The 71,722-nt window shown below is 45.9% G+C and overlaps 1 protein-coding gene and 1 pseudogene across 1 annotated transcript; both read right to left on the bottom strand.

The window, feature by feature from the left end:
- Positions 1 to 16,047: 16,047 nt before the first annotated feature.
- On the bottom strand, positions 16,048 to 44,588 carry NALF2 (NALCN channel auxiliary factor 2). Its single transcript, XM_041742259.1, has 3 exons — positions 43,714 to 44,588; positions 19,333 to 19,504; positions 16,048 to 18,946 (listed from the first exon to the last, which is right to left on the bottom strand). Exons 1-3 carry the CDS (start codon positions 44,584 to 44,586, stop codon positions 18,561 to 18,563), a joined length of 1,431 nt encoding a protein of 476 aa, XP_041598193.1. The 5' UTR covers positions 44,587 to 44,588; the 3' UTR covers positions 16,048 to 18,560.
- A 26,915-nt stretch (positions 44,589 to 71,503) lies between these two features.
- The window catches only part of LOC121483305, a 588-nt pseudogene continuing 369 nt past the window's right edge, over positions 71,504 to 71,722 (bottom strand).

Raw genomic sequence — 71,722 nt, 5'->3', positions numbered from 1 at the left:
TTTCATCACTTCAAAGGTCTCCCTTGTGCTACTTCCTTTTAGTCACATCTACTTCTTTCCCTCCCACCATCTCTAACCCCTGGCAACTATTAATCTGCTCCCCAACTCTGTAATCTTGTCATTTGACAATGCTGTATAACACACAGTATGTGACTTTTTGAGACTGGCTTCTTTTTATTTTTTACTTAGCATAATTCCTTTGAGATCCATCCAAGCTATTGTGTACACCAATAGTTCATTTCTTTCTTTCTTTTTTTTATTGCTGAGTAGTAGTCTATGGTACAAATGTACCACAGTTGGTTTTAGCCATTCAACTTGTGAGGGTCATTTTGATTGTTTTCAGTTCTGGCTATTACAAATAAAGCTGTTATGAACAATCACGTGCAGATTTTTGTGCCAACATAGGTTTCCATTTTTTTCTGGGATAAATGCACAAGAACACTAATAGCTCAGTTATATGGTAAATATATGTTTAGTTTCTAAAGAAATTGCCATGGTCTTTTCCAGACTGGCTGAAATATCTTACATTCTTACCAGCAACGTATGAGTGATTCAGTTTCTCAGATCTTCATCAGCATTTGCTGTTGTTACTGTGTTTTGTTTGTTTTAGCCTTTTGAATAGGTAGTTTTAATTAACAATTCCCTAATGGATGATGATATTGAAAATCCTTTCATGCACTTACTTACTGTCTGCATATTCTTTTCAGAAATGTCTCTTCCTACCTTTGTCTTCTTTTCTAATTGGTTTTTCCTTTTATCTTTCTTCTTCTTTTTTTTTTTACTGCTGAGTTCTGTGAGTTCTTTACACATTCTAGATACCTGTGCTTTGTTAGACACGTGATTGCAAATATTTTCTCCCATTCTAGAGCTTGTTTTTTCTTCCTTTTAACAAGGTCTTTCACAGAAAACATTTTTAATTTTGATGAAGTCAAATTTATTAATTCTTTTATGGATCATGCTTTTCATGTCAAATCTGAGATCTCTTCACTTAATTCATAGGTCCCAAAGGTTTTCTTCTATAAGTTTTTTTTTTAAGATTTTATTTATTTATTCATTCATGAGAGACACACACACAGAGAGAGAGAGAGAGAGAGAGAGAGAGAGACAGGCAGAGAGAGAAGCAGGCTCCATGCAGGGAGCCTGATGTAGGACTTGATCCCGGGACTCCGGAATCACGCCCGGGGCCAAAGGCAGGCGCTCAACCGCTGAGCCACCCAGGCGTCCTTCTTCTAAAAGTTTTATAGTTTTACGTTTTATATTGAAATCTATTACCCACTTTGAGTTAATTTTTATATAAGGTACAAAGTTTATAAGGTCAAGTTTTGTTTTGTTTTGTTTGCCTATGAATGTCCAAACACAGCAACATCAATTGTTGAAAATATTTCTTGTTTCTTTTAAGGGCTCACTCAGTTAAGTCAGGCCTACTTGGGATAATCATCCTTTTGATTTACCCCAAATCAACTGAATATGGACCTTCATTATATCTGAAACATCTCTTTTCCCATATGGTATCATAGTTATGGGATTGATAGCCCATCATATTTAATGATCCTACCCACACTTAGAGGGAGGCAATTATATAAGGATTTGTGGCTCATTGGGGGTGCCATCCTAGAATTCTGTCTATTACACGTTGGGAACAACCATTCACACCCAGCTTTTCCTCCCCTGGGTTTCAGAAACGGCCTAGCCCTAGAGTCTTGTCCAAGTGAGGATTGGCAGGTATGGAAAGTTCCATATAGAGTTGAGAGTAGTTATGGGTACATGTGTACATGCCAATGGTAGGTACTAGTACACTGCATATGCTAAGCACCAAGCAAAATGTGATTTGGTTATTCTTTCCCATAGTTAGGGCTGGATGCCCTCATCTGAACTAAATAGCTTTGATGGTGAGGTAAAGCATGGGGTGGAGGAAGGGCACTACTACTACATGAATCTTTTCTTTTAAAATAGAGCTTGGTTTAGCCAACTCAGAGCAGAAGGTTGTCATAGGCCCAATTAATGTCAGCAATGCCTATTCTCTCTTGCAATCTATTTTCTAACCTTCACCAGAGTCCATATTCTGTCACTGACATTCAGCTGATAAGCAGTGTTGGAAGCCTAAAGGTAAAATTCTTTTAGTTGTGATTTTTTTTTTTTTTTAGCCGTGGGATTCCTTTTGTCCATTTGCACCTCTTATCTCTCTGATTGCTTCTTCTCAGTTATCATTGGTTTTTATGTGTATTGTAAAAATTGGCAGATTTGAAAGTCTTGTCCTTAGCCCTCATCACTTCTCTCTATATATGCCTTTTCCCTAGATAGCTTCATACTGAGGACTCCCAAAACTCTATGTCCAATCAAGCTTTATGGCTGAATTCTAGATCATCTATTGGATCTCTCCTTCTCCTCAAATTTTGCATGCTCCCAAACAAGTTCACTGGCTTTCTGAATCCTCTCCTATCAAACTATGAAATCAGAGCCCAGTGATTTTCATCTTTATTAGTTCCACCATTATTCACTCACTCTGTCACAACAGAAACCTGGGTGTAGTTATCTAGAGTGTCTTCTCTCCCTCAACTCTCACATCATCAAGTTCTATTAATTCTACTCCCTAAATGGCTCTCCAGTGTGGCTCTTGTTCATTGCTACTGCTTTCATTCAGGTCTTTATTTCTCATCATGACTAGTGATCCTACTGCCTCCTAATTTGTCACCCTGTCTGGAGTCTTACTCCTCAATGATTGCTTCATCCCATGGCCAGAATGATGAAAAGCCTTTAGAATATTATCTGGGACATAGTTGATACAGCAAAGCTTCGTTGAATGAATGAATGTCCAAATGCTCCCTGGGGTGCCATACAAAGCCTTTTCTATTTTCCAGCCTCATTTTCTGTCTTGCAATTTAGGTTCTAGCTAGGGAGTGCAAGAGCAGATCTCACAACAGGTCTTCTGATTCCAAGTTTGAATCAACTATAGCCCAGAAGCCCTTTCAACCTCGTTTCATGAAAGTCTTAAAAAACCTTCTGCTAGGAGCATTTGGATGCAGTACCAATTGGAGGCAAGAGGACAGGTGATATGACCTCCCTTTGTCACTTCCCATGAGGGAATGCTATGATATTACACCCAGAAAGGAAGGAATGGGGTAGATTCTGTAGACGTCTAAAGTATGGGAGAATTCAGATCATAATTTTTGCATATATTAATTCATTCATTTACTCAACAAAAATTTACTCTGTGCCAGGCTCCATGCCAGGCCTTGAGGGTATGATCATGGGCTCCACTGTCTTCAGGAGTATTGATGGACAATGATGGGAGCTTATGACATATTGGGAAATGGAAGTCATGCCTGTGGAGAATGACTTTGGTGGTAGTGGAGAGAGCATCTCCCATGCCCAGGAAGGATGGCCAAAGAGCTGCTCCAGGATGTGTCCTGGCCCACCGCTTCACCAGGACAATGGGACATCATAAGATGTTGGGCAAAGAGGAAATCCTGAGTCTGGAACAAAAGATTATTGCTTTAGCTGCTCACTCCTTGCTCTAACCATCCCTTAGAGCAGCAATTATCCCCATATCCCTGAATACCTAGGATGTGGCCAACTCAACCTTCTTAGCAGTATGCAAGATGGGTAGCTGCACAAACTTCTTTGGGAATATGTTATTGTGTGGAATGGAATATGTACACCAAGAGACAAGTTACCCAGGATTCTCCTCAGTCTTAGTTTTCCCCCATAAGCATCTAGCTCTTCACTGGTGACTTACCCAGGTGCCCTAAAATAAGGGTCTTTTATCCAGAATCTTGGAATTTCCTTGACACTATTTGAAAAAATGCTGCCAGCATTGTCAGTGGAGAAAGATTGGCCTCTCATACAGTTGACCTGTGAGCACTAAGGCAGGCAGCAAAGATCAAAGCTGCAAAACTTAGCCAGTGGAGGAATGTCTGTACTGTGACCCTGTGCCTTCTCCTCAGGGGACTGAGCCAGACTCCTAGGCTGGCCTCCTCTGTGCCCCTCTCCCTCCCCCCTCCCCCCTTTCTGGACAGGGCTGTACCAGACCAAGAAGACACTGCCCCAGGGGCTCATAAGCTGAGTGAGACAGTCCAATTATCTTTAATTTATGGACCTAAATTGGAGTGAGTTCAGAAAAGAGCAACCTGAACAATTAAAGGACTGGAGGCCTCACTCAGCTTCTGGGGCAAGATAAAAGGCAGGAGGTCTGAGGCAGCAGTAGTGATTTCAGGAGGAGTGGTGACTAAGGGGAAGGGCCCACAAGAATGTCTGCCAGCAAGTGAGTGTTGAAGCAAGTGAACACCTGGGAAGGAGGGGGTGAAATGAGTGGGAGCAAGGCAAGGGAGGTGAGCCCCCAGTAAGGGCAGGCAAGAGGCTGAAAGCTCAGATCCAGCTTCTGGGAGTCAAGCAAGTAATAAATTACTTTAGCAAGTAATAAATTCTGGCTTTCCTAGCCCAGGCCCTGGCTTGAGGGAATCTCAGGAAGCACCAGAGAACAGAGAAGCAGGAGGGTGGTGCCTCTGACAGAAGAAAAGTCTAGACCTAAAGCCTGTTGAAAGCTCAGGCTCCATAAAAGGATCATATGATGAAGAAAATGGTTTGCTGGGCTGGTTCGGCTCCTGTACTAGGATATCTGTTCCAGCCCTGTTAAGATCCCACAGGGAGGGATGCTCCTAACCCAACCCAATTCTTCATTTAGATTTTGTATCAATACTTACGAGGTATAGTGGGCATGGCCTAGTACTAGTTGTCAGTGGGCCTTGCTTCTGGAACAGGCTCTACTTCCATTAGGTTGTGTGATGTTGGGCAAGTCCTGTCCTTTCTCTGGGTCTGTTTTCTCCTCTATCAAATAAGGAGAACCTTTGGAAACAGCTGAACCCACCATCTTTTGATGAGATCTTAAACTGAACCCTACTGTATAAAGCAGATAAAAGCAATTGCTTTGTTAATAGAAATGCGTTTATTAAGTTCAAATTTATCTCATTTACTTTATTGTAAAGTAAATCAATGAGAATTATGGGGCTCTTTTGATCAAATCAATGGTTTGAAATGAATGGTCATAGCTCTGGGTTGCTGTCTGCCAATCTGCCAAGACCTCCGATGTTTACAGAACCCCTAAAGTTCCTCTGTAAAGTTCAAGGGCCCCCATAGAACTCTGAGTGAAAGCTATTACCTCAGTTATCTCCCTATATTTCTTCCAACTCAGGTTTTTTAAAAATCTAGACTGTGTATCCCTAGGAGGTGGCTACTCTGTCTCCTTTATCTTGTGTCCCTAGTACTTTGGGACCTTGACACCTGGCCTGGGGCTTTGAAGAGATTTTCCAAAAAAGAAGTGTGTTGGATTGAACTGGGGACCTTTTGTCAGGTAAAGGAGGTGGGCCTTAGTGGGGAGGGTGCCTTACTCAGACACAAGGGCTCTGCTCACTTCAGAGCTCCTTCCCACATGACTGAGAGAAGCACTTGTGGAGAGTGAGGGCTTAGGTTGTGGTCTTTGGGTACATCACTCCTGTAAAGCTCCTTTTCACTTCAGCTGCAGTCTCTAAAAGGTTTCACTTCTGGGTGCCAAAAGGCAGCCCAAACCAGGGTTTTTTAGAGGTTGAGCAAAGCCAAGCTGGCCTGAGTAGAGGAGGTGGCCTGGGCAAGAAGGAGAAGAGGGAAACTGATCTGAGTACACTTGGACATGGAATGTGACTGTGGAAATGATTTTGTGAAGCAGTTTACTAAACAAAGTATTGGGAACTACAGGTGCCAGGTTGCTTCCCATGCAGCTATCCTTGACTGGCAGGTGATTTCAGGTTGTCTCTCGAGAGACTCTGGTTAGTTTTGTTTGATTATTGTTAATTTTTCTTTTTGTATCCACTGCAGAATTTATTAAAATGAAAACAAAACCAGTTTTATGGTGCAAAATTCCAAAGGAATACAAAGGTATATAGTGAGGAAAAAAGTATCTCTCCTTTCCTGAGTCACATAATATCTTTCCTTAGAGACAACCATGGTCACCAGTTTCTTGATACACAGATCCTTCCACAGATATGTTATAACCGTACTACATTTATATACCAGATATATCTATACAAATTCAAACAAATATATATTTGTATGTATGTGTGTTTTTCTTTTTTTTCTTTTTTGGTATGTGTGTTTTTCTGTTTTCTGTTCACCTCCCACAGAAATGGAAGTATTCTTTACTCAATGCTCTTCATGTTCCTTTTAATAGCTGCATAGTATTTCATTGTATGTATGCAATACAATTTATTTAACCTATCTTTTATTGATGACATTTAGGTTCCTTCTAATCATTTCTATTATTCACAATGCTACAATAACTATTCTTTTTTTGTATATTTTTAAATTGGAGTTCAATTTGCCAACATATAGTATAACACCCAGTGCTCATCTTTTTAAAAAATTATTTTATTTATTTATTTGAGAGAGAGAGAGAGAGGGAGAATGAGGAGGGGGAGGGGCAGAGGGAGAGGGAGGAGAAGACTCCCTGCTGAGCAGGGAGCCCAACATGAGGCTTAATCCCAGGACACTGGGATCAGGACCTGAGCTAAAGGCAGATGCTTCACTGACCGAGCCAGCCAGGTGCCCCATAACTATTCTTGAACATACATAATTTGGTAGAGGTGTGGGTATATCTTACTACACAGTCTTTGAGCCAGATTTTAAGCCCACCTGTGAGGCTGCAGGAGGGAGCACCCTGGAATGCTTTAGAAGCCTAACTGCCTTCTTTTACCACTTTGTTGTTTTCCTTGACTTTTAAGCTGGTACAACCAAGTATCATTTTGGGACATTAGGAAGGTAGGCAAAGGACTGGTAAGGGGGATCCCTGGGTGGCTCAGTGGTTTGGCGCCTGTCTTTGGCCCGGGGCCCAATCCTGGTGTCCCAGGATCGAGTCCCACGTTGGGCTCCCTGCATGGAGCCTGCTTATCCCTCTGCCTGTGTCTCTGCCTCTCTCTCTCTATCGCAAATAAATAAATAAATAAATCTTTTTTTTTAAAAAAAGGGACTGGTAGGAATTTAACTCCCATTGGTTAACAGTGCCTTCTTGGCTAGCAATTCCTCCTTGGTGACATTTTTTGCCCCTTGAACCATTTAAGCAGTGGCCAAATGGCAGACTGGTTTTAGACACCAGGCAGACAATGGAAATCTATGAAACCAGCTGCATTTAAGGCAGAACATGGCAACTGATACCTAGCTTCAGTTGTATAAACCGGATGGGGAGTTCTGGGGATGGGGCTGACCACGAGAAAGCACAGTCCATCTGAAGACAGCAGATTCAGTTTGAGCTGGCAATGGGGCCCAGTACTCTCAGGTCTTCTGAATTTTTAAGAAGCTGGAAATACAGATTTTAGGTGAACTTGCCCCAATTTCTATACCACGATGATAGTAATTGTAACACCCGTAGAGAAACCCCCCCCCAAAAAAAATCATTATACTTAGTCTTATCAAATAAATCCTTTTTGTATTTAGCCTTATTAACATGAAAAAAACACCTGTAGAGCACTTACTGTGTGCCAGGTACTGGTCTAAGTGCTTTAGATATCTTAACTCAACCTTTGACTGTACCTCTATGAGGTGGAGTACTATTGTTTGCCTCCATTTTACAAATGGGCAGAGTAAAGCACACAGAGTTTAAATAACTTTCCCAGAGTCGCATAGAACAAGTTGCAGGGTCAGGATGCAAACTCAGGCCATAGCCTTAATGATTATTCTCTTGTTGAGTTTTTAGTAAACACTCATATTAAGTCTTGTATTGAGGAAACCTAAGTCAAATTTAAGCAATGTACAGAACAATACTGCCAAGCCAAACAAAGTGTCTCTGAAAGTCTCTGGTTGGAAACCTCAGCTCTGGAGGGTATCTGGCATGAGGCTGATTGTTGCTCAGCTGGTCCTTCAAACCTCAACATTGACTGAGTCCCCCTGCCATCATTCAGACCTGGGCCAGGGGTCAACCACAGCCCAAGAGCCCGGTGAAAGCCCTTTCCCCTGCTTCTGTTACATACCCTGCATCTTCAATCGCTCTTGATAACAGAGTGAGGAGGGTATGGGGGCCAGGGCCAGTCGGCCTAGTTTTGGGTCCTCAACAAATCACAAAACTGTGGGTGAAAAGGTGCTGCTGGTGCTGGTTTTGAAGTTAGAATTCTTGGCTTCTAGTCTTGGCCTTTTGCTCTGCTGATTTTGGTGATGTTTTTTATTTTGTCTGGGGTGGGGTGTCTTTTGGCCTTTCCTCAGTTCCTCAGTTCCTTCATCTATAAACCCAGACTAATAATTCCTACCACTCAGAATTACTGCGAGGAGCAGCATGACACTGTGTGCACGTGCAGTACAAATGGAAGAGGATATTCTTAACAGTAGAACTTGGTTGGGGGATAGGAAGCTGTCATTTCCCCCCAAGAAGCTACCCCTGAGATCCAGTCAGGGAAAGTGCTGTCTCTTCCTATCCCACCCTTCTCAGGGTTGTTTTTTTTTTTTTTTTTTTTTCAGGGTTGTTTTTGATCCCAAGCTCTTTCATCTACCAGGTTGCTTCTAAGGCCATGAATGAGACATATATCTAACTCTGGGCATGGCTTCCTGGAGTCCAAGGGTGCAAGGCAGCCTGAAATTTTTTTTTATTTTATTTATTCATTCATGAGAGACAGAGTGAGAGAGAGAGAGGCAGAGACACAGGTAGAGGGAGAAGCAGGCTCCATGCAGGGAGCCCGAAGTGGGACTCGATCCCAGGTCTCCAGGATCAGGCCCTGGGCTGAAGACGGCACTAAACCGCAAGCCACCCGGGCTGGGCAGCCTGAAATTAACCATGAGCGCTTTCTTGGCCAATACATTTGCCTGTGCCGACTTCTTCATTTGTATGCTTCTCCATGTTAATTTACATGTTTGTCTGTTGGGTTCAAGAGGCTAAATTGAATAAAGAAGTCTCAAACCTTTGCTCACAAAGAGCTACCTATAGTTTAACATTTGTGCATGTTAGGCTTCTCAAGAAAAAAAGAACCAGGCTGAAAGCAAGGCTCAACATTACAGAGAAACCTGGTTTTCACGTCATCAACCACTTTGTGAAAGGACGGTGTGTCCTTGTTGAGAATAAGCCTCATGTACCAGCAGGAGGGTCACAGGGGAGTGGACAACACCAACGAAAGGAGGAACAGGGAGACCAGAGTGGAGCAGAGCAGATCTAGGGGACAGGGGAAACAAAGGGAGAGGGTGAAGGAATAAACAGAAATGTGTTCCTGTGCTCCAGGGGAGGCAGGCACTGTGTTCTCTGTATTTCTCCAGTGTTGTGACAGTGTGATGGTGAGTAAAGACTATTCACATAGATCCCTCTGCAGCCCTGTACAGAGTCCCACAGAGCCTCCCACTGCCCTCCCACTGCGTTCAGTTCCTGTTCTAGCTCCTTCTTTACCCAGGGCAGCCTACCAAGGGTAGGCCTTTTATTCTGGATGTGAGTTGAGGCCAGGCCAAAATAGCGAGGTCAGAGCATGGAGGGTCTTGAACACCAGCTTTCAATTTTTCCAAGCTACGGAAACCATTGCAGGGGCAGGATGCCAGGCCACTGCTCCAGGAGGCTCCTGGCTCAATACAGGGAAGTCTGGGCTGCAAGGGCAGGAGGCTGGAGGCTGTAGGCTACTTGGTGCGGGGGGAGGGGGAGCTAATGAGGATGAAGGGATCCGTTTAGGACAGAGAACATACACAGAGATACAGGATATCTGGGTCATACAGTAGGGCAGTGAGTGCAAGGGACCAAAGGAGGAGTCCCAGAGAACTGTGTTCTTGCACCAGGGGCTGAGAGGAAAGGCAGGGCTATTCACATCCACAGTGAATTGGCCCCTTAAGGACCGTAGCCCCTTTTCATCAAAAGGCTGCCTAGCAGCGCTGACCTTGCCTTAGTTCAGACTTGACTGGGGCTGGCGGCAGGGGCGAATGAGGGGGGCGGCTGCGGTGGAAGCTTTGTCTCATCCCAGGGGCCAGGGAGGATGGAAGCCTGCATAGGCTGCGAAGGGAGGGCGCCACCCGGCCCCAGCCGCCCCTGCACCCCGCCCTGCCCAACCCCCGACTTCGGCCCTACTTCGGCTTGGCGGGTCGGAAAGCCAAAGACCGCCAGAGGCGGGGGAAACCAGGCCACACGGGCCAGAGTGGGGGCGGGGGCGGGCCTGCACCCGGGAAGCGCGGAAGTAGGAAAGAGAGGCGGACTGGGGAGAGCCCGCTCCACGAGCGCCGACGTACCCCCGCGCCAGGCGGGGTTCGGCTGCGTCTCCGCCTCCCCGCCCCCCCCCCCCCCGTACCTCCAGCTTGGGTAGGAGGAGCCACAGCGCCACCCAGCGGCCGGTGGCCGGGAACGGCAGTCAGGGCTCTTGAGTGGCCCCAGAGGAGAGAGGGAGCTGAGTGGAACGGGTATCCCAGAGGAGGGCCTGGAGGCCAGTATGAAGGTGGTGTACACAGGAGTTGATGGGCTCTTAAACCAGACCCTCCATTCTCTTCACCCACCATTCTATCCGTCACGTGGCACTAGATGAATCTTACTCCTGGTCAGCGGGTTATATTCTTCTTAAAATCAAAACTCTTCCATGGCTCCCAAGGAGTCCCAGTATCAAGCCCACATTCCCTAGCTTGACCTTCGAGGGCTTCCATGTTGTTTGACCTCAGGCTGTTTTTCAGGCTTAATTTTTTGCCATCTACTCCACACATCCTACCACCACTGACTCCTGCCCAAATGAAATCCCTCACTGCCACCTACATCCGTTTACCCAGTGAACATTTACTAAGGCCCTGGGGAAATAGGGAACAGACAGACAAGATCCTTGTGGGCTCAGAGGTTACACTCAAATGAAGAACTAGGCAATGAATAAGAAAGCCAATGTATAAGAAGATGGTTTCATATAGTTATCAACTTTAGATCATATGAAAAGCAGGGTGGCATGATGGAGTGTCTGGGGCAAGAAGGGACTACCTTATGTAGAGTAGTCAGGAAAGGCCTTTGTCCGAAAGTGACATGTGAGCTGAGATCTGATGATCTCTGGAGAGTGAAGAGGAGCTGATCAGCCTTGCAAAATCATGGGGGAAGAGCATTTCAGGCTGAGGAAGGCCACCTACAAAGGTCTCAAGACAGGAAAAAACTCAGTATATGAGAGGAAAAGAAAGAAGGCAGGGTTGCTGGAGGATGGTGAAGGGAATGTACTGGATGCATTCATTGTCATATAAGGCCTTGTGGGCCAAGTTAAGGAGTTTGGATTCTAGTCCAATTGAGATGGGAAGCTAACAGAGGGTTTTAGCAGAGGAGACATGGAGACACAAGATCTGATTTGCACATTTCAAAGATAGCTCTGCGTGGACTGAAGGCAGGGGACAAGACTGGGAGGCAGGGAGACCAGTTAGGAGGCCATCACAGAGGTTGAGAAGAGAGAGAGAGAGAGAGAGGAGAGATGGGGGCCTGGTCCAGGTGGCAACAATGGAGGTGGGAAAAAATGGTCAGAATCTAGTCATTTGAGTGATTTCTGTCCATGTTTTTTCCTCCTAACTGACCCAGAAACTTCTTGAGGGTAGATTCCCTGACTGAGTGATGGTTGCATTCCCACCCTACCCCCTAAGCAGTTAGTCTAATAGGTGCTCACTGGTTAGTGACTAGATCTGTGACCTTCCACAGAGAATGTGACAACAGAGAGTGGCACTAAGACAGAAACTTGAGCCTGGGGTGGCAGTTCTGGGTCTTTTTTGTTGTTACTTGTTTGTTTGTTTTTTAAAAAAGACTATTTATTTATTTATTCATGAGACACACACAGAAGGTGGCAGAGACATAGGCAGAGGGAGAAGCAGGATCCCTGCAAGGATCCTGATGTGACACTCGATTCCAGGACCCCAGGATCACAACCTGAGCAGAAGGCAGACGCTCAACCACTGAGCCACCCATGTCCCTCTAGTTACTTTGACATACTTCTCCCTTTTCCCTTCTGTGTCCTCCAGCGTCTTCTAAAAATGTTTTGAGGGAAGGAAAGCCAGAATTATAAATCCCTCCTCTGTGTTAGGAACAGCACTCAATGCTTTCACACATATTACTTCACTTAATTTGTTTAATCTTTATAACATCTAATCCCATTCCTTCGTTTTAGAGATAAGCAGATTGAAAACTCAAGAAAGGAAAGGGACTTCATGAAAGGCCAAGTTGTCAGAGCACAAAATACTCATGACTTTAAGTTCTACATAAATTCCTTCCCCCACTTCACATGCCCATTGTTTATCTGTACCCAGTGTGTTAAGGTCTTTTCAGCCTCTTGTTACTTGTTAGCATTACACAGATGCAAAGGAATTTCAGAGTGAAACTGCAAGTTTTGAAGAAGATTCAGGGTTTCAAGAAGTCAATGAAAATGATGTCAAAGACCATCACCAATGTCATATGAAGTCCTCGATACATGGTGATTTGGCAGAGGTAGAACAGTTACCACTGGCAGAAGAGAAAATTGACCTGAGTAATAACAGGATCAAGGCTTCAAAGCAAATGATACAACTCTCAAAAAATTATAAGAGGTTCTTGGGATAATTGAAGACGCTCTCTAATTTTGGAAAAACAAAACAAAGCTGTTTATGATGATGTGGCAAGAGGCACTATTGTATTCCCATGCACTTTGGTCAGGAAATTATGTTATCTCCCCCATGCTTGAGTCATTCTTTGTTCATTCTAAGAATTAGCACAGATTTGCACTTATTTACACACTTCAAAAAATCAAAAGTATTGTCCACGTCTTCCATTTTATTTCTCCAGATAAAGTCCCAGTCAAACCCTTTTCCCCTTTGCCCCCACTCTACTGTGAAGTGTTGGTTTCTACTTCAAGTGGGTTCGTTGTAAGTGGCCTCTTTCTAACACCACTTATTCTCAAATGACAAGGAACTTCATGGAGCCCCAGCCTCCTCCTCTTCATCTCGAGATCGAGATCACTAAGCCTGGCTGCACATGAACATTCAAACCTCTTGTGGAGTTGGTTAAACAATACTGAAGACTAAATCTGAATCTCTGCTGGGGGAAGGGAGAGCAATAGCTTTCCAGGTGATTCTGTTGAACTACTGCCCCCACGCTTCCTTGCATATACTGAAGCCGGAAGAGACTGAGGCTATCTGGAGTCCGCCTGAGAAGGGAGAGCACCAGGTGTGGGCTCAGGGGGCAGCTACAGGGCAAGATCAAGGAGTCAAAGAGCAAAATGGGGCTGGTAGGGCTACAGACATACCTTTTTTGATTGCGCTTCACTTTATCACATTTTACAGAGACTGCAGGGTGGTTTTGTTTTGTTTAACAGAAGGCGTGTGGCAACCCTGCATGGAACAAGTCTATTTGCACCATTTTTGAAACAGCATCTGATCACTTCCTATCTCTAGGTGACATTTTCTTAATTCTCACAAGATTTTGAACTTTTTCATCATTACTGTATTTGTTATGGTTATGATCTGTGATCAGTAATTACAACTCCCAGAAAGCTCAGAGGACGGTTAGCAGTATTTTTTTTTAGCAATCAAGTATTTTTAATTAAGGTATGTAGATTTTTTTAGATGTAATGCTACTGTACACCTAATAGACTACAGCCTAGTGTAAACATAACTTTGCTATGTACTGGGAAACCGAAAAATTCATTTGACTCACTTTATTGTACTAGTCTGGAACTGAAAAACACAATCTGTCTGAAGTATGCCTGTACTTCCTTGGCATGGCCATGGTATCTTTTACTCCCTCAGCACTGTGGGGGTTTAGCCTCCTCTAGTCCCTCACCTTTTATCCCTATGTTCAATGCCAAGAGAGCCTGGCTTTCCTCATTGGCATGTGGTGAGAGAAAAACTCATATGTTATAGTAAGCGTATCATGGTTGCCAAACACAGAACATCATGTTATCTTGTAGATAGATCATGTGTGGATCTTTTACTGCTGTAGTCCCAGCACTGGGGACAGTGCCTGACACAGTCATGGCTTGATAGGTATGTTTCTATTTATTTACTTATTTATTTGAAAGCGAGAGCACGAGTGGGGGAGGGGAGGCAGAGGGAGAAGGAGAAGCAGACCCCTCACTGAGCAGGGAGCCTGATGCAGGGCTCAATCCCAGGACCCCAGGATCGCGACCTGAGCCAAAGACAGACACTTAACCGACTGAGCTCACCCAGGCGCCCCAGTAAGTATGTTTCAGTGAATGAATGACTATGTTGAATAGAGGCAGGATGTAGCAAGTACCATGATTAAGGTGCAATGTGTGCAAAGTGTTCTAGAAGTACAGATCATTCTTGGCTTGGGAGAGGGAGACTGTGGAAGTCTTCATAGCAGAGGTAGCATTTGAGCTGGACTGTGAAGACTAGATGAGGCAGTGATAGGTAGAGGTGGAGAGAAGGCATTCCAGACAGAAGAAACAAGGTGAGCCAAGGGTGGGAGATGAGAAGGCAAGTGAACAGCCAACAGGGAAATGTGGCTGGGACTTGAGTGTGGGATAGCCTCTGGCGGAATATCAGACTGGTGGGATAGGATCAGAATAAATACATAGAGCCTTGAAAGTCATGTTCAGAAGTTTACTCTTGGTTGTACAATGTGGAACCAGCTGATATTTGGATCACAAGTGTGATCTGTTCACTTGAAGATTATTTCAGCAGCAGTTATTTCATGAAATATTTCTGGAGTGCCTCCTAAATGCCTCAGCACCCCATGCTGGGGAAGAGTGGATTCGAGTTGGAGCGATCCAACAGGAGATAAGTTGATAGGCCATTGCAGTAGTCCAGGCAAGAGCTACTGCAGGCTTCTAAGTGGTGGAGTGGGAGCAGGGTGGAAAGGAAGGGAAGGAGTTGACACGTGACAGAAGTAGAATTGATAAAACTTGGTGACCATTTTAAGTGGAGGTAAGGGAGCGCCTGGGTGGCTCAGTCGATTAAGCCTCTGACTCTTGGTTTCAGCTCAGGTAGTGATCTCAGGATCCTGGGATCGAGCCTTGTGTAGGGCTCTGCGCTCAGTGTGGAGTCTGCTTGTCCCTCTCCCTCTGCTCCTCCCTGCCACACACACACACACAACTCTCTCTCTCTCTCTCAAATAAATAAATAAATAAATAAATAAATAAATAAATAAATAAATCTTTAGGTGGAGGTGAAGGAAAAAGAAAAATAATGACAATCATAATGATCAACATTTGTGCAGCTCCTTCTGTGCCAGCTGTTGTGCAAAGTGCCTTAGGTATGCCATGTAATTCACACAATAACCCTTTTGACAGATGAGGTCAACATGGCTCCAAGAAGTCAAGGAACTTGTGCAAAGCCTTACAAGTGGGAGAGGGTGGTGCTAGATTTTGCACTCACACACTGGCTCCAGGGACCATGCCCTTAACCTCCACGCTATGCTGCTTTGGGACGGTGTTGGGGGGACTTGTGTTTTCTTGGCAAAGGAATTCAGGAGACACCGGATTCCCTCCTAACACATGTCCTCCCCTTCCTTTGTTTATGGGAAAAGATGGTGGTGGTGGAGGGCCCTGTCTGTCACCCTTGCAGCAGTTCTTCCCTGGGTGCCTTTCACTTCTGTGCTCAGTACGTGGGCTTAGTGAAGCCGTGAGGAGCTGGTAGACTACAGCCAAAGGCTGCAACAGATGTGGAAAATTGGTAATCCCCGGGCCCTGTGGAGACTGCAAGTGTCTAGCCTATAGAGGTTTGTTTTCTGCAGACTTGAGCCAACATTTAGAAATGAGAGGGCTTCACATAGAAAAGGCATGAGCTCTGGCATCACTGGGCCCACATTCCCACAAGACCACCCTGAGCTTGAGGTGCCCCCTGCACTTGTCACCATGCATGGCCTTGGAGTCTGAGTTTCCCCTCAGCCTGGTCCACCTCACTCACTCACAGTTCTGTGTGTGATCTCTGCAGAAGGTTGATTTTGTGATTCCTTGTCTCAATGGCCTACTACAGAGCTTCTTTTTCTTTTCTGAGCTTTGAGCCCATAAGGAGCCCGCGGGGCACAGGGTCAGCATCCTCCGGTCCCGCGCCTTCTGCAAGCCCTAGGCTTCTTTCTCTCGCAGCACTTGACTCCACAGAACAAAGCCACGAAAGGAGGGTTATCGTCAAGTCTTACCATTTATTTCTTTATGGGGTTAAACGAGAGCAGAGAGACCTCTGCCCCACAATGCAACAAAACAGAAAGCAGTACACATACATAGACTCTCACCGAAACACAGAGGCAGGGGAAGGGGGACAACTGAATCATAGCCAGGTGAGGAGGGAAGGGACAGGGGACTACTCGGAATCCAGGTTGGAGACTCAGTCGTAGGAACTAGTGCAAGAAAGTTCTACTCATGAAGCACAGTGTAGAAAATGGCATAAGAAAGCTGCCCAGCTCTGCTACCTGTGACAGAGGGCAGGGACAGCTGGAAGGGTGGCGGAAGATCTGGGAGGTGAGGTGGACAGGGATAGTCAAATGACTTCGAGGTGGAGTGAGGTGCCCCTTTCCCCTGCCACTGGGCAAGGCCCTGGGCTGGTCTGAGCCAGGGGTCTCCTGGGCACTTGGTGAGGGGGAAGAGAGGATGGGAGTCTCCAAGGGTCCATTCTTTGGGGTCCTAAGGCCCCCCTTTACTTCCCAGTCCCTTTTTGCCTCCTGAGGATGCAGGAGTTAGAAGGCAGGACCTAGGATCTCTCACATCTACAGAAGCATCTCTGGAAAGGAGCCAGCACCTCTTCCCCTCCCCAGCTGAAAAGAGCACTCTAGGGATAGGCTAGGCTGGAAGTGCTGTGGGCAGGGCACAGGGGTCGGGGGCAGGAAACAGGCTGTGACAAATGAGAAAACTGGCAGGGAAGGACTCCCCAGTCTCGCAGAGCCTATTTGGGACCCAGCAGAGGTCCTCGGATGATTCCCTTTTTCCTTAGGGAGGTCTCCCATCTCTCCCCTGCCAACCACTTCCAGCTATCCCCTCCCCATCCCCTTCTTCGGATGCAGCTCCAGGCCCAGCCCTGCCCTTACTGGCATCACAGCCTAGGACATGGGCCCTTCTGGCACCAAAAGCCCCTTTGGCCTGTCCCAGGAACACAGTTCTGGCTCCCTTTCTTGTCCACTCGTATCGGCTTTTAGATGTCCCAGGCAATGTGGCCTCCCACTGCCAGGAGATCAGCACAAGGCTGACAGCCCCCGAGGGGGCTCTCAATGCCTCTTTTCTTGTCTAGCCCTCTAGCCTGCCTAAGCAATTCAAGTGTCTCAGCCAAGAGACAACAGCACATCATCTTTATTCAGTGGGTCCACTTGCCTGTCTCTGGACCTTCACCAGTAAGGGGCAGGAGTGGCTGGATCAGGGGACCCGCTACAGGGTGAGGAAGAATCTGGTTGTTCCACAAGTCAGATAGTAACCCACGGGGTCTGGGATGGGAAGGGATGAATACTCTTTGGTAGGCTGGGGATGGGGACAGGATGGGGACAGGGGAGGCTCATCTCTGGAAAGCCGTGGGGCAGTGCCACCAGGTTCTCCTTCATGGAGGCCTGGGCTAGGACAGAATGAGGGTGTATGGGGACCCAGGCCAGGCCTGACCCACTTGGGCTTAAGTCCCTCCTCCCCATGGAGATCAGGAATGGAAACATCTTTGGCCTCAAGGCCAAGATCTCCAGGGCAAGAGTGGCCCTTGGGAGTATGTGCACCTTCTGTAAGATAATGACCCTTCAGACAGTGGCAGTCTGACCATGTGCTATCAGCCTTCTGTTTCGAGGCCCAACACCCAAGTTCCTGTGCTCTTTCCCCACAGGACTCTTTATGCCACCCTTTCTGATTTGAAGAGCTGTCCTGGAGCCTGTGTCAACATTGATCATCCATCTTCCCCAAGCCAGGTGACTATAGACCATTCAGCTATCTCTCTAGGCCCTTTGCCTGCATCTCACCCCTCCTCTCCCCTCCTCTCCTCCTCCCACCTCCCCTTCTCTCTCCCCTCCCCATCTCCACTCTCTCTCATCACTCATCCTGTACCCCATGTCTACCCCTCATTGCCTAGGGTGGTGGGGCAAAGCATCACTGGGGCCTCAACCTAGCCACGACTATGTGCACTTCATCTCCCAGCTTGGTGCTTCCCTGTGGCGGCCCCACATGGGGCAAGGTGCGCAGGAGTGGGAGGAGGGCCGCTGCACTGTCTGCCAATGCCTGTAGGGGTATGGGCAGGAGGGAATTAAGGATCCTGGCAACAAAAGGAATGCGGAGGGGGGAAAGAGCATCTCCTCTCTGTGCCCTCCAACATTCCCTGCAGGGCCAAGGCCCAGTGAGCAGCCTCCTTCCCTAGGGTCAGGACCCTCAGCAGGAGTGGGTACTTCCAGCCCCCACTCCACCGCTTTTTTTTTTGCTAAGCCCCATAGAGAGGGACCTGAGGGGGTGCATCTGCTGCTCCTGCCTTTTTCTCCCGGATGAGTTTTGCAGCTCCCTGGGGCCCTCTGGCCGTTCTGTTGGAGCTGCTTCTGGGGTGGGGGTAGGTTGGGGGTGATGTGTGGCCCCCCATTTCCCGCAGCCCCCCACCTGACCCTATACCTCCCATGGGAGGAGCCCTTCCCCCTCCCCCTGGGGGGGGGCTGGAGCTGATGTCTGTGTGTGGTGGAGGTCTGCCCTCCCTCCCTGCTGTCACTCTTCCCGAGTCAAGCCCTCATCTAGGGCTGGCAGTGCTTCCAGCCCCAGTCCTCCACCACCCTGGCTGCTGGAGAAGGACACCATGGTATGGAGGAGCATGAGAACAAGGACATAGAGCCGGATCCTGCTGGGGCTGAGGCGGGAGCCCCCAGAGACCGGCAGCAGGGAGGGCTTGTGGCTGATGTGGCCTGGGGGGTCATGGCGGGGGTGGTAGTGGTGGTACTGTTGGTGGTAGTGGTGGAAATAAGAGTGGTGGAATTGCTGGTGGTGAGTTTTGGGGGCCTCAGTCTCCTTGAACTTCTTCTTCTCCGACTCACAGGAGACCCACTGTACATCACAGCACTTGGCTTCCGGCCGCTTTGGCAAAGTGTCCAGCAACCCTGCCAATAGATAAGGAAGGTGTGGTGCGGTGCTAAGGGGACAGATGGCTTTCTTAGAGAGATTTTCAAACCTGGGACTGCTCTGGTAGCCTTGCCCAAGACTCCTTTCCCCCTGTCCCTTAGCACCTTCCCTTTCTGGATACTTCTCTTCCAGGGATCCCAGACAGTTTCTCTGGGATGACTCCTTGGCCAGGGCATGTTGTGGATAGAGACGGCCCCTGTGCTCCTTGGCCCTATCCCAATCCAGGGACCTCGCTGCTAACTCTTCAAGGCACCAACCTTCTTCCAATCTGACTTCCCTGTTTTCCTCCCTGCTCCCACACTCCAAGCTGGTGCCTGCCCTGGGCCCCCCACCACCTCCCTTCTCCCCAGTGCTCTGCCTTTACCTGTACAGATAAAGCCAGGAAGCCCTCCGTACACCATTTCCTCATTGTCAGGGAGTATAAAGGGGCACCGGGTCTGCACCTCCAGGCAGTATTGCTTGCAGGGCACCCAGCGCTGGCATTCCTGCTGGGTCACGCTGAAGTATTCTGAGCACAGCCAGGCCTTGTAGACAGCCTGTGGGGAGAGGAAACAGCATCAGCCCAGGCACCAGCCCCATCCTCTCTCAAAGGAAAGGAAGGAAGGAGGGGTGTACTTGCCCTACCCACCCAATGCCAGGATCTGGGGGGTGGGGGAGGAGAAGGGTTTGAGTGGAGACCACTACATCCTACTCTAAAATCGCCCATCTCAGAGCCAAAAGTCCCAAGTCCCCTACTTTGCAGTCATCCATGACTTAGAATTTTTTCATTGGTAAAATCGCAAAATTACTCCTATGTCAGAGCTGGAAGGAGTCTTACCAAGCATCCCACCCAACCCTGCTATTTTAAGTTGATCCAAGGAGGTATCTGACTTGTCTGAAGTTACTTATAATGAGGTAAATTTCAGTTCTGTTCAATTCCTGAAACGTTTCCTTGGCTGATGGTGTCAAGTTTCTGAATTCAAGAAAGAGATGGAAATAATAATCCTTGCTCTACCTCATTAGGGTGTTATGTGGATCAAATAATATGACACATACGAAAATGTTTTGTAAACTCTGAAGTGCAATACAAATGTGAGGGGTTAGTTTTAATAAAAACAAGAATCTGCCTTACCAGGCACCACATGTGTTTTCAAGCTCTCCTTAATCCTTGCTCTGTCCTGTTGGCTTCAGCCTTGGTGTGGAGCAGATACCACGTTTCATTTGGAAACTCTGCTTTGCAGTTTCACTACACAGTATACTTCCTGTTTCTCATCTAGACCACTCTTACCAGGCACTGGGTACTAGCTAAGTTTTCCTGCTCTATACTCTTTGACTGTCATCAAGCCCAGAGTTTCTCCACAGTGACACTACTGACATTTTGGATCACGAAATTCTGTAAATTTTTTAAAAATTAAGTAATTAATTAAATTGAAGTAGAATTGACATGCAATGTTACATTAGTTTCAGGTGTACACCATAGTGATTCAACAACTCTCTGCTATACTCCCCACAAGTGTAGCTACCATCTGTCACCATTTGACACTATTATAATATCATTGGTTTTAATCCCTGGGCTGTGCCTTTTACTCCTGTGACTTACTCATCCCATGACTGGATGCCTGTATCTCCCAGTCCCCTTCACTCATTTTGCCCTTCTCCCCATCACCTCCCCTTCTGGCAACCTGTATTTCTAGATCTGATTCTGCTTTTTGTTTCTTATTCATTTGTTTTGTTTTTTATTCCACATATAAGTGAAATCATATGTGTTTGTCTTTCTTAGTGTGACTTATTTCCCTTAGCATGATACCCTCTAGGTCCATCCATGTTGTCTCAAATGGCACAATCCCATTCTTTTTATGACTTTTATTTTCATTCTTTTACATTCCATTATGCAAACACACACACACACACACACACACACACATCTTCTTTATCCATTTACCTATCAATAGACACTTGGAAAAAAATAGACACTTGGGTGGGAATCCCTGGGTGGCTCAGCAGTTTAGTGCCTGCCTTTGGCCCAGAGCATGATCCTGGAGTCCCGGGATCGAGTCCCACGTCGGGCTCCTGGCATGGAACCTGCTTCTCCCTCTGCCTGTGTCTCTGCCTCTCTCTCTCTCTGTGTGTCTATCATGAATAAATAAATAAATAAATCTATAAAAAAATAAAGAAAAAGACACTTGGGTTGTTTCCATATCTTGGCTATTGTAAATAATGCTGCAATAAACATAGTGATGTATATATCTTTTTGGATTAGTGTTTTTATTTTCTTTGGGTTAATACCCATGGATTAGATACTCCTTTGTAGTGGGAACTGCATTATAGGATATTGAGTGGCATTTATTGACTCTACCTGGTAGTAGCCAGTTATATCCCCCTCCCATTTTTGCAACAACCAAAAATTGTCTCTGCCCATTGTCAAATTTCCCTGAGGGGTGAAAATCAACCCCCATTGAGAACCACTGATCTAGCTCTTTGCTACTGGAAGTGTGGACCTGGACCAGCAGCATCACCATCACCTGGGAGCTTGTGAGAAGTGCAGAATTCCAGGCCGGGCCCCAGACCTGCCATGTCAGCACATGTATTTTAACAAGATGTCCGAGTAACTCTCAAGTATGGGGTCAGCTCTGCCCACACCCTTCTCAGATCTTCAGGGGCACCTTCTCATAGTTTCTTGTCCTAGCAAAGGTTCTTAAATTTCAGTGGGCCTCAGAATCCCCTGGAAAACTTGCTAAATAGGCAGATGACACCCTTCAATTCAGCTGCAAGAGGACTGAGGTGGGCTTAGGTATCTGCATTTTGAACAAGGGTCCTGGTCATTGTGCTGCTGGAAGCCTTTTAATCACACTGTGAGCAACATGGTTAGAGCTTCTTACGCTGATTTTAAACATTTACAGTAAAATACAAATAATTTCACTGTGGGCATGAATGTTTACAGTGTATCCCCACAACAGCCTTTTCCAGCAAGGGGTGGTGATGGGTGGTGGTGGTGGGTGGTAGAGGGTTGTAGTGTAAATCAACCCCCTGAGGAACAAAGTGTTGCTTGGTGCTTTGATCTCTCACTGGCATCTCACATCTAATGTGCTCTAAGTCATAAAATGAAGTTCATTTTTTTTTACCCCAAATCTGCCCTTGCTCCCAACTTTCAACCATTTCAATGAAGTGCCATGGCCAACTACCCAGGTATTCGAGCCAGAAACCTAAGTATCAGCCTTTATTCCTCTCTTTCCATGCATCCCCACATGCAGTCCCTTAGTGAGGCATGCCAATTCTTACTCCCAATTCCACAACTTTGTGCAGGCCAATGTCACCTGTATAAAAGTCTCCTGTTTGGCCTCCCTGCCTCCTATACTCTTCATCTTTCCAATCCACTGTTTACACAGGAGTAAGAGTGATCAGGAAACACCACCAGATCACATTACTCCCTTGCTTCAAACCCTTGAAACACATTTAGAATAAAACCCAAACTTTTTACCACAGACTTCAAGCCCCTGCATAACTTGACTCCCATCTGTCTCTCCAAACTCATTTCCTATCTCTCCCTTCAAGCTCATCATGTTCCACATGCACACACATAGGTTTTCTTTCTTTTCCTTGAAGGTACCCTACTTATTCCTACCATAGGACCTTGGCTCATACTGTTCTCTTGGCCTGGAATGCTCTCCTCCCTGCCTTTTTGCATGGCTAGGTCTTTCTCAACTTTCAGGCCTCAGTTCAAATGTCAACCTGACCCCTCTAGTTAGAGAATGCCTTCTCATTATTCCCTCTTTTTCTTAACTGTTTCTTCACAATTATGACTTTGTCTGCATCCTTGTTTTGTTTTTCTCAGTCAACCTCACTAAAATGTGCGATGCATGAGAGCAGACGTGGGTTTGTCTTATTGACCATTATGTATGCAGCACAAATACATAAAAAATGTCTGTTGATTGAATGGAGAGTACAAGTAAATGAGGAAATGTCCCTACTCTCAGATAAATTCCAGTTTCATAGGTAGATGCATCTAATTTGAATCTATGGCATATGATCTATCCTGTAGGAGAGGTAAACTACTGGCCATTGAAGGGTAGCAAATAGAATAGCTTGGAAAGATTTCAGTGAGAAGGTAATAGTTGAGCTTGAACTCAAAGTAGGATTTTAGATGGGTAGAGATGAGACTAAAGGACATCATTCTAGGCTGAGGTGACAGCTTATGTGGAAGTATGGAAGCAAGTAAAATTCATGGTGCGGGGATCCCTGGGTGGCGCAGCGGTTTGGCGCCTGCCTTTGGCCCAGGGCGCGATCCTGGAGACCCGGGATCGAATCCCACGTCGGGCTCCCGGTACATGGAGCCTGCTTCTCCCTCTGCCTGTGTCTCTGCCTCTCTCTCTATCTCTCTGTGACTATCATAAAAAAAAAAAAATTCATGGTGCGCTAAAAGTATAGTTTTGTGTGAATGGAGGGGGAAGGGTAACAACCCCCTGTGGATGGACATTTAAGTTATTTCCAAGTTTTCACTATTATAAACAATGCTTTGGTGAATATCTTCACACATGTCTCTTGCACACCTGTGTTAAATGTATTTATACAAACTCCTAAAAGTGAAATTACTGGGATAAAAGGTATATGCAAAGGAATGAGAAGGGAATGAAAGGAGGGTGTAAAAGATTAAGTGAAAATAAGAGGCAGGGTAAGAGAGAGGTGGATGGGTAAGAAGGGGGCTAAGGTATAGAAGAGAGTGGGGGAAGGGGGTAAAATGTAGGAGTATGTGAGAAAGAGTAGGGAGTTGGAGGGTAAGAAATGGTGATGATGGGAGTAGACCCGGGAGAAAGAGCAGAAGAATAACAGATGGAGGGTAAGGGAGGCAAAGGTATGCAGTGAGGGTGAGTGATGAAGAGTAAGGAAGAGCAGAGGGATAAGAGGGTGGGGACATAAGAGGGAGTAAGGGGGGCTGTGAAGAGGAGGGGTAAGAAAGAGGAAGTCACAAAGATGAGGGTAAGAGTGAGCAGGGGAATAAAAGTGGGTGAGGAAGATAGGGATATAAGAAAACAGGGGTAAGAAGATGGATAAGAGAGCAGAAGGAGGGTAGAAGAAAGAAGGAAAAGCAAACCCCTAGAGCTAAGGGGCCTTCCATCTTTTGGAACCCAGAGGGCCGAGGTGAGGCTCTGTCCACAGCCATTGCCCTGATCTTGGCAGCCTGCAACCAGGGTCCTCTTCGAGCTTCACCCTAACACAAGGGTGTGGAATCGCTTCTTCCACCGACTGAGTTCAGAGGTCCCTGTAGGATTCTCCCTGTTTCGTTTTTTAAGATTTTATTTACTTATGAGAGAGAGGCACAGAGACACAATCAGGGAGCCTGATGCAGGACTTGATCCCAGGACTCTAGGATCATGCCCTGGGCTGAAGGCAGGCGCTAAACCGCTGAGCCACCCAGGGATCCCCTCTTCTAGTCTCAAGAAAAGGCCCAATTGGAAGTTGCAGCCCTCTTCCCAGGCAACTGATTGGCCTAATAACAGGCCAATAATGCTCCCTATGACAGCTGGGCACTCACCTGTATGCTCTGGGAGAGAGGGAGGGAGAAAGGGAAGGAGAAAAGGAAGCAAGGGGTGGGTGGACTGACAGTGGGAGTGTGGCCTTTCTCCTTAATTAGAAGACCCTCCCTCAAGCCCCATACCCCTAGCCTGGGTCACCATCACAAGTGGGTGAGCAGATTGCCTGAGGAGGACACCAGGCCTGTGGGTGGTTAGGCAGGAACAGGCAAGGAACTAGTGAGGTGAATGGAGGAAGAACCAAAAGGGACTGAGAGGTAATTCAATTTCTTGGCCTTATAAAGGGTCAGCTGAGGCCACTGCTGGCCCACCTGCTTCAGAGATGGCCTGGGATCCTTCTCAAGTGAACAGTCTGGCTCTCAGGACTACCATCTGGGCAGCAAGCCTGCCTTAGTCTCTGCAGCCCTTTCCCCTTACTGGGTTTAAGTATCTTGCCCTGACTTATCAGTGTGAGGGCTGAGCCAGAGGGCACCAGGTTGTTTGGGCAGTTAAAAGGGGCAGCCTGAATACTTATCAACCATAAAGATAGGGAAGAGCCAAGAGAGCCAGGGTTAGGGAAACTGTGGGGTTTGCTGGAGGTGGGGCACATAGGGAAAAGGAAGAAAGGTCTCAAAACTAGACAGCTGTCAGTTGGGAGACCCTTGGAGATCTCTTGCTCTAGTCTTTCAACTTTGGCTGCATATTAGAATCACTCAGAGAAGATGCCTTGGTGGCTCAGTGGTTGAGCATCTGCCTTCGGCTCAGGTCGTGATCCCAGGGTCCTGGGATGGAGTCCCGCATCGGGCACCTGCTTCTCCCTCTGCCTATGTCTTTGCCTCTCTCTCTCTCTCTCTCTCTCTCTCTCTCTCTCTCTCTCTCTCTCTGTCTCTCATGAATAAATAAATAAAATCTTAAAAAAAAGAATCACTCTGAGAGTCTTTAAAAAAATGCACTCCAGACCAATGAAGTCAGATTCCTTGTGGGTGGGACCTACACATAAGAGTTTTTCAGAACACCCTAGATAACTTTAATGTGCAGAGAACTATCAGGTTAGCCCCTCTACTTGTATTTTATAGATGAGGAAACGGAGGCCCAAAAAAGGGGGAATGACTTATCTATAGTCCCATAAAATAATGGCAGAAGGAGAAATTTGAAACCCGGTTTCTTGGCTCCGACTCCAGGGTTCTTCTTACTGGACAATCCTACCAATGACTGCAAATTCCACACTCAGGGGCAGGGCACACAAGGGCATGGGCGGGGAGGATGGCTGAGAACCACGGTGGCTCTGGGCTTTTGGGCTCTTCAAACTTCATCCCTGGCAGACAAGGCTTCTTCATCATGTGCTTGCCCTTTAAGCTTAACCAGCCTGGACCCTCGAGGTAGTAGCAGAAGATGGGTGGGGTTGGAAGACTTGACCTGGAAGTGCCCTCCTCTTCCTACAGAATCCCCTTTCCCACCTTAGGTCACTGCTGGGCTCAGCTGCTGCAGCCAAGTTGCTATGGGAACTGGGAGGGGAAGGAAGCAAGGAGTAACTAGAGGGAACACCAATTAACTCAAAAAGGAAGCTGGGAAGGTTATCCCCCTATCTCCTCCCAACTAGGCTGCTAAGCCACTCTTGAAATGGGAATGGGAAAGATGAGGCTCTGCAGCTGTTGGTTGAGGGAGGACCAGGAGAACTTAGAAAGCCTTATTTTCCTGCTTCCTGATTTGCAGCCCTGGTCAGGGCATCCTCATCCCTATGCTCCTTTGGAAAGAAGTGTCTGACTTCTCCTGGCCCCCAGGATGCTGTGTGAACCCACACAAATGAGTATGTACACACACGGCCCAAAGCCAAGACTCAGGGCCAGAGGGTTTAGAGGAGGCCATCCTGGACTCCTTGGTTTAAGAGCTGGAAAACCATCCAGGAAGGAGAGCTTCTGTTCTTGCCAACCAGAAAGCCCACACTTTCCTTCTTGGATTCCATCTTGCTAACATCCCGAGGGCCTATTTCCCCATCCAATCCTCCCTACAGACCTTCTCTTTATGGCTGCTTGTTTTCTTAATGTACTCCTGAGACCCTTGGCCAGGAACTGCGGCTGCAGAGCCTGTGGAGGCAGAGCAGCAATCTGGGCTGAACTTGGGGATGGAACTCATTACTGCCCATAGTACACAAGTAACCACCCTGCCCCCATATTTTACTGAGGCATAGAGAAAGGGATTAGTTTAGCCAAAGTCAGAGGCTTGCAAGAAATCAACTACAAAGCCAGGTTAAAAACAGGTACTTTGACAACTAACCCCATGCCTCTTTGCACCACATCCATCAGCACACCTCGAATTTTGTGAGGTACCTCCTCGGGCAGAGCCATGTGCTCCTATTCCTAATTCTGGGCTTTCAAGGAATTGGATCAGAACAGGGTAAGGTCAAAGTTAGTCTCCAATTCAGGGGAAGGAGATCAGGGACAGAACTCTAGAGACAGCTGTAGTTCATTGAGATTGGCAGAGTCAGGCTGCGATTAGAGGCATTACCGGGCAAATCCAGGTGGATGATATGGCTTTACTTAAGTGGCTATAAAAATAAGCAACAGCTTTCCTGCTTCAGAGAATGAGCAGTCATGGGTCAAAGTGGCCTGGCCTGGCCTGGAGGAAAGGCAGGGAAGATGGGTGGAGAGGTGGGTAAGAACATAAAGCCAGTGAAGTTCCGCAGGGACCTCATACCTCCAAACTTCCCAGGCCATTTGCTCAAAGGCCAATGGCTGGGTGGGCCTGCTTTGGCCAGGGGCAGTCTGGTCAGTGGAAAAGCGGTGTTCCTAATGCAGGGGTAGCTCTTAAGGAATCTAGACGATCCATATCAATCAGATGAGCAGAGGAGGAAGGTTTATGACCATTCCAGAATGGAATGGAAGGGACTGTGCATCATCACTCCACTTCCCTTACTGCTATTGGGATTTCCACTCCAACATCACTGCTGAGCACTATTGTCACAGGGCATTTACTCTTTCCTACAGCAGCCCATATCTTCAGACAACTCTAACAGTTATAGAAGTTCTTCCTTCTTTTGAGCTGAGATAATGTCTCTCTGTGGCTTTACTCATGGCTCCTACTAGCTCTACAGTCAGCTTCCTGTCCCAATGGATAGTCCTGCCGTTATTTATAAACCCCCTGAGTGGGGTCTTCCCATTAATTTGTTCATGCAGTGATCACTTTCTGAACATCTTATGAGTATCTGGCACTGTGATGAGGGGCTACATATGATAAAGATGAGACAACTATGTGAATCAAACATTATAAGTCACTGTGATAAAAAGTATGTACTTGGTACAGTGGTAGCAGAGAGGGAGGACTGATCAACTGTGTTTTGAAGGCTGAGAACAGGAAAACATCTCCATGTGGAAGAGGCTTGAGCTGGGGCTTGGACAAAACTAGTAGAACGTCACTAGGTGGACTAGGGCAGGAATAAATATACTTTAAGCAAAAGAATGAGTAGGTATAACGGCCAGGAGGTATGAAATAGTGCTGGGTTCAGACACCATAGGTAATTTAGCATAGTTAGAGGCTGCAAAAGGGGGTGTAATGGGAGGTAAGGCTTCAGAGAAAAGCCATGCCCATATTATGGTATGCTGTGGATACTGAGGAGAAGGTGGACTTCATCTTATAGGCAATTGAATGCCTTTAATGAATTTTAAATAACTGCTTTTTTAAAAGATCACTTATCACTTCTGTGGCTAACTTTTCAGGCTATGTCTGAAAGTGTGGATGATGGAGTATAGGAATCAAGACTGGAGGTAGGACGACTAGTCAGAAAACTATTGCAATGATCTGGAGTGAGAGATGATGGGGACCTCAACTAAGGCAGTAGCAGCACAATTAAGAAATGGAGAGAAGGGGTGTATATGAGAAGAGACGTCAAGAAGGTAGAATCAACAGGATAACTTATGGAGATTAGGGAATGAGGGAGAGGGAGGGGTCCAGGATGATTATCAGGTTTCTGGCTTAGATGGCAAGATGAATAGTAGTTTCATTCATTAAGGAAGGGAAATCAGGAGGAGGAGTAGATTTGGGGGTGAAGGAGATGAATTCCATTTTTGACCATATTGACTTTGAAGTCCATGTGGGCCAGCTAGGTAGAAATGTCAAGCAGGCAGTTGGACATAATGCTCTGAGCTCAGAAGGAATGTCTAGGCCAGAGATAAATCACCAAGGGATAAGGGGTTAATCATTAGAAACATGGTAGGGCTATAATTTACACTACTATATGGAGTTAGGCATGACCATATGACTTACTTTCGCCAATGAAATGTGAATTGAAGTGGCATGGGTCACTTTTGGGGACAAGCGTTAAGGGTTGGTATATGATTTGGCACATTCTCTTCCCTCTACTCCTGACTGTGGAAGCAGTGTTGAAATGGACCCTCTGTTAGCCCGGGTCTCTTGGTGATGATCATGCACAGATGCTCCTTGCTGACCTGTTTTGGACATGTATTGTGAGCAAGAAATAACTGTTAAGCTTCAGATTATTAGGAGCTGTGTATTACCACAGCATAACTTAGCTCACCCTGACTGATAAAGCAAGAAAGGAAGTCAAAGTGGTTGATATTGCCTAGGGAGAGCAAGCACAAAGAGAAAAGGATCAACAGTAGATCCTTGGAAAACACTACATTGAAGAGAAAGGTGGAGGAAGGGAATCTGATGAAGATGGAGGAGTGGTGTAAAAGACTGGAGGAGAACAGAAAAGAGTAGCATTCTGTAAATTAGAGGGAGAGTTTCCAAGAAGGAATGGTCAGCAAATGAGGACTTAGACAGAAACATGCTGGCAGTCTCATCATGGTGAGAATAATTTCAGTAGAGCAATAGGGGCAGAAACCAGACTGTAGCTAATTTTTTTTTATTTTTTATTTTGTAGCCAATTTAAAAGCAAATGTGAAGGAAGAAAAATGGAGATAGCTATGTGTAGACTACTCTTCTAAGGAGCCATACATTCCCAGGTTTTTATTTTATATATTTTTTAATGTTTTTTTAAATTTAAAGATCTTATTTATTTATTCATGAGAGACAGAGAGAGAGAGAGAGAGAGAGGCAGGCAGAGACATAGGCAGAGGGAGAAGCAGGCTCCACGCAGGGAGCCCGACGTGGGACTCAATCTGGGGACCGTGGGATCACGCCCTGAGCCGAAGGCAGATGCCCAACCCCTGAGCCACCCAGGCATCCCATTCCCGGGTTTTAAAATTATTATTATTTCATAGGATGTGGTTTCCAGTTCTCTCTTCTATCCTGGTTGTTATATTCAGATGAGTGCCTACTTTTCTGTGTCCCTTGCAAATGAACCCAATTCTCAAATAGAGTTTATCAACACAGTCAAATAGAAGTATCAGCCCTCCTGACTTGGAAGCTCTGTTTCTGTTAATACAGTCTAAGACCACATTTGCTCTCCTGGGGGCTGTGTTGTGTTCTTCTGGCAATTCAGTGGAGAGAGATGGAAAGAGATAGGTCTGCCTGGAGTGTGGGATCAAAGACAGAGCCTGGATCAAAGTCCTTGCAAGGAGCCCACGGCTTCTGGTAGGACATCTGTAAAAAATCAGTCCTTGAGGCTGTAGACTCCCTGACGACAGGGACTGTATCTTACTTATCTGTGCATTGCCCTTAGTGTTTCACATCGAACTAGGTATACAGAAAAGGTGCTTGCTAAGTGCTTGAAATCTGAGCACTTGAAAATGAAGCCTCCAACAACTAGCCCAGACTGGAGTAAGGTGGAGAACTGCAAGAAAAGGTAGAAGTAATGAATTATGTAATGTTAATGTGTTTGCATAAATTTTACAGCTCTGATGGGGAAATGGGAGGCATATTAGCAAAAAGTCATATAAAACTAAGCAAAAAAGAGGCAAATATTAACTCCAGGAAAACAAGTTGACCAAGGAAGGAAATGTAATCCAGTGTTCTACATGACTCAGCTGTGAACAATATTTATAGTCCTAATAATGTAAAAATGGAATATTGTCAATATCAGAAATTGTGATATGTCAATATTGGATGTAGGAAGGGAGGGGAAATATGTGTGCACATACAGTGCTGCTGGTAATAAGAGAGTTAAATCCTCCTCTAATAAAATAAAGTCAATAGATATTTAAAACAAAAAAAATCAAGAAACAGTAGTATTGGCATGCCAGTTTGAAATGTGGGGGTAAATATCAGAAGAAACAATATTTAATTCTGAAAAGTGAGGCTCAGGGGTTGAACAAAAAGCTTCTGTTTTAATTATAAGCTTTGAGATCTATATCACTTAAAAGACATTAAATTACATATATATAATTCACACATGTATACACACACTGATATTAAAACAGAAAAGTCAAGAAATAGTAGTATTGGTATACCATTAGAAATGTGGAGATAAATATCAGAAGAAAAAGGTAAGAGAATTTCAAGTGTTTAACTCTGAAGAGTGAGTATACATATGTAGCTTATACAGGTTTCTTAAAATTACGGACATATAATACTTTGATAAAATGAAAATGAAACAAAAAGATAAACTTACCTGCATCCATGAACCTCAAAAAACAAAACAAAATGTCTAAGATTTAATCTGACCAACCTCACCCAGACTCAGCCCCAAAACTCCAGGCCCTGCACTGTGCAGTCCTGGTTCATCTACTCCACCACCACTGCCTAGGCCATGGGATTGGGCCAGGTCAGTTTAACAGGCCAACAGAATGAAAGAGTGGTTCTTTTTTTTTTAAGATTTTATTTTTTTATTCATAGACACAGAGAGAGAGAGGGGTAGAGACACAGACAGAGGGAGAAGCAGGCTCCACACAGGGAGCCCCGATGTGGGACTCGATCCTGGGTCTCCAGGATCACACCCCAGGCTGCAGGCGGCGCCAAACCACTGCGCCATGGGGGCTGCCCTGAAAGAGTGGTTCTATAGCCAGAGAGGAACTAATATGTGAGGACAGGAGCTGTGGGGGCTTCTGTGTCCAATGGTTGTGCAGGCCACCACAGGAATGTTGTCAGCGCAATAGTGACAGCATAGCTTCCTTTGAGCTGCACACAGATATGTGCACCATAAAATCTCAGTGCCCTCTCCCAGACACAGCTGTCTGCCACACATTGCTAGCCCTGGGCCGAGGCCCAGAAAGCAATCTCTAGGCTTCCTCAGGAATTATTGTGAAACCAGCTCCCTGACCCTACCTCACCTCCTTCCCCAAATGTAGTACCTTGATAGACAGATGAGAGACCGGGGAGAAGAGAGACCTGATAAAAGGATCTGTCAGCTGTGCTTGGTCTCTAGGGATGAGGTGAATCAAGGGTTTGGAGTCCTTCCATCTCTGCTTCTTTCTTCCCTCACCTAAGCTATGTCTTTGTGCCCTCCCTTACTAGAATCTCTCCAGTTGCCTTCTCCCACTCCCACACCAGACACTTCACCTCCTGCTCCCAAATTACCTTTTCCTTCTCCTAAGCAGTCCATCCCAGTGTTGTCAATCTCGATTGGGTATTAAACAGTCATTTGGATTAAGCACATCTAATTAAGGTGAGAATAATACTAGCTGCCATTTATTAAGTGCTTGCTACAGGCCAGGCTCTGTTCTAAGCAACTGACATTTATTAACTCATTGAATCCTCACAACTACCCCCCCAAGGTGGAGACATATTTGTGGGTGAACAGGAAGGATCAGAGAGTTTAAATAACTTGCCCAAGGCCACACAGCCAGTAATAATAATGGCGGCTACCATTTCCTGAACATTTTCCATCTCACGGGTACTGCAGTTTTAAGAGGTTAGCAGGCTGTATGTCATTTAAGCAACACAATGGCCCTATTTCTTTTTTTTTCTTAAGATTTTACTTATTTATTCATGAGAAACACACACACAGAGAGAGAGAGAGGCAGACTCCATGCAGGGAGCCTGATGTGGGACTCAATCCCAGGACTCTAGGATCACATCCTGAACCGAGGGTAGGAGCTCAACCGCTGAGCCACCCAGGTGTCCCACAATGGCCCTATTTCTTAATTTCAAATGTGAAAAAAGTGAGGTTCCAAGGAAGTGAAAGAATATGCTCAAGATCTCAACAACTATTTTACAGAGGAGACAGATTTCAAAGCCAGATTCACCTGGACTTCAGTGCCCTAGCTCTTTGATGCCGTATCTCTGTTTCACTATTACCACTGAAGGAATTAGCTCGTTACTCAAACAAATCTTTTTGATGGAATTTCAGGTCAAGTTGGGGAGAGATTTCTAGGACTGGATGGGAGAGTGATTTTCTACAATCAGTGTATTCAGCCCATCTTTTATCGGAGTAAGGTTTTCTTTGTAAGGGGATGTGAAGGGAAGAACATTTTGGGGCTAGGTAGGGGTTACACGTGAGCATTTCCATTCTCCTGTCAAAGAACTCCCTTCTCACTTTTCTCGAAACACACATACAAACACACACCCTGGGAGATGGAGATGTTGAAAAGAGGCAACTACTGCTTTGTTTCACCACCAGCTTCCTACCCAGAGACGAAAGCCCACTATTTATGCTTTAATCTTCAGCAGCTGGTGAAGGGAGTGCAGCTGTCTCCTTGTAGAAAGGTTTTCTTGCCTTTGGACACTAGCTCTCCTGATCCAGGTCCTATCATTTAGGGGCTTCTGGAAATGCCTTGCCCAGGAAGACTCCAGTGCATGAATCCATTCCTTCAGAAAGGTCTCAGGGCACTCTGCCTAATGGCTCCTACCCAGCATGCCCCAGAAATGTTTTGCATTGCAAAGCCTTCGCTTGAGGCAGATGGAGAGTTAGCTAAAGCAGGGTTCTGATTCTGGCCGTGCCAGTGGCTAGCTTTGTGAATTTGGAAAAGTCATCAGTAAGGAGGCAGGGGACTCAGCCACTAATTTGCGAGATGACTATGAGCAAAGTACTTTCCCTCTCTAGGCATCAATATGGAGCCAAGAAGATGGTCCGTAGGGACGCAGCAGGTGTGCGGAGAAGACAGGGTCAAACATCTTTAAACTTAGTCCTGTGGTCAAGTCCCAGGTCTGCTCTTAGCAGTTATGAGACCTCAAGCAAGTGACTTAAATTTCCTGATCTACATTTTTCTCACCTGTACAATGGAGACGATAAAGGCACCTATCCTTACCTTTCTATAAATTATGTCTGTAAAGCAACTAGCACAAAGTTTTACCAGTGGTTTAATTGCACTGGCACAAATGAGGCAGTACCACTGCCTCCTGGATTTGACCTGGATTCAAATCCCAGCTCCAACTCTTACTAGCTGAATGACCTTGAGCTACTTAACCTCTCTGAACCTGTCTTCTCCTATGAAAAAATGGGGATAAATATTTTTGCACTTTACAAGGCACATGTAAGAATGAAGGTCTGGGACAGTTCTTTGCTTTTCCATTCCTTCCTTTCAGCTCTAAGATGGAAATAACAAATGAGAAAAATAGCTGCCACAAATGTGATCATAAAAAGGTTAAAATCATTAATAATACATAAAAAGTACATAAAAATCAATAAAAAACCACAAGACACAAATGGACAATTCACAAAACGGGCAATAGAAATGGCCTTATAAACAAGTAAAACAAATTTTTGACCTAAGGAATGCCAAGTAAAAGCCAATGCTATACCATTCTTCAACCCCAAATTAGTAAAGCACTAAAAATATGATACTCAGTACTGGAAAAGGGTGGTAAATTAGTCCCACGCTTTTGGTGAAGGTATACACTAGAATAATCCTTCTGGAAAGAAATGTGGCAAGAAAGAAATTTGTATGTCGAGAGCCTTGAAAAGGTTAATACTCTTTGATTCTGTGAGAGGAGTCCCAAATGTTCATTCTGCAGAATTAATGTTTATGTTCCCATTTGTATGCAAAACAAAGGAAAGAAAAAGTCATTGTGTGTGTAAATGTTTATGTAAGCTCAGAGAGAGGGGCAGGAAGGATACGCACCAAATTGTTACCATCAGTGACCTCAGGGCAGTGGCACTGGCACTGGGAGGATTATTAATGTTTTCTTTGTACACCCCTATATTGTTAGATTTGGTACAATGAGCATGCTTTATTTTGTGATTTAAGAAACTCAGCAAAGTAGAGAAATAAGAAAAAAATGATTGAGATAGCATTTATTTAAAAAAAGGAGTCAGAGATCTGACAAAGCTTTATGGACAAAGTTTCATCACAGCATTAATTATAACAGAAGTTGGAAGTAAAGTAAATATCTCACAAAAGGGACTACTTAAATCACACTATATTCATGTGCTAGAATATTGTACACTCATCAAGACTGATGTTTTTGAATATTTAATTACATAGAAAGATACTCAGTATGACTTTAACAGTAATCGAAAAAGAGCAGGGTAAAAAGAACTGTATGATTTCAACTATGTAAAAATAGTTCTATCTAGGGATCCCTGGGTGGCGCAGCGGTTTAGCGCCTGCCTTTGGCCCAGGGCATGATCCTGGAGACCCAGGATCAAATCCCACGTCGGGCTCCTGGTGCATGGAGCCTGCTTCTCCCTCTGCCTATCTCTCTCTCTCTCTCTCTCTCTCTCTCTCTCTCTGTGACTATCATAAATAAATGAAAATTAAAAAAAAATTAATAAAAAAATAGTTCTATCTATTAGGATGGCTATTATCAAAACATGGAAAATAATAAGTGTGGGGAAGGATGCGGAGAAATTAAGAATCCTTGTGCACAGCTGATAAGAATGCAGAATGGTACAGCCGCTGTGGAAAATAGGGTGGGGGTTCCTCAAAAAGTTTTTTTTTCCTCAAAAAGTTAAACGTAGAAATACCATGTGATTCAGCAAGTTCACATCTAGGTATGTACCTCAAATGACTGAAAGCAAGGATTTGAGCTGATACTTGGATGCTGATGTCTGTAATGACATTATTCACAATAGACGAAAGGTGAAAGGAAATGAAATTATATGTGCACATAAAAGCTTGTCCATGAATGTCCACAGCAGCGTTATTCATAATTGCTAAAAGGTGGAAATTACCTAAGTGTTCATAGAGATGAATGGATAAACAAAATATGGCATATCCAGACAATAAAATATTACTCGACCATAAAAAGGAATGAAGTACTGATACAGGCTACAACATGGATGGACCTTGAAAACATTATGTTAAATGTTTTTAACATAACAAAATGTAATGACACAAAAGGATAAGTAGTGTATGACTCCACATATATGAGGTTCCTAGACTAGACAAATTCATAGAGAGAGAATGTAGGATAAAGGTTACCAGGGGCTGGGGGAGGGAGGAATGCAGTGTTATTGTTTAATCAGTACAGAGTTTCTGCTTGGGAGAATAAAATACTTCTAGAAATGGATGGTGTTGATGACTATACAACATTGCAAGGGTACTTAATTCCACTGAACTAGACACTGAAAAGTGGTTAGAATGGTAAATTCTATGCTATGCAGATTTTACTATAATGAAAAAGCCAAAAAGATCTATGTAGGGGCACCAGGGTGGCTCAGTCAGTTAAGTGAACTGACTCTTGATTTCGGCTCAGGTCGTGGTCTCAGGGTCCTGGGATGGAGCTCTGAGTCGAGTCAGGCTCCTCGCTCAGTGGGGTGCCTGCTTGGGGATTCTCTCTCTCCCTCTGCCCCTTCCCCCCATTCCCTCTCACTCTCTCTCAGAAATAAACAAAATCTTTTAAAAAATAAAATCTTAGGCAGCCCTGGTGGCTCAGCGGTTTAGCGCCGCCTTCAGCCCAGGGTGTGATCTTGGAGACCTGGGATCGAGTCCCACCGCAGGCTCCCTGCATGGAGCCTGCTTCTCCCTTTGCCTGTGTCTGTGCCTCTCAATCTTTCTCTGTGTCTCTCATGAATAAATAAATAAGTAAAATCTTTTAAAAAAATAAAATCTTAAAAAAATATATATTCCACAAAAAGATTATGAGGAAATACACTATACATTAAGAGGGTCTCTGGGAACTTTTACCTGTTATGCTTCTGTTTTCCATAATTTCTCAAAGACCTTTTTTTAGGTAATTGGAAGAAAAAGGTATTTTCAAAAGATTTTGAGTCTACAGTTCTGGAGGATTGACTGGGCTGGAAGTTCTCATTGAGTTAAACACTAAGCAGATATGTTCACCTTTCCCAGATGTGTCAGGTAACCAGGCTATCTGCTGGAAGCCAAATAAAATGATAGGAAACAATGGTAATGTCCATCACCACGCCATGTCCCTTGGTAGGCAGGCGGAACTTGGTAAGCTGGCACTTCCTTCTACCCCCCAAGAAAAGCCTAGCCATCGCAGGCCAGGGCTCAACAAAAGAGTGGCAGGGGAAGTGGGTGTCCAAAGCTCAGGGCAGGGGTCAGCAGGCTCTGAGCTAACAAGGTCTCACTGTTTCCATTACCAGCTCCACTACACGAGGCCTGCCTAAGAAGGACCTCCTCCCCTCCTGCACCAGTTGGTCCTTACCTTCCCTCCAGGCAAGGGGCGCCTGGCTCCTCCCACCTCCTGTGCAGAGCCTGCAGAAAAAGGAGGCAGCAAACACTTCCCTTCCTGGTAGCCATCCCCTGTCACTCTCCCAAAAGGATACTGGAATTGTTACTGAGTTTCAAGGATAAGAGATTGGGAGTGCTGAACAAAGAGGATGCTGGTGGGTCCCTACTTTGCACCTGAACTACCCCAGGAGGCCTTAAGCTGCCAGGAGGCCTTGCTTGACCCCCTCTGAGGTCAGTGTGGCTTTGCAGCCCAGTCTCTCAATAGCCAGCTGGGCATTGCTTCTGACAGCTGGAGGAGATCATTAATATATTCTTTATACATGTATTCTCTGGGGAAAGAACAGACAGACCTGATTTTGTATCCCAGTCTCCCTACCTTTTGGCTCTGTGGAATGGGTGGGTCACTTCCCCTCACTGAGCCTCAGTTATAGTCATTTGCAAAGTGAAGATAAGGGCAGTAACTGCCTGCTGGCATAATTGCATTTAAATGAGTTTATGGACACATATAAAGCCCCTCTCATCTCCCAGGCACTCAAAAGCTTGCAGTTTTCTTTCCCCCTTCTTGGGCACCAGTCTGCCTAGCCCAGAGGCTTGTGGCTCAGGTTCCATCTTCCTTCTCCAGGATCCATCTGAGCAGGAGCTTTGGTCCTGGCAGCCCCTGTCAGTCTGTAGTAACGCCTTTCCTCCCCAGGACCAGCTGCAGCTTGCCTGTGCCCTTGCTCTCCCCTCTAAGTAGCTACCTGGCTCAAGGTGTCAAAAATCCAGGCTTTGCTGAACCTCCTCTTATGCCTAGGGAGGAAAGTTTGATCCAGCAGCCCTGGCCACCTGCATACACTCTAGTCTGTGTGCCTGTAACCACAGGGAGCACAACACACGCAGTCCCCTGAGACCTCCCAGGTCAGCATTGGAGAATGGTGCTTCTGGAAGCCTGTCTTGGTCTAGACCCCTTAGAAGCTGCCCCTGGCCTTCCAGTGAACAGCTGCAGCTGGAATCTGCGTGTGGCCGAGACAGGAGCTAAGGCAGGGGTGGGGAGTAGGTTTGATGTCCAGTTTACATGGGTACAGAGCAGGTAAACAGCCTCAGAGGGTGGAAACACTAAATAACTGCCCTCAGGGACAAGATTTTCTAGGGCAAACTTCCACCCTTGAGCCTGAGATGTCCTCCTGCATACCCACCCACACACCAAGGGGTGCCCTTTCCATGAGGTACCAATGCCTGGCGGGGGGGGGGGAGATGACACGCACCCACAGGACTTAGAGGCACCCTCTCAGGCTTGTGAGGTCTTCAGAGATCCTTGATCCTCTTTTTATTGTCATCCCCGCCCACCATCTTCCCTTTCCTCACCCCTACCTCCACTGCCTCCGCCCTGTTCAGTAGACTCTTCCAGCCAAACCATGAAACTAAGTGGGAGGCTGCTGGGCTCACCTTTCTCCACCTAGCTCCCCACCCCCCACCTTCAGGAGATACCAGTGTATCCTTCCTGGAGGTTCCCGTTGCTATGGTGACTATAGTAGTCAGGCACCAGCCTGTGGAAAGGATGGAAAGTAGCCATGAAGAAGACTGTGTGTTTGTGTGTGTGTCTGTCTGTGTCTAAGTGTGTGTGCATGCACACATACACTGTTCTACCTTAAGCAGTTAGGGGAGAAGACAGGGAGGACACAGAAGCAGAAAGGGAGGGGGAGGAAGGGAGGGTACAGAAGAGGGGACTAGAAGATGGAAGGGGAGGCAGGAGAAGGCACAAGGATGAGGGAGGTGAGGTGTGAATGGAGTGTGAGAGATGCACGGGTAAGGGGGCATGGACATTATTGAGGGCAAGAGGCACAGGGCAGGGGCGGAGAGCTGGGGGGAAGGCCAGAAGAGGGGAAGGACATGGGTTAAGAGTTAGGAAGGGTATGTGGTACAGATGGGTGATAAGGGGATAAGGTGGGATGGGTGATGGGGCAAGGGGCTGGAGATAACTGTTGGGAGAAGTTGGGGTTGGGAGTGTGTAGGGGTGAGGATTAGCAAGTGAGGCATGGGGTGTGGTCTTAGGAAGGGTCTGGGGAGATCTTCTCAGAAGAGATGGGAAAGGTTATGGGGCCACTGGTATGTGGATGGGGGGTGTTGAGTGTGGGCTAAAATTTGGGAAGAATATGGAGCTGGGGTGGGTCAGGATGGGGGTGAGGTAGTCTGGAGAGGTGTGGGCAGCACGAGGTCACTTTTACACTCCTACATTTAATCCACTTTATCCTTGTCTGAGCTATTACACATTGCCTCTTCTCTGTCTCAGAAGCCCAGTGCTCACATTCTTGAGCAACGAGCTTCTGTGGATTTTGAGGCTTTTCTCCAGTGGAGGCTTTGTCATGCTTCCCAGAAGGCCATGTCTTGAGTACTTCCCCCTTCCTCCCCCGCCCCCTCCCCCAGCACAAACCAGAGCCCTTTTTGCCTGGGAGAATCATCAATCAGGGAGGCTGACTGCGAGGCTCCACTCCCAGCCTGCAAGCTTGGGTGACAATAGGGACTGCTGGCCACCTTAGAGCATCTGCCCTTTGCCCAGTGACCTGAAGTCCTTGCTCTTAGTATCAGTGTTAGCCCAGGAGTCCTGCTTGGCAGGAAAGCTGTGACAGGTGGGAGGGGAAAGGAAGGCAGTGAGGCAGAAACAGCTGCCAGCCAGAGTGGAGGAAGAACAAGGTCCCAATGGGTATGGACAGAAGGCGAGGAGCCGGCTCTGGCAGTCCCCCTTCCTCTGTGTGGAGGTGTCATGCCCCTCTCCAGCTCTTCCCATTCAATGCCACTGTTCACGGAGCAGGCTCTGCTCATGGGGCTTCAACCTTGCATTAGAACAGACTTAGAGGTCACTTGGCCAACTCCCCCCATAACCTGGAGTTAGAGTCATCTCCACAGCATTTCCTTCAAGAGTCTACCTGTGTCAGGCCAGATGTTTCCTGGGAACAGGAGCTCACTTCCTCTTAGGGCAGTCTGTTCCCTCTTTGGAAGGAAAGAATCTGTTAAGTGAGCCACTCCAATGTGCCAGGCCTAGGTACTGTGCAGGCTTGTCATTAATAATGACCTCACAGAGCTGTTATGATGAATTAGCTCCAGTTTATAGATGAGAAAAGTAAGGCTCAGAGAGTTGAAAGTCCCTAGCTCAAGGGTCACACAGGAAATAGATAAAAGAGTTAGGTTTGAACCCAGGACATTCTAACTACAAAGTCACTTTGGGGGTAAGCAAGACATGCCTCTTTTGTACCATGACAACTCTTCTGAGATTTAAAGTCAGAGACCACATCCTCCTGACTCTCCTCTTCTCCAGGTGAAACAGCTCCTTTGACTCTGTCCAGGAGAACCTGGGTTCCAGCTTCCTCCCCATCTGCTCAGTGTGAGATCCAGAATGAAACACCCAGTCTGCCCAGGTGGGTTCGGGCCTGTTCGGAACAGAATATAACTATCACATCCTTCCTTGGCACCAACCTTTACTTCTGTGGCCCTGTGGCAGGTAAGAGAGTTAATTGTCCTTCTCTTGGACTTCTATCCCTTCTTGAATCAGAACTATGAGAGAAGGAGCCAGGGTTTTGTTTGCATTTCCACCACTCCCTAGTTGCACTGTCCTAAATTTTAGGTCAGAGAGGGACAAAGGTGGGAACAGAGGCCATCGGAACCAGCAGGGGTGCAGCAGGGCTGGGAGGATGGAGAGCTGTGGGGGAGTGAGGCAGCTGTCCAGCAGGGCTGGGAGGAAGGGCCAAGGGTAAAGGGAGGTGAGGGCTCAGGGGCTATATGCACAAGAAGATAAGGGTGGGGTAGAACAGCAGCCTGAGTTTGGAAGAGGCCAGGGTGGGGATGGGCATCGGTCTGCCTAAGTTAACATCCCTGCTGTGCAAGAGGAAGTCAGTCGCACATTAAGGAAATGTTGCAGCTGGTACTAAATTGGGAGGTGTCACAGGCAGCAGTGAGGACAGGTATGATTCGTGGGGCCCCATATGGCCTGAAACAGGGGCAGGCATCGCTGAGGGATGAGGGAGAACAGGGTTTCTGGAACTGCCCAGGAAAGATCTGACTGAGACGCTCAGGACAAGCCCCAGGGCAGGGTGTGCCCTGACCCTGGAGCAGAGGCTCCAAAAGCTTGGTTTTCTGGCCTGGGCTATGGGCTCTCCACCCAGGAGAAGCTTTGAGGATGAGGCATCATCCCAAGGGATCCCCTTTGGGGTAGGGGCTGGACAGGAGGGCTTGGAGCCTGGGGGCAAGCTTGGGAATGGGCAAGAAGGACTGGGATAGAGGTGGAGTGGTGGAGTGAAGGGAGAGGGGCTGCAGGTAGAAGCATGAGCAGGGCTTCCTTTTCCCTCAGTGCCCATAAAACAGTGGAATCCAGAGTCCTGTGGGTGTAGGCCTCAGCTGGAGAAGAGTGGGAGATGCCAGGAGAAAGCTGGCACTGCCCTTCTCCCAGCACAGCTGGCAGCAAGAGAGCAGGCGGAGTTCATTTGAGAGGGAGAACAAGAGAGTGACAGCGACAGCAACAGCGACAAGGAGACAAAGGAGAGCAGGGAGGGCCCTGGCCATGGGGAGCTTGATGCGAGGCTATGGCAAAAGCATGCCTCTGCTCTTCTGCAGAACATGAAGGTTGCAGGCCCGGCACTCCTGCTCATCAGCTAAGTGACCTCAGGGCAAAGGGCTCAATCCCCCTGCACCTCAGTTTCTTCGTCTGTAAAATGGGGATGATGGTGCTGGTATCGCCATCCTCCCTGGGCAGTTGTGATCTTGTAATATTTGTGAGAGAGGTTAAAACGCTAAGTGAAACACCAATGTCAGGTGTTATATTATCATTACAAAATGCTAATAGCTATCTCTTCCCACTTAAATCTCATGAAGGACTCAGGATGGGGGCAGAGCAAGGATTATGGATCCTGTGTTACAAATGAAGAAATAGAAGCTTAGGAAAGTGAAGTGACATGCCCAAGGTCACACTGCTAACAAGTGGTAGAGGTGATAAGGCCTCCCAAATCCAAGGCACTGGTTGGCTTTCTTCTCTATCAAACTGCTTGGTAAAAAATAATTAATACGGGGGATTATTATTTAGTGTGGGATCGGACAGAGCTTGGAGCCAACTGCCACAGGGGGGAAAAACCTGAGGGAAAGTTGTAGTTTATGGTCTCTCAGTCAGCCTGGTAACTGAAGAGAAGAAGAATGACTGGGGCCACAGGACTGGAGGGAGGGCCACAAAGATAGACATCCTTTATTATGTCTGCTGTGGACCATGCCCCTCCACTTTGGCTGAGTGTGTATCTGTGACTGACATGGAGGGTGTGTGTCTCTCTAGATGACAAAATGTGTCCTCCTTCATGTGACACTTCTTCTGCTGCCTGACACCGTAGGGAGCTGTGTGTGTGTGTGTGAGACAGGGTGTCTGCTTCGATGGCACCGTTTGAGGATGTGATGACCTCTCTGTATCTCTGCATGACTTTGCCTGGGGTGGTGGTGGTGATGTATGGCAGTGTGTATTTGTCTGTCTGTACACCTTTAAGAAGTGGAATATCTCATTTGGTAGTGTGAGTGAGGCAGTGAGTCAGCTGAGGCTGAGGGAGGCGGGAGGGAGACTGCTAGGTTACGAGAATGGGGAAAAAGGAGAATGAGAAAGTGAAGTCAGGAGCAAGGGGCTAGCCCTTTCCTCCCCGACCCCTGCATAAATCCTTAAGGAGCCCACCGAGAGCATGGAACCCTGAAGAAGTCCACAGGGGTCGCATTAGATGGAAAGGAGCACTTTCTGCCCCTCCCTGAGGCCTCTAAGGGAGACAAACTAGGATAGGAGTCACTGTCTCTCTCTCCAGCTCTCAGCCCCCAGCTCCAGGATGAGTGGGGCCACCACCCCACCTGGTCTCTTCTTCACTTGACCCTTTGACCTTGCTATTCTCTTTTCTCCCAGAGGCAGGTCACCTGGCCAAGCAGAGCAAACAGAGCAGTAATACCACATCCCAAATGTTGATAGCCACCATGCACCTATTGTCCAAAATGACCCTACCGAGGGTCAAGAAGTTTCTCCATACCCAGCTCTTCCCTAGGCAGGCCCGTTCTGCAGTGGCCTCCCCTCTCCTCTGGACGCCTGTCCCCAGCAGCCAGATAACCAGCTTTCCCTCCACTGCTACCCCAGTGTGTTGGGAAGGCATTGGGAGTTTTGTAATGCACCAACCCCCAGTGGCCCTCCCACAAACCGCTGTGCCCTGTTCCCCAATTCCTGTTATCAGGGAAGAGGAGCTGGCAGGTGGCAGGTTCCCTACTTGAACCTGGGTGGCAGGTTCCCTACTTGAGAGAAGACAGGCACCCCTGGGTGGACTATACCTCAGGTCATCTAAGGTCACTAGAGCCCCGCACTCCACCAGCTGGAATGCTTCTTCTCTCAACCACTGGTAGGGGCCAGAGGGTGGACAGGTTAGGTAGCCAAATATTTTTCCTTCCACCTTTGGCCTTCTGCCTCCAACAGTCAGTCCCAGGACTTTCAATTCAGACTCAGGAAAGGAAGGGGGCACCGCTGGTGGAGGATGGATGTTGAGGGGTAGCCAGATCAGTCTTTCCATCCCTTTGTCTGTGACCCTTCCCACCTCATGCGGGGGCGGGACACCTGGAAGCCCGAGTCAGAAGGTGCCCAAACCCGGAATTAATAGAAGTTGGCCGGGTGGTTAAACTGACCTGAATCCCTGAGGCACCCTTCTCTGGGGAGGGTCCCAAGGTAGTACTCATGGTGCCCTGCTGTGAAGGTGGGGATGTTGGAGGAGGTGAGGTGGGTGAAGGGGGAGGATATAATGTCCTTTTCTCTCTGAGTCTCACCGCCACCGCTACCGCTGCTGAGAGGGAGGTGTCGAGCCCGCGGACGCCAGTCCCTACCTTACAGCCTTTTGTGCAGGACCGGATTGAGTACTCTTCTGCCTGTAAGTATTTATGCAGCACGAGGTCGAACTCGTCATATTTTTCCTGAGCATGTCGGTCGAGCCGCTGGTATGCCTCGATACAGTTGCTACAAACCTCCCAGGCCCCGGAGCCCGGGCTGGCCACTACAGCCAGCAGGTCCCCCAGCAGGGTGTCCAGGCTGCAGTCCAGGCTGTCGGGGCGGTCCATGCCCAGCAGCAAGTCCCAGACCGTGTAGGTGTCGCAAAAGGAGAGAGTGAAGTTCCGAAAGTGGCCTTTGAGCAAGTTTTTTTTGGCGGAGGGGAACTCGGCCGGGGCACGGGAAGGGGAGTCAGGGGGCCGCAGTGGGGGGGCTGGGGTTGTCGGTTCAAAAAGTCTCTGCAAAGATTGCAATTTGGTGCAAGCTGCATCCAGCCCCGTGGGCTCTGGGACGCCACCGCAGTCCGGCCTGGGACCGGCAGCGGGGGCGGCTTTGGTCAGGTTGCTGTACTGGGGGCCGCAGGTGCCCGGGGGCGCGCTGGGCTCGCCGGGCGGCGGCGGCGGCGGCGGCGGCGGCAGGGGGAGCACCGCGCGAGGAGGCATCGGCTGCCGCTCCCGGCCGGTCCCCCAGGGCAGCCGCATGGCGCTGCTCAGCTCCCTGGCCCGGGGCCGGGCCCCCGCGCACAGCCACAGATGGTCAGCGAGCAGCACGGTGAAGAAGAGCAGGGACGCCAGGGACAGTCGCCATCGCTGCGCCCGCTCAGAGTCAGCGCAAGGTTTGTCGCTCGGCCTGGGAGCCCAGCAGCAGCAGCAGCAGCAGATAGTCAGCGCGGCGGCGTCTTTCCCGGGCCACATCCAAGCGCCCCTGAACATATTTCAGGGGGGGTCCGGGCCGGAGGGATCAGGCGGGCGCGAGGCCGGACAGCCGTCACGCGCGGGCGAGCCGGCTGCACGCCGCTCCGCGTTCCTCCGCGCCGTCCAGGCTCTACCTCGGGGGCCGCATGGTGAGGCAGGCCGGCCGGCCCGGGGCCCCGCTCAGGCCAGAGTCGCGGGGTGCTCTCGTGCCGTCCCCGCGCTCCTCCCGCGCCCCCTCGCTCGCAGCCCGGGCGCTGCCGCCCGGCCCGCTAGGCACTGCCCAGCGTCCCGGCGGGGGGCGGTGCGGGGCACTGGGGCGGTGGCGGCTGCCGCGGCGGCGCCGCACTCCTCATAGTGTCGGGCCCCTCAGCTGCCCAGGGCTCCGCGCCACTCTAGTCCGCGCCGGCGGCCGCCCGGCTCGCACTCTGTTCTGGCCGTCTCGGTTCGGCGCAGCTCTGCGCCCCTCAGCGCCGCCGTGCGGGCCCGGCCACCACGCTCCACTCGCTCGCCCCGCGCCGCGCCGCTCCCGCCCGCCCGTCGGCCAGCCCGCCTGCTGCCTGCTCCGCGCGGCTCCCTGCCTTGCTTGCGCCCTCCTAGGCCCGCCGGCCGGCCCGCTGCCCGGCCCTTCGGGCTTCCCTCGCGCTCTGGCCGTTCGCCCGGCCGGTCCCGGGCCGGCTCCGCTCCGGCTCCGCGCCTGCTGCTCCCGGAGTTCCGGCTCGGGCGGGCCACCTGGCTCCCCGCGGCGCCACAGGCGCCGGACCCTACACCGGGCTTCACTTAGTGCGCCGCTCGCTTCCGTCTCCCGTTAGCACCGCTGTGGCGGCCGCCGAGCCGCACGGCCCCGTGGCTCCCGCTGGCCATGCCCCCCTCAGTCTGTCGCCATCTTCTGCTGTGCGGAGAACACCTTGAGAGCCCGTGTGCGAGTGTGTTTGGTGGGGGGGGGGGAGCGGGGCGGAGAAAGAGGCACTGAGAGGAGGAGGGAGCGGGACTGGGGCCCCAACTGCGCCTGCGCCTCAGGACTCGCGCCCCCCCCCCCTCCCGCAGCCCCAGCCGGCCCCAGCCTGTGCTGTTTGGGGATGTTTCCAGTCCACCCCCAACTCCATTCACTTCAGCGCCTCCGTTCATCCGCCGGCTCCCCGCGTGCACACGCCACACGCTGAGTCCCAGGCCCCTGCGCTCTCTCTCCCCCGCCCACCTGGGTGCCCGCCTCCCTCCCCTGGGCGGCTGCTCACTCCCCGCCGAGGGCTAGGGGACTTCTGAGGGTGATTCTTGGTGGCAGGAGGCAGGAGGCTTCTCGTTAGCGTCTTGCTGCCTCCCTGAGTCGCCTCCCCCGTCCCCGTGACTAGGCGATGCTGGAGCCGGCTGCGGATCGGACCAGTCCCACGTCCCTAACTCAGCAGTCACCCTCACTGCCCTGCCCGAGGCCCAGACGGCCCCTGGTGCTGAAGGACAGCTCCTAGCTCTGCTGCCAAAGAGGTCAGAGCCCGGAGAGCGCCATGGAAAGGGCAAGACGGTGGGCTAAGATGGGTAGTACAGATAGGGTTTCTGCCCTTAGTAAGATTTACAGCAGCCTTTCCCCCTTTCCTAGCTTCCTGGCTCCCCCTACAGGCTGCTGAGAATAGCTAAGAGAGTTAGGGAAGCTGCGCGGCCCGGATGGAACCATGTGCTTGGGGCCCTCACAGAGTCACATGGCACTAAGAACTCAGACGTACAAAGCTCCAGCCGCGCCACTAACCTTGTTTGGATTCCACCGAATCTCAGACTGGTCCTGTTGTCTACTTCTTTTCCTCACTCCCTCCCACTCCAAGTAACTCCTCCATTCAAATTTTTAATCAACCATCACCAGTAAAAATGTGTTAATATTAAGAATAACAGCAATAAAGAAAATTGCCTTTATTGAGAGAATACTAGGTGCTAGATTACTGCTCTAGGTACCTTGCTTACATTATTTCATTTAATCTTCACAACAATCTTGTGAGGTAGGCACTATATTGTTTTCTTCATTTACATATGAGGCAGCTCAGATGTAGAGAGGTTAAGTTGCCTAAGGCCACAAAGCTAGCAACTGATGAAGCCAAGGCAGAAACCCAGGCTGTATGGCTCTAGAGCTCTCTTCACACTCCAGGGAAGCCCTGGAAAGATGAAGGGGTGGACACACAGTCCTGACTTAAAGGAAGTTATAGTATACAGGAGGAAAGAAATCATGTAAGTTGGCTTGTGGGAGGATTCATGGGCTGGAGACTAGGATTCAAACAATAGTTCTTCCACAGAACATAACATGTGTCCTTGAGAGAGTCCTTTCTCTGAGACTTGGTTTCCCCCTGATTAACAGGAGGGGATACCAAGGGCTAAGTGAGACAGGTGGGAATCATTAGCACTAGCTGGGGTGGCCTGGGATAGATGCATGAATGGTTTCTCGAAGAGTGAAAATTTGAGCTAGTTCTTAAAGAAGTAGCAGGATTGGGGTGGGGATTGGAAGGGCATTCCACTTAGGAGGAATGCAGGTGAATGTTTCAGGGATGAAGAGGAGCCCTGTAAGGTTGTGAAGCCACAAGTGTGACAGTTTGGCTGTACTGGTGGTGAGAGCTTGTGGGGAAGGGAATGAAGGGATATGAGACAAGGAACAAAACTATCAGGCATTTGGGAGGCCTATTCATTCATTATGTTCCAGGTACTATGTTGGGCACTAGGTAGGAGACTGAAATGGATCAGGCATGGCCCCACCCTTGAAATGCTCACAGTAGAATTAGGGATACAGACGTTTTAAAGAAGAAATTGCAACCCGGTGCAATATGGATAAATAACAGTGGGAGGAAGGAGAGATTTTCCTCCTATAAGGGAAAGGACTGATCCACTCTGCCAGCTTCCCTCAGAGACAACTTTGCACACAGCCATATAAGTTGGGGGCATTCATTCATTCACTTGGCAAACATCTTTTGAGGATCTGTTATGTTCCAGATGCTGTACTAGGCATCAGAGATATAGGCATGCACAAAATATGTGTCTTGGGCCGAAGGAGTTTAGTTGAAGTCTTAGGGATGAGTAAGGATTGGCTAGACAGATAAGGAGAGAAGGTGGTGTGTTAAGGATGTCCCAGGCAGAGAAAATGTCATGTGTAAAGGCCCAGGAGCAAAGCCAAGAATGGCATGTTCAGAAACCTGCAAAGTAGTTCATTGTGAATAGGTGTGAAATGGGAGCACTGCCAAAAATGAGGCTGAGGATTTGGCAGGAGCCAAATCATGAAGGGTCCTGGGTGCCATGTTAAGTAGTTTGGACTTTATCCCCGGGGTACTAAGAGCCACAAAAGAGGCTGAAAGGTTTTCAGCACACAATCAGATTTGTATTTTTAGAAGACTCCTTTGGCTGCATGAGGGAGATTGGGTTGGGGCAGGAGGAGACTGGAGGCAGGGAAACTGGTTAGTAGACTAGTTGGTAGTTCAGATGAGAGGTGTTCAGGGCTAAACAAAGCAGCAGAAGGAGTAAAGAGAAGAATTACATGGGAAGGAAATGACAGGTAGAATTAAAACGACCTGGGACTGGCCTAGATGTAAGGAATAAAGTAGGGCCTGAGGGAAGAGGAAACCAAAGGGCTCGAGTTTGTCACACTGGCATGGCTGCCCCTGCCTCCCTAGGAACTGTCTTTCCAGAGCCATTCTTTGTTTAGTCCTTGGAGGGTTCAGTGTTCTGTTTAACAAAGAAGGCTAATCGCTTACAGATACCTGGTTCTGAGCTGATTGGCAGGGCCACAGTGATTGACACCCTCAAATGCCAATGAAAGAGCAGCCTGCCTGGCCTAGGCTATCAGCTCTAAGCACCTCTGGAGCTTTCTGTGAGAAGTCACTCAGGCAAGACTCCTTCCCTCCTCAAGCACACACAGGGCAAAAAGTGCCTCACAAAAGTCCATTTATCACAGGAGCACAATATAACAGTAACTTACGTATACAGTACCTGCTGCAAACAAAGGAGAAGTGGTAGCATGCCAGCCGTCAGAGGAATCTCTCATTCTCTCCCTCTAGATTACACAAGAAATTGGGATTGGGAAAGGGGAGGCATGGACCTCTAATCAGGCCCTAGGAACAGAACAGCCAGGTGTAGGTGGGGGACTGGGCACTCCAGAACTGGTGGGCCCTGGCCAGCTTTCTGCCCAGCCCTTTTTCTCTACATGCTGCAGGTTAGCAGAGGCTAACACTGGAGGGTAAAGGTGGATCACTTCTGATGGGACCCAGCCTGCCTAGCAAGAGTGATAAGGTGCCCCCAAACCTGGTAAGGGGAAGACACCTTGGAGTAGAAGGAGGAAGGGAAGGTTTTTCACTGTGAAATCCTGACAATTAGGAAGAATAAAAAGTGGGAGCCATTTAAAGAGACTAATATGGTTACATAGGGAGCTTTCTGTTAAGCTCAGATCTTAAAAGGTCATAGGAAAAAGATGGGAACAAGAGCTTGTAATTAAGGCCGAATCTAAGAACCTGTAAGAAGAGTGTCAGGATGGCTAAAGCACGCTTGAACTAAAACTTGTCAAGCTCTGCCTGGATCCCAGCCCCTGCCCCTCCCCCGCCCCCGCATCCCATCCCTCTGTAGTTGGAGTACTTTCCCTCCTGCCAGAGGCTACACCTGTCCTAAGACAGAAAGGATGGAAGTAATCTTACTCTGTGTTCTGGAACTCAGGATCAAGTAGCCCTTTTGTCACCAGTCTGAGCTTTATTTCAAATTTCCACTGAGCCTCTATCTCATTGCTCAGTTCGATCCCTGGCCTTCTGTCTCCTGTCCTATGGCTAAGCCCCCAAGTCAGAGATCCTGCCAGATCCTCCCCTATCAAGTCCTAGGACCAGTATGCTCTTTTAGTCCACCATCTAGGGAGAAGAAGGTCCTGACCCCAAGCCCCACCCCCAAGTGGCTGAGGGCTGATGGCCTATACTAATGGACTCCTCTGACCCCAAATGCCCACTTATATTTCTAAATGTCTAAATTCCTATAGTCATGTTAGCCCTCCACTTGGATCCCCCGTTTTCCAATTGGTAACCCTATGTCAGTTAGGTATGCTTTTAATTGCAAATAATATGTCAACAATAGTGGCTATGTAAGATAGAGGTTTATTTGTCTTGTGTACCAAAAATTCCCTGAATACATGGTTCAGGACTGGTTTGACAGTTTAACAATGCCATCGAGGCTCTGGCTTTTCATCTCCACTGTCCTTAGGGTAGATTTGCTTTTTGTATCATGGTCTAAGACACCTGCTACAGCTCTGGGTCTCATGTCTGCATTATACACAGGAAGAAAGGAAAACAGCTGTAGGGCAAGAAGGCTAAGGACAAAGAACCTTCTAGAGAGGCTTTGTATTAAGAATGGAGCACTCTCCCCAGTGACATTTACCTACATCTCTTTGACTAGAACTGTATTATAAGAACACTCCCAGCTGCAAAGGAAGCCAGAAAGTCCACTACTTTTAGCTGGGCACAATGCTGCTCTGAACAAAGTTGGAATTCTGTGAGTAAGGAAGAAGAAGGAAATCCTTATTGGGCAGGCAATTGGTAGCATCTACCACGAACCCCAACCACCAACTAACTGCTTGCCTTGACTGCCCTTCCTTACTAAACCCTTCATACACTGGGCTTTGACTGCTAGACTTGACTTCCTTTCAGCAAGTACAGCGGTTTTTTTCCTCCAGCACAGCATAGAAGAGACCTGCCTGGTTTAACAGCAGCACATGTGAAAAAGACCTTGATTTGATCATAAAGTCAACGGAGTGATGAGTCAACGGAGTGATGATGCTGCCAAAAGAGCTAATTAGATTTTAGGCTGCATTAGTAGAAGTATAGAACTAGAACAAGAGAAAAGATGGTTCTGCCTATACTTGTCACATCCTGGAGCACTGTGCTCCATTCTGGACAGCCCATTTAAACAGGGATACATTGACAAAGTGTCCAAAGGTGGGTCACTAGGCTGGTGCACCAGCTGTCACATCATATAAGGAACAGTTGAAGGACCTAGGCTTAATTGGTCTAGAGGTAAAGAGACACAGGGAAGAGCCCCCATAGGAGACCAATCAGAAGTAGTTATTCAAATTAGGGTTCAGAGCCAAGATGATTACAGCAAGCAGGGTAGTGTCAAGTGATTAAGTGAGGGGATGGGAGAGAGAATCAATAACAATAAAAATGCTTATATAGTGCTTAGTATGTACTGGATACTGTTCTAAGCATTGACAGATGTCAAGTTACTTAATCCTCTGTGACAACAATTCTGTGAGATAGGAACTATCATTTTCTCCATTTTCCAGATGAAGAAATTGAGGGATAGATCAAGTTACTTGTCTAAGGTCACACAGTTAGCAAGTGGCTGAGGCAAAATTTGAACACAAGAGTTCACGCTCACTTTAGAAGAGTGTTAGTGATTCTGGGTAATCACCTAGATTGAGCACCAGATAGCATTTGCAGCTTGCTGGATTGTTCAGCAGTGGTGGGTGAATTGGCAAATAGGGCAAAGAGATAGAGGACCCTATTTTAAAACCTACAACCCAGGGGATTCCTCTTAGATATTTCAATACCTTCTCAGTGAAGACCAAGAGAAGTAAATGTCCACCTCTTAGCCCACCTTAGCTTTCCCTCTCATTTCCAATTTCTTGTATGAGGAATACAGACTCATCCCTGGGTAACTGACAGAATGACCCCGTCTTAGACTCCATTCCACTCTAGACCTTAAAGGTACAGAGATGGTCAATTCTGGGGCCACCACTACTCTAAAGCTTGTAGTATGCAGAGTCTACAGCTCCTGAAGCTGCCACCAACCCAAGATGAGAGAGCTGGTTTTCTGGCCACCATGCCCAAAGCCTGATAACTTCTCAAAGATGCCAGGACTAAATTCATCCTGCCCCACAACTCCCAAAGTGATCAGTCTACTCTCAAAGTGTAGGCCTCACTTTTACCCTCACATTATTTCTCATAATGCTCTGCTTTTAACCTGAGCTCCTCCATCCCTCCATCACTCCAGTTTTACTTCATCTCCCCAAGCTGTCCACCAGAGCCCTTTTGATCAGATGCTCCCTAATCATCATTCTCAACCTCTTTTGCCTAACAGAAACCTAGTTCTACCCAGAGGGCTCCATTTCCCCTGCTGTCTTCTTATGTGAGAATGCTTGTTGTCCTTTCCAGTATTTTAAAGTCAGAAAGTGGGGTGGGTGTCTTCCTTGCCCCCAGACCTTACTTCCGGACCATTTGTTTTCTTCTCTTTTGCAAAAACTATAGATTTTTTTGAGACAAACATCATTTTGACATGTAACTCACCCCTTCTCATTTCTGTCATGGACAGTCCTCTTGGTCATTATCCTCTGTAGTGCATTGAATTGTGACCCCCTAAAGGATATGTTGAAGTCTTAACCCCTAGTATCTGTGAAGGTGACTTTATTTGGAAATAAGGCCTTTACAGATGTAATCATGTTAAGATGTGGTCATACTGGATTAGGTGAGCCCCTGACTGATATCCTTATAAAAAGAGGGAAATTTGGACACAGACATACACAGGGGGAAGATGGTCATAGATTGGAGTGATATGTCTGCAAGATAAGCCAAGGAATGCTGAGGATTGTCAGCAATTACCAGGAACTTGGAGAGACGCATGGCATAGCTCTCCCTCAGAGTCCTTAGAGGGAACCAACCCTTCCAACACCTTGATTTAGGACTTCTGGTCTTCAGAACTATTCGAGAATAAATTTCTGTAGTTTTAAGCCACACAATTTGTGGTAATTTGTTAGAGAGGTCCTAAGTAATGAACACACACTTTTTTTCTCAACGAAGACTGGTTTCCATCTCACTGGCTTTCCCTCCCCCACTGCAAGTCCTGCCACCATCCTAGGAGACTTCTGTGTCCATGTTGATGATTTAGCTATCACTTAGACCTCCTGGTTTCTAGACATCCTCTTCTCTGCTTCACAATCCTACTACATGCTAAATTTCATTAGTACCTCTCCCTGTGTAGGATGATTATTTCAAATCTTCTCCACTCTTTCCTTAAACCTCCAACTTCTGTGTCTATCCTCTCACTTTCTCTCATAACAGATTGCCTTATCATTTATTTCACCAAGAAGATTAATGCATCAGGCAGGGCCTTCTGTTCCTACATTACCTCAATGACATTCTACGCAGGATTTTCCACTTGTAACAGTGGAGTAGGACTACGTAGGACTACATAGGACTTTGCACTTGTAACTTGTAAACAGTATTCTTTATTCCTAGAAGACCATTCCTTGCACTGGTGTTTTGTAGCCTATCCCTTCCCACTTTTTTACACTATCAATTATCCCTTTTCTCTCCTATGTATTCAACCTCTTTCTCTCAACTGGACCCTTCTCAGTAGCAGGTAAAACAGTCTTTCCCATCTTAAAATAATACCCCTTGCAACTCCACACTCCTCTCCAGTTACCACTTATTGTTCTTGCCTTCCAAATAAACTTCTCAAAAGAGTTATCTGCATTCACGTCTTGGCCTACTCCATTCATGCTTCTGCTCCATTACTACCTTGAAAGTGCTTTCATTTAGGTCACCAATGAGCTTAGTACCTCCAAAGGATGCTTTCAATCTTTGTTTCACTTGACTTCTTAGTGGCATTTGACATTGTTGATTGCTTCCTCTTTATTGAGATACTTTCTTCCATTAGCCTCCTTTCTTTGTTTTTCTCCCCCCCTCTCTGATGACTCCTTATTGGTTTCTTTGAGGGGTGCTCATTTTTCCCTAACTGGTTTTTAAATGTTGGAGTTCCTCAAAGCTGCATTATCTTCTCACTCTATACTCTCTCATTAGGAAAACTCATCCATGCCTATGCCTATGGTATGTACTGCATATTTATCTCTACTGAGATGACTGAAACACAACTCAAATTTAGTACATCTAAGACCAAACCTATGAACTCCTCCCAGTTTTCCTCTTTTCCGTGAATGGCATCCCAACTATCCAGTCATGCAGTTCAAAAACCTAGGAGTCATTCTTGGCCACCCCTTTCCCTCATATCCAGTCCATAGTTCCTATTGATTTTACCTCTCAAAAGTTTCTTAGTCCGTCCACATCTTTTCTTTTTTTTCTGTGTTTAAAGCATCTTTCTGTCATCCTTTCTTTTTCTTTTTTCTTTTTTATTTTATTTAAATTCAATTAATGAACATATAGTGTATCATTAGTTTCAGATGTAGAGTTCAGTTACTCATCCACTGCATAGGACACCTGGTGCTCATTACTTCACGTTCCCTCATTAATACCTATCACCCAGTTACCCCATCCCCCCACTCCTCTCCTGCAACTCTCAGTTTGTTTCCTATAGTTAAGTGTCTCTTATGGTTTGTCTCCCTCTCTGATTTCATCTTATTTTTCTCTACTTTCCCCTATGATTCTCTGTTTTGTTTCTTAAATTTCACATGAGTGAAATCACATGATAATTGTCTTTCTCTGATTGACTTATTTTGCTCAGGATAATAGCCCCCATTTCCAACCATTTCATTGTAACATCCACATCTTTTCAATGACACTGTCAGTCACCACATTTGTCTATGTTACTATCATTTCTCATTTTATTTATTACAACAGACTGGTCTCCACATATCCGTGTTGGATTCTCTCCAACCCATTTTCTATAGAGCAACCAGAGTAATGTTTTCAAAAGTTAAAGCTGATTGTGTTATCACCTTGTGTAGACACTGTCCAATAATTTCCCATGACACTTGAGGAAATAATCATTAATGTGGCCTACAGGGTCCTATAAGGTCTTGTCCAAACTTACATCCCCAGCCTCACATCACATTGTCCCATATGCTTCAAGCTCTACCCACACTGGTCTTCTTTCAGTTCCAGATATACCATTTTTTGTTGGCCACAGAACCTTTGCACATGCCTTTTCTTCTTCCTAGAACACTCCACTTTCCACCTCCATCTACTTCATTTGGCTAACCCTACTTAATACTCAAATTTCAGTTCCAGCATCACTTCCTCAGAGAAGATTTCCTAGACCTGTCCCTCTAGGCTAGACCAGGTTCCTTTGTTACATTTCTCATAGAACTGTCTTCCTTTCTTCATAGCTTTTATTTCAGTTGTATTTCACCCTTATTTGTGTGATTCCTTATTTTATTACTATCACAACCACTACATTTCAAACTCCATCTGAGCAAGAGCCATATCTGTTTTTATTTTTCCCTGTTTCTCTAGCAGCAGGTATAGTACCTAACATATAGACACTCAGTATTTGTTGAATGAGTGAATGCATGAATGAGTGAAAGGATAAATAGATACTTCAAGTGAGACCATCCTCACCCTATCACAGGGGTGTGGCTTTACTCTAACAGATCTGCTGCATGTGTCTAACAGATCATGACTGTTTTCTTAAAAGATTTTATTTATTTATTCGTGAGAGACACATAGATAGAGAGGCAGAGACACAGGTAGAGGTTGAAGCCTCTATGCAGAGAACTCGACGTGGGACTCGATCCCTGGTCTCCAGGACCACGCCCTGGGCTGAAGGCAGCGCTAAACCACTGAGCCACCCAGGCTGCCCATGACTGTGTTTTAATACAAAGCATGAACCACAACATGCAGAAACAGAGGATCTTTCTATCATAGTTACCTCTAGAGGTAGTGAATTCCCTTTAGTGAAGAAATCTGCAAGCAGGTATCTAAGTAGAAGTTAAATAACTTTCTCTGCTTAAATAACCACAAGGTGAGATTTCTAAAGCTTTTGCCATTCAAGGATTTGTGATTTTAGGGTTTGGTACATAAATAGGGTGACTCAAGCAAAGAGGATTCAAATATCCTCTGAGATGGAAAATGGAAACGACATGGAAGAAACCACTGTAGACCCTAACCTCATTGAAATCACCTCATTAATTTCCTTCCTTCCTAAAAGAAATTCTCTTTTAGTACATAATTGGTAGGACCAGCATTTTTCCTATATTGAAGATTGAAAGGGGTAGAGGTTCTTCCACTTCTACAGTTCTCCTCAAGCCCATCATTCACTGGCAATCTTGCCACTAATTTTCATCTTTCCTGCCTAAATTTAAAACTATTTCCTCATGAGAATTTCATGTCTTTGTAGATTCCCCATATATATACCTATTAAATTTGATTTTCTCCTGTTGATCTGTCTCATGTCAATTTGATTCTAAGTTAGTCCAGCTAGAAGGACCATAGGGCAGAGGAAGGTCTTCCTCTCTGACAGTTGGCATAGTTGTCAGGATCACTTTAAGTTGCTGGACACCACTCGCCCAGGATGCTGCTGCACCTGAGAGATCCTTGGGACATCTGACAAGCAGCCAGCAGAAAGTGAGATTTCTTATCATGTCAGTCCCCTAGAATATCTATCTGCAAAGTCCAAAGGAGCTAGAATGGTGAGAGTCCTTTTCTCTCTTTCTAAATTTAGGTTAACAGATGAAAATATTTGTGGAACTAGTTCTTAGGGCCTAGTGACTCTTTGGTTAAATTTGGTAGAGAACTCTTTGGTAACTGATCCATTTCCTCTCAGAGATAGTCTTCTTGTATCTTTGGTTAAACCATTAAGGCTTGGTTTGAGTCGCTATTAAATCCTACTTGTCAATGGTCAGACAGTGGATCCTTTAAATTGACTATATTTAAAAGAAAATATTCTTTATAGAGAGCTTTCAACTATCTTAGTAGTAGAATGGCTAGTCTCAGGGACACCCTTGACAAGATAAAATCACAGAAATTAGGCTTAAGACTTAGAAATAAATGTCAACATCCAACGTAAATTTCCTCTAAAATCTGGCCTCATCTGCTCTATAAGATTTACAGGGTACTCATCTCTAATCTCTAGGTTCAAAATGTACAGGTTCCTCATGTAAATGCTGAAAGCCAGGAAATAAATTTAACAAAAGCACCTGAGAGTGGCAATAGGCTTGCTCTGCTCCTACCTTTCAGGGATTGATAATCCAGGCTCTTCTAGCTCCTAGCATTCATTAGCAATGTCTATTTCAGGTGTATCTGAGATCCCTCACTGCAAAAGAATTTGTGTCTCCTGGATAGCACCAAAGTCTTAAATTATAAGCCCTTTTACCTCCACTTTTAAAAGACCCCATAAAACTCAGAGAGAAATTTAAAAGGTTGATGACTTATTTACTGCCTTCCCTTCAGGGGAAAAGGTGACCAAAATTTCTCTTAGTCCCTCCTACAAATGATCTGTGAAAGACCAGTATTCAGTGATTAATAGAAACCAAGTGTGAATTAGAAGGCTTTTAAAAAATGTTTTATATAGACAAAAATCTTTTGATTCCAATTTTAGTTAAAAATCTCCCTAATATAAAGAAGTAAATTCAGTTAAAAAGGCAGGCCAATAATTGCTTAATATTGAGGTTGGAATCTAGTTCTTTAGAAAATTAAAAACAACTCTGTCTTACAAATCTCTATGAAACCAGAAATGGAACTCCAGAAACATGTCAAGGTCCACCTATGTACCAATCCCAAACCTAGCTTATTCATTTTTTTTCTTTTATTTTTTTTCTATTTTTTTCTATTCCTCTTTTTTAATTGAAGATTTTATTTATTTATTCATGAGAGACACAGAGAGAGGCAGAGACAGGCAGAGAGAGAAGCAGGCTCCCTATGGGGAGCCTAATGTGGGACTTGATCCCAGGGTCCTGAGGGGTAGGCAGACACTCAACCACTTAGCCACCCAGGTGCCCTTGTCTATTCCTCTTAAGTGTTTGTGGATATTGTAAAAACACAGCAATTGGAACAAAATTGTACTGTATTTAGGAGAAAGGAAAGTTAATTTTAAATTTCAAGTACCCTGAAATTCTGGAAAACAAACAAATTGTTTTGCATTCTTTCTATACAGTGAAATTATACATTTTACATCTTTAAATGTAAAAACAGCTTACAATTGGCTGAAACTGAAGAAGTAAAAGAGAAAAAGAGTTAAAAAGAAAAGCTACTAGAATGTCCAGACTCTAGCACCTCGCAAAAACATATACATCAGATTTTCACTTTGGAGGAAATGTAGATGCTCTCTCTCTGCCTTTGTGATGTAAATTTTCTGCCCCATCTTCTCTAGGACCTAAGAGCAATTCTTTGTCTTTTTTGTCTTTTCTTTTAAGAGGGACTGAGAGGAAGAGAGAGCACATGCTAGCAGTGTGGGACAGGCAAAGAGAGAGGGAGAAAGAATCTTAAACAGGCTCCATGCAGCCAGCTTTGTGGGGCTTATTCTCATGACCCTGAGGTCATAACCTGAGCTAAAATCAAGAGATGGGCATTTAGCCAACTGAGTCACCCAAGTGCCCCAAGCAATTCTTTGAAATAAAGAATAAGGGAGAACTATAGGGAAAAGTTTTTCATAAAAAAAGGAGATATTTAGAAATTGGGCTTTTATTGTTTTTTCCACAAATATTAGTAAAAACAAAAGCTAGGAGATTGTATCTTGTCTGTGTATGTGTGTCCATCTGTCTTGTCTGTATGGGTGTCTGTGTAGGTTATATTTTTTCTACCTCTGGATAGTATTGCTAAAATTCATTTGTATAGGAACTCTATTTCATTAGTTTAAAGGCAAGCACTTGTAAGATTTGGGCATTCCAAAACTCAGAAACTAACCCAAATGTTTTTTCAAGTTCACATGAATCTGGGATAATATTTGGTACTAAAGATAATTTCAGGCTCTTGGTTTAATTAAAATTGTCTTTAGAGTTAGAAACAAGCAAACGACACCAAAAACACACACACACACAAAAAAAACAACAACAAAAAAACAAACCACAGCAAAATATAAACCTATTTTCTCATGCTTCTCATAGCAAGGATGGAAATATGCTGTTTTAGTTGTATCCAAAGAGTTATAAAGGTTATTATTTGGGGCTACATGCAAGTCCCCATATTTCACAGTACAGAGGGGCCATCGTTATATTGTACGTAGGCTACGCTTAGTATTTGTATGTTAATGGTCTTCTAAAACTGAAGCGTTGTCAAACTATGGAGCCTGTATAGACCTGTAAAGGTCAAAGCCATGCCTCTTAATGTAGGGGACTGGCTTTTACCTGAACTGTATAATAAATGATATCCATCACAATGGAGTCCTGAGAATCACCTGAGAAAGAAACATATTCACCAGGGCTGAAAAAAGGAGTCCTCTAGGAAGTCTGGGATTCAGATTTCTGCAGTATTGGCTGAGGAGGGAATCCAGTCCTCAAACACTTGCCCACTGAGGTTGGAGTTATGAATTGCCCTCCTTGTGAACAAAGGTTATGGCCCAAAGGGAAGGAGCCAGGCATATGCCATTTTGGAACCCAGATGTAGTACAGACAGTGTGTGAGTCGCAGTAAAGAATTAGCCATGGTTGGCTCACAGTTGGGTGCTGTGGAATCTAGGCTGTTTGGGTTTCTGATATTGCCCTGTGCTTCCCCCAGTGTGTTTCAGGAATTTCTTTGTGCAAGTACTGTGGCAACAGGGGTGGATGAGATAGAGGCAGAGCCCTATTATGGGGGCCCACTGGTGGATGTCAGGAATGAGAGTTACTCTCCAGCATGCTCTCCTACCTAAGGTTCTCTTTGCTCCAATCTGGCAGACTCTGTGTTCTGTTTTACCAAGCCAGTAACAGTGGTAAGGTCAGAGTGAGACCTAGGACCTTAAAGGGAAAGGAAGATTTAATGGGGCAGAGTTGGGAGGTGATCACAGGTCCTTCCCCCATGAAGGTTCTCTTTTCAATGCAATTGGTTTCTCCTAAGAAGGGAAGTGGTTTCTTTATTTACTAGGTATTTTCTTTTCTTTTTTTAAAGATTTTATTTATTTATTCATAGGCACAGATAGAGAGGCAGAGACACAGGCAGAGGGAGAAGCAGGCTCCATGCAGGGAGCCCGATGCAGGACTTGATCCCGGGTCTCCAGGATCACACCCCAGGCTGCAGGCAGCGCCAAAACGCTGCGCCACCGGGGCTGCCCCTATTTACTAGGTATTTTCTTATGGGTCAATAAGAGACCTATCTGTAGAGACAGAGGTAGATTTTCCAGCTGTTGGTGGTCAGATAGGCCCCTTCAGTACTGCTCTTCAGGTCCTCTCTGGAGCCAGCCCCCTAAGCTAGGCAAGACCTTGGCCAAAATGCTACTGGTCTGGGATATGGTGCAGATTGCTTGTGAAGGCCAGAAAGCCCCCCTCTACAACTTCCTGCTTCATCTGCCACAGAGAACGACCTAGTGAAAGGTAAAAGATAGAACCAGAGGACAAGGAAGTTCCATCCTCCACAACTCAATACTACTGTCACTGTCTGCCTCATCCCCTGCCACCAACAGAGCTGGATATAAAAGAGAATGAAGTGAAGGTCTTAAAGCAGCAGAAGTGGCTGAGCACTAGGGTCTGAGTCACCTTGAATGCTGTTCTATACATGACCTGGGGCTTTGACCTAAGGAAGGCCTGGGTTGCCTAGACTTGGGCTTCTCTTTAAGTCCCTCCCTCAACCTCTTCCTGCAATGCTTCTGGGTAGAGGCCCACAGCCTGGTGTATGCTGCACTTTGGCTCTGTAGCTATCTTGTCCTCCAGAGGGTTGGTCTCTGGTTCATTTCCTCAGGTTTGGGATTTGCGTAGTGATCTGGAAGTTGCCTCTTTCAGCTGACCTTGTGGGTTCTGGTCTATGGATCCCACCTTCTTCAGAAAGCAGCACATTGGTAGTCAAAATAGCACAGACTTTGGAGTCATGCGGGCCTGGGTTTACATCCCAGTGAGCACAAGTGGTTAGAACCTTTCAGTTTTCCTATCAGTGAAATAGGAAAAACAGCTACTTCATAAGTCTGTTATGTAGAAGAAATGTCATGATGGTTCTAAAGTGCCTCGTACTTGGTCCTCAGTATATTTTAGCCCACCCTGAACTATTCTTTGTAGGACAAGGTAAGCATTCTCTTTTTCTTCTTTCATGGTGCTTTCTATTCTGTTGCTTGAAACACATTTGCCAGCAGATTATTAACTCAGGTTCTCTGCTGGGAAGAAATTCCCAGAGGGGACAATTTCTGTGTATAGCAGAAGCTTGTGGGCCAGGGAAGAATATCCTCCGAGATAAAAGTTTCCCATGCCGACAAGGGGCTTCTCAGGCATGAGTTGGGAGAAATGTTTGTGTGTGGGGATGGAGTGTTAGGGGGAAGTGACCCCCACCCTCCAGATAAGAAATACAGAGGGAAAAAGCCTCATAGAACTTCTAGTGGTCGTCTCAGGAGGAAGTCAGGAGATAGAGACTAATCTCTTCAATCTCAGGCTCCTCAATCTGGGGGGCTTCAGAAGATGGAACCTTGGCCATTTTATGTTCATTCCACTGTAACAATTCGCCAAATCTAGTCTGGGCATTGTGTTGCTATTTTTACCTCTGTTCTGTTTTGCCTGGGTGGTGATCAGTAGAGATCTTTACCTGAGGGTTTGTCATTAGATTTATTTTGGGGGGAGTGCCAGAATGACTTCATCTCACTCTTCACCCAGTCCAAAGAAGAGCTGTGCCCCAACCAAAGAGATGAGTGCCAAGGACGGCTTTAGAGAGAAAAGGAAAGGAGACTGAGTCCTTTAGGAAGGAAGGCCTTTAGGAAAGAAGCCAGTAGATCTCTTGGGGTTGGTCTGAACCTGACACATGGTCTGGAACTTTAGGAGGAAAAGCACATGAGACTTCCCTAGGATGTATCTCAGGGAAGCTCAGCACCTTCACGAGTTGCTCTAGACTTATAGCTGTACTTGTTTACTTTATCAGCTATGTGGCCTCCTAAGTGTATGCCATTGTGTGCTTTGCTATGTCAGTTAACAGGCTATCCCTTTCCATTCTGACGTCTGAGCTTGCTTCTGGACTCCTCCAATAATGACCTATCTTTCACGACTGTTTCTGGCTTTCAGCTCATTTGCAGAATGTAGATGGCCAATGTCTTCTGAGTTAGTAACTAATCAAACTATCACTAGTTACCAGACTCTCCCTCTTCCCCAAGAAATGACCAATGACTCATCCTTTTTGGTATACCTAGGGGAAGGGTGAAACTCTCCCTAGGGTCCCTGAATTGGGTAGCCTAAATTTGTGGACCATAAAGGTCAAGAAGTTAGCTTTTCTAGTCCAGAGAGGCAAGTATGGTGGATGTGGGAAAAAGCCATTGCTAGAATGATCTGGGAGAGGAGTTGAAGCAATATTTCTGAGTAGGAGTTCTAGGCTAGGAGAGCTCAGCTTAGAATATGAGAAGTGGTATAAGAATGTTTCTATGTGAAAGTCAGTTAGGGAAGGAGAGATATCTGTGCACATAGTAAAAACTGACTATATATAAATAACTGCCCTCCTCCCTTACCATGCTTTGGACTTACCTATTGTGGCATTTTGGGTTTTCAAGGCTATCCCACTGCTCTGGAGCCATTCCTCTTCTCTGATTTCTCTGGTTGCTTTTTGGACTTCCTCCACTTCCTACATTGAGTCAGGTCTGTACTGGCCTACCGGGAGGTCATACTGCCTGGCATTGAGCTGAACCCAGATATGACTCCATGCACAAACACAAACAGATTCTAACCCAGGAGTTCTGAGTCTAGGGTAAGGGTTTTGTAAATTGGCCTCTGCTGCCCCCTCCATGGTAAATAAGGTTACTTTTCCTCACCTGAGGTGACTTCTGAAAAAAGGCTATGAGACCTCCAAATTATTGGCCACTTTCCCCAGCATCTTATAGCCACCCCTAGTCCTCTCTCCAATGCTGCCAGGAACATGGCTATCTCTTGGGAGAGAGGCAGGAAATAACCTGTCAGATTATGATACTGGAGAGGTTCAGGCCATAACTGGAAAGTACTGGCACCCACTTTGGCTTGTATCCAGACTCCCCCACCCCTCATACCTTTTCTAGGGATGTGGAAAGTGAACGGGGAAAAAAAATCCAGGCATTTAAGACACTGGGAATAGAATGATTTCTCTCAGAGCATTCTCGGCCTCAAAATCACCAGCCTGAAGCCCCCTATGATCCCCAAGCACCCATCTCAAGATCTAAGAATATGATCCTTCCCAAGTCTGCCTTGAAGTTAACCCAGAAACCATGACTCAACTTCTGCTTTTTGTCAGGTAGCTCTGGCTCAGAGGTACATGAGTTGGGAGAAATGTGTATTAGCCCATCTCCCACCTTCTGGGCTCTGCATGACTTTGGGCACTAGAGCATGGATGGAAAAGGGTGCAGGTTCTTGATCTGATGCAAAAGATGTGGGCTTCCCCACAGACCTCAGGGAAATATCCCATTGCTCTCTGAGAGAGTGCCCCTTTATCTACAACACCAGAAAACTGGTCTGACCATCCAGGCAGGAATAAGAAGACAGGTTTGAAGAGTTTATGCCTCTCTGAGTATGAGCTGACAGAGTGGTGATACCACTAGCATCCCACCTCCCAGCTTGAGAATTGGGTTGGGAGAGGGTTTCTAGAAGTAGATCTCGTAATGTTCATCTTAGGCTTCAAGTCTACCCCTCATTATGCTGGAAAACTCCTGCTCATCCTCACTTTCTACTTCTTTCTTTGGGTATCCCTTGTACAACTCCTCCCTGTATCTGAGACCTTTATCTTGTTCTAGATACAGGGCTTGACCTATCTAAGGGCAAAGTTAGAAATCTGAGTTATAGGAGGAGGGGCAAGATGGCGGAAGAGTAGGGTCCCCAAGTCACCTGTCCCCAACAAATTACCTAGATAACCTTCAAATCATCCTGAAAATCTACGAATTCGGCCTGAGATTTAAAGAGAGAACAGCTGGAATGCTCCAGTGAGAAGAGTTCGCGCTTCTATCAAGGTAGGAAGACGGGGAAAAAGAAATAAAGAAACAAAAGGCCTCCCAGGGGGAGGGGCCCCGCGAGGAGCCAGGCTATGGCCAGGGCGAGTGTCCCCAGGACAGGAGAACCCCGTCCCGGAGGAGCAGGAGCTGCACCAATCTTCCCGGGCGGAAAGGGGCCCGCAGGGAGTTGGAGTAGGACCCCAGGAGGGCGGGGATGCCCTCGGGCTCCCTGGGACAGTAACAGACACCTGCACGCGCAGGAGAGTGCGCCGAGCTTCCTAAGGGCTGCAGCACGCGCATGCATTGACCCGGGAGCTGCTCGGAGGGGCTCTGGCAGCGGCTCCACGGAGAGGCGGCTGCGCTGCCAGGAGGGCGACTCCAACAGCGCAGGCCCTGGAGCACAGGGCGCCGGGACACAGACCAGTATCCGGCCTCCCCCCGGGACAGGCAGAGGCCGCGGGGGCCCAGGAAAGGAAGGACACTCCTGCACGGAGCTGAGCAGATCAGCGGCCCCGCACCGGAGCCTCCAGGCCCTGCAGACGGAGAGCTCTGTAGCTACTGCGGGAGCTGAATCCAGGGCTCCAGGGCTGGCCGCCGCCACTGGGGTTGTTCCTCCTGGGGCCTCACGGGGTAAACAACCCCCACTGAGCTCTGCATCAGGCAGGGGGCAGAGCAGCTCCCCCAAGTGCTAACACCTGAAAATCAGCACAACAGGCCCCTCCCCCAGAAGACCAGCTAGACGGACTAGTTCCAGGGGGAAGTCAAGGGACTTAAAGTATACAGAATCAGAAGATACTCCCCCGTATGTGTGTGTGTGTGTTTTTTTTTTTTGCTTTTTGATTTCTGTTCGCTTCCCCCACCCTTTTTTTCCTTTCTTTCTTTTTCTTTCTCTTTTTCTTCTCTTTTTTTCTTCCTTTTTTCTTTTTTCTTTTTCTCTTTTCTTTCCTTCTTTCTCTCCTCTCTTTTTCTCCTTTTCCCAATACAACTTATTTTTGGCCACTCCACACGGAGCAAAATGACTAGAAGGAAAACCTCACCTCAAAAGAAAGAATCAGAAACAGTCCTCTCTCCCACAGAGTTACAAAATCTGGATTACAATTCAATGTCAGAAAGCCAATTCAGAAGCACTATTATACAGCTGCTGGTGGCTCTAGAAAAAAAGCATAAAGGACTCAAGAGACTTCATGACTGCAGAATTTAGATCCAATCAGGCAGAAATTAAAAATCAATTGAATGAGATGCAATCCAAACTAGAAGTCCTAACGCTGAGGGTTAACGAGGTGGAAGAACGAGTGAGTGACATAGAAGACAAGTTGATGGCAAAGAGGGAAACTGAGGAAAAAAGAGACAGATTAAGGGAAATAAACGACAGCCTGAGGAAGAAAAACCTACGTTAAACTGGGGCGCCAAAAGGGACAGAGGGCCAGAATATGTATTTGAACAAATCTTAGCTGAAAACTTTCCTAATCTGGGAAGGGAAACAGGCATTCAGATCCAGGAAATAGAGAGATTCCCCCCCCTAAAATCAACAAAAACCGCTCAACACCTTGACATTTACTAGTGAAGCTTGCAAATTCCAAAGATAAACAGAAGATCCTTAAAGCAGCAAGAGACAAGAAATCCCTGACTTTTATGGGGAGGAGTATTAGGGTAACAGCAGACCTCTCCACAGAGACCTGGCAGGCCAGAAAGGGCTGGCAGGATATATTCAGGGTCCTAAATGAGAAGAACATGCAACCAAGAATGCTTTATCCAGCAAGGGTCTCATTCAAAATGGAAGGAGAGATAAAGAGCTTCCAAGACAAGCAGGAACTGAAAGAATATGTGACCTCCAAACCAGCTCTGCAAGAAATTTTAAGGGGGACTCTTAAAATTCCCCTTTAAGAAGAAGTTCAGTGGAACAATCCACAAAAACAAGGACTGAATAGATATCATGAATAGACTAAACTCATATCTCTCAATAGTAACTCTGAACGTGAATGAGCTTAATGACCCCATCAAAAGGCGCAGGGTGTCAGACTGGATAAAAAAGCAGGACCCATCTATTTGCTGTCTACAAGAGACTCATTTTAGACAGAAGGACACCTAAAACCTGAAAATAAAAGGTTGGAGAACCATTTACCATTCAAATGGTCCTCAAAAGAAAGCAGGGGTAGCCATCCTTATATCACATAAACTAAAATTTACCTCGAAGACTGTAGTGAGAGATGAAGAGGGACACTATCTCATACTCAAAGGATCTATCCAACAAGAGGACTTAACAATCCTCAATATATATGCCCCGAATGTGGGAGCTGCCAAATATTTAAACTAATTAATAACCAAAGTAAAGAAATACTTAGATAAGAATACACTTATACTTGGTGAGTTCAATGTAGCTCTTTCTATACTCGATAGGTCTTCTAAGCACAACATCTCCAAAGAAACGAGAGCTTTAAATGATACACTGGACCAGATGGATTTCACAGATATCTACAGAACTTTACATCCAAACTCAACTGAATACACATTCTTCTCAAGTGCACATGGAACTTTCTCCAGAATAGACGACATACTGGGTCACAAATCGGGTCTGAACCGATACCAAAAGATTGGGATCGTCCCCTGCTTATTCTCAGACCATAATGCCTTGAAATTAGAACTAAATCACAACAAGAAGTTTGGAAGGACCTCAAACACGTGGAGGTTAAGGACCATCCTGCTAAAAGATGAAAGGGTCAACCAGGAAATTAAGGAAGAATTAAAAAGATTCATGGAAACCAACGAGAATGAAGATAAAACCATTCAAAATCTTTGGGATGCAGCAAAAGCAGTCCTAAGGGGGAAATACACCGCAATACAAGCATCCATTCAAAAACTGGAAAGAACTCGAATACAAAAGCTAACCTTACACATAAAGGAGCTAGAGAAAAAACAGCAGATGTACCCTACGCCCAGCAGAAGAAGAGAGTTAATTAAAATTCGAGCAGAACTAAATGAAATCGAGACCAAAAGAACTGTGGAACAGATCAACAGAACCAGGAGTTGGTTCTTTGAAAGAATTAGTAAGATAGATAAACCATTAGCCAACCTTATTAAAAAGAAGAGAGAGAAGACTCAAATTAATAAAATCATGAATGAGAAAGGAGAGATCACTACCAACACCAAGGAAACACAAATGATTTTAAAAACATATTATGAACAGCTGTACGCCAATAAATTAGGAAATCTAGAAGAAATGGACGCATTCCTGGAAAGCCACAAACTACCAAAACTGGAGCAGGAAGAAATAGAAAACCTGAACAGGCCAATAACCAGGGAGGAAATTGAAGCAGTCATCAAAAACCTCCCAAGACACAAGAGTCCAGGGCCAGATGGCTTCCCAGGGGAATTCTATCAAACGTTTAAAGAAGAAATCATACCTATTCTACTAAAGCTGTTTGGAAAGATAGAAAGAGATGGAGTACTTCCAAATTCGTTCTATGAGGCCAGCATCACCTTAATTCCGAAACCAGGCAAAGACCCCACCAAAAAGGAGAATTACAGACCAATATCCCTGATGAACATGGATGCAAAAATTCTCAACAAGATACTAGCCAATAGGATCCAACAACACATTAAGAAAATTATTCACCATGACCAAGTAGGATTTATCCCCGGGACACAATGCTGGTTCAACACTTGTAAAACAACCAATGTGATTCATCATATCAGCAAGAGAAAAACCAAGAACCATATGATACTCTCATTAGATGCAGAGAAAGCATTTGACAAAATACAGCATCCATTCCTGATCAAAACTCTTCAGACTGTAGGGATAGAGGGAACTTTCCTTGACATCTTAAAAGCCATCTACGAAAAGCCCACAGCAAATATCATTCTCAATGGGGAAGCACTGGGAGCCTTTCCCCTAAGATCAGGAACAAGACAGGGATGTCCACTCTCACCACTGCTGTTCAACATAGTTCTGGAAGTCCTCGCCTCAGCAATCAGACAACAAAAAGACATTAAAGGCATTCAAATTGGCAAAGAAGAAGTCAAACTCTCCCTCTTCGCCGATGACATGATACTCTACATAGAAAACCCAAAAGCCTCCACCCCAAGATTGCTAGAACTCATACAGCAATTTGGTAGCGTGGCAGGATACAAAATCAATGCCCAGAAATCAATGGCATTTCTATACACTAACAATGAGACTGAAGAAAGAGAAATGAAGGAGTCAATCCCATTGACAATTGCACCCAAAAGCATAAGATACCTAGGAATAAACCTAACCAAAGAGGTAAAAGATCTATACCCTAAAAACTATAGAACACTTCTGAAAGAAATTGAGGAAGACACAAAGAGATGGAAAAATATTCCATGCTCATGGATTGGCAGAATTAATATTGTGAAAATGTCAATGCTACCCAGGGCAATTTACACTTTTAATGCAATCCCTATCAAAATACCATGGCCTTTCTTCAGAGAGTTCGAACAAATTATTTTAAGATTTGTATGGAATCAGAAAAGACCCCGAATAGCCAGGGGAATTTTAAAAAAGAAAACCATATCGGGGAGCATCACAATGCCAGATTTCAGGTTGTACTACAAAGCTGTGGTCATCAAGACAGTGTGGTACTGGCACAAAAACAGACACATAGGGGGTCAGTGGAACAGAATAGAGAACCCAGAAGTGGACCCTGAACTTTATGGTCAACTAATATTCGATAAAGGAGGAAAGACTATTCATTGGAAGAAAGACAGTCTCTTCAATAAATGGTGCTGGGAAAATTGGACATCCACATGCAGAAGAATGAAACTGGACCACTCCCTTTCACCATACACAAAGATAAACTCAAAATGGATGAGAGATCTAAATGTGAGACAAGAGTCCATCAAAATCATAGAAGAGAACACAGGCAACACCCTTTTTGAACTAGGCCACTGTAAGTTCTTGCAAGATACATCCACGAAGGCAAAAGAAACAAAAGCAAAAATGAACTTTTGGGACTTCATCAAGATAAGAAGCTTGTACAGCAAAGGATACAGTCAACAAAACTAAAAGACAACCTACAGAATGGGAGAAGATATTTGCAAATGATATATCAGATAAAGGGCTAGTTTCCAAGGTCTATAAAGAACTTATTAAACTCAACAGCAAAGAAACAAACAATCCAATCATGAAATGGGCAAAAGACATGAAGAGAAATCTCACAGAGGAAGACATAGACATGGCCAACATGCACATGAGAAAATGCTCCGCATCACTTGCCATCAGGGAAATACAAATCAAAACCACAATGAGATCCCACCTCACACCAGTCAGAATGGGGAACATTAACAAGGCAGGAAACCACAAATGTTGGGAGGATGCAGAGGTAAGGGAACCCTCTTACACTGTTGGTGGGAATGTGAACTTGTGCAGCCACTCTGGAAAACTGTGTGGAGGTTCCTCAAAGAGTTAAAAATAGACCTGCCCTACGACCCAGCAATTGCACTGTTGGGCATTTACCCCAAAGATTCAGATGCAATGAAACGCCGGGACACCTGTACCCCGATGTTTCTAGCAGCAATGTCCACAATAGCCAAACTGTGGAAGGAGCCTCGGTGTCATTCGAAAGATGAATGGATAAAGAAGATGTGGTTTATGTATGCAATGGAATATTACTCAGCAATTAGAAACGACAAATACCCACCATTTGCTTCAATGTGGATGGAACTGGAGGGTATTACGCTGAGTGAAGTAAGTCAATCGGAGAAGGACAAACATTATATGTTCTCATTCATTTGGGGAATATAAATAATAGTGAAAGGGAATATAAGGGAAGGGAGAAGAAGTGTGTGGGAAATATCAGAAAGGGAGACAGAACATAGAGACTCCTAACTGGGAAACGAACTAGGGGTGGTGGAAGGGGAGGAGGGCAGGGGGTGGGGGTGAATGTGTGACGGGCACTGAGGGGGCCACTTTACGGGATGAGCACTGGATGTTATTCTGTATGTTGGTAAATTGAACACCAATTAAAAATAAATTTATTATATAAAAAAAGAAATCTGTGTTATAGTAATCAAACCCTCTAGGTACTTTATATGTATTATTTCATTAATCTTCATAAAAACCTTACAAAAGAGGGATCACTATTGGTTTTTTAATAGATGAATAAACCAAGGCTCTGAGAAGTGAGATAATTGCCAAAAGGTCCCACAGATATTGGAGGAAACTTGTACACATCTACCTGGCTTTAAAGTCAATGATATTCTTGCAGAATATTACTCTGCCACCTTTTGTTGTTTTGGACACCTTCCTTTTCCTGATCTTATAATCTACCAGATGTCAAACATATAGAATCTACTTCATAAATAGCTTCTGTATCTGCTCTCTCCACTCTCCCTTTTTTTTGTCCCTCCTCTCTTCATTTCTCCTGTTTCCTATACCCTCTCTCTTAATTGAAATAAAATCTACATACAATGAAATGCACCTATCTTAAATAAACAACTCAGTGAGTTTTCATGAATGTATATACCATACTTCCACTTCTCTAAATCAATATATAAAGCATTTCCATCAGTTTGAATGTTTTTTCATTTCCACTTTCAATTAATCCTTGGCTCCCATATGCAACCATGCATATGTTTTCTGTTACTATAATAGATTAGTTTTCTTGTTTTTGAATCTCAAATAGATGGAATAACAAACACAGTGTATACTCTTTGGGCTTCTACTTCTTTTGGTCATATAATGTTTTCTATATTCTACATATCGTTATGTATATCACATATTTTATTCCCTTTTTTGGTAACAGATTTATTGAGATATAATTCACATACCATACAATTTACCCATATAAGTGTATAATTCACTGGTTTTTAGTCTACTCACAGAGTTGTACAAACATCACCACAATTCATTTTAGAACATTTTCATTAGCCCCAAAAGAAACACTGTACCCTTTAGCCACAACTCTTCAGCTCCCTATTGCTCCTGCCACCAGCCCTAAGCAATCATAATCTATTTTATATATCTATAGATTTGTCTATTATGGTCTTTCATATAAATGGAATCATAAAATATGTGTTTTTATTGTGGCTGACTTTTTCCACTTAGTATAATGTTTTCAAGATTCATCCATTTTGTAGTATGTATCAGTACTCCATTCCTTTTTATGGCCAAATAATAATCTATTGTATGGATATAGAACATTTTGTTTATTATTTCATCTGCTGGTGGATATTGAGGTTGTTTCCACCTTTTAGCTAAGATAAATAATGCTACTATGAATGTTCATGTACACATCTTTGTGTAGACATATTTTTTAAAAAGCTTCTCTTGGCTATATACCTAAGAATGGAATTGCTCTCATAAGGTAACTTCGTGTTTGCATTTAGAATAACTACCAAATTGGAGATGTCTTAATTTTTTTCTTCATTTTAAAAAAATAGTTTTTGGGGCACCTGGGGCACTCAGTCAGTTGAACATCTGACTCTTGATTTCAGCTTAGGTCATCATCTCAGGGTCCTGGGGTCAAGGCCCATGTTGGGCTCCCTGCTCAGTGGGGAATCCACTTGTCTCTCTCTCCCTCTGCCCCTCCCCTCACTTTGACTCTCTCTCACTCTAAAATAAATTTAAAACATAAAATTGAAAAAGCAGTTTTACTGAATATAAATTTCTTGGTTGATTTTTTTCTTTCAGTACTTTGAATATGTCATTTCACTGCCTTCTGATCTTCATTGTTATTGATTAAAAGTCAGCTACAAGGGACCCCTTGCATGTGATGATTTATTTCTCTCTTGCTGCTTTTAAGATTTTTTTCTTAGACTTTGTCATTCAGCATTTTGACTATGATGTGTGTGGGTGTAGATCTCTTTGCCTTTATTCTACTTGAACTTTATAAAGTTTCTTGAATGTGTAGGTCAATGTTTTAAATCAAATTAGGGAAGTTTTCAGTCATTATCTCTAGGTATCCTTTCTGTGGTCTCCTTCTGGTACTCCCAATACATATATATCGGTGCACTTAATAGTATCTCACATTTCTCTTAGGTTCTGTTACCTTTTCTTCTTTCTTTTTTTCTGATTTCCATATTGTACAATCTCTAATGATTTATCTACAAGTTCATAAATTTTTTTCTATCAGCTCCATTTACTCTTGAACCCCTGTAGTGAATTTTCTATTCTAGTTATTGTATTGTTTTGGCAGATAAAGGTTTGTTTTATTGAATTACTGATCTGATTAATGCTGAAGCCACTATGTACAGACAAGAGATAGGGAGTTTTATTTCTTGGTCTCTTCCTCCTTGGACAGAGTCTTGATGATTTCCTCCTTCTTTGCCTGGAGCCACTCTTCACGGCACTTGCAGGCCTCCTTGGTCTTCGATCTGTGGGCCTCAGCCTGGTCAGCTAGAAGCTACTTGCGAGCCTTGTCTGCCTTCAGCTTGTGAATGTGTTCCATGAAAATCCATGTGTTCTTGAACATGTTACCCTTCATTTTCAG

The sequence above is a fragment of the Vulpes lagopus genome, chromosome X (genome assembly GCF_018345385.1).
Source record: "Vulpes lagopus strain Blue_001 chromosome X, ASM1834538v1, whole genome shotgun sequence".
Lineage (NCBI taxonomy): Eukaryota > Metazoa > Chordata > Mammalia > Carnivora > Canidae > Vulpes > Vulpes lagopus.
This window is presented reverse-complemented; position numbering and strand designations above follow the sequence as displayed.

Excerpts from the sequence above, each read along its gene's own strand:
- NALF2 (XM_041742259.1), bottom strand. The coding sequence starts at position 44,586 with ATGTTCAGGGGCGCTTGGATGTGGCCCGGGAAAGACGCCGCCGCGCTG. Across the intron at positions 19,505-43,713 it reads CCTGCACAAAAGGCTGTAAG|GCTGTCTACAAGGCCTGGCT; the intron begins GTAGGGACTGGC and ends CTCTCCCCACAG. Across the intron at positions 18,947-19,332 it reads TCCTGGCTTTATCTGTACAG|GGTTGCTGGACACTTTGCCA; the intron begins GTAAAGGCAGAG and ends ATCTATTGGCAG.